General features: G+C 35.9%; 1 pseudogene; it reads right to left on the bottom strand.

Moving 5' to 3' along the window:
- Positions 1 to 50,132: 50,132 nt before the first annotated feature.
- LOC127185592 (double-stranded RNA-binding protein Staufen homolog 1-like) lies at positions 50,133 to 51,741 on the bottom strand (annotated as a pseudogene).
- Between the last annotated feature and the right edge of the window lie 20,348 nt (positions 51,742 to 72,089).

The raw sequence follows: 72,089 nt of genomic DNA, 5'->3' as shown, positions 1-72,089 counted from the left end.
TCTACAATTCCTTGTAGATCAAAGCAATCCCATAGAGTCGATGTAATCAAATGTGCTGAAAAAAGAACATTCAGTAACCAAATACTGGGCTTTGAAAGTTATTCTATCACTAGACATGGTTTCCAGACACCAGGGAACTGCTTGTTCTCATCATGTCTGTTCACTTAGTGAACTTCAGTGGAATTTAGAATCATGGTTAAAATTATCAACTCTACTGCTGACACTTCAATACTACCCTTTTTGTACAGCTTTTTAAAATGTACCCTGATAGGTACACAAGTATATAGTTGTTTCATAAAAACATGCTACTTCAGGCATAAATAATTGCAAAAACTTCATTGACTTCAAGTTATTAAAATCATTTAAATAATACTTAAAAGCTACTGCTTGACATGCATGTTTATGTGTTATAGGGCTGGAGAGATATTTTTAGTGGATAAGAGCACTTGTTGCTCTGGTAGAGAATCCAGGTTCAATTCCCAGCACCCACATGGTGGCTCACAACCTTCTGAAACTCCAATTCCAGGGATTCGAACATTCTCTTCTGCCTTCTGTGGATACTGCATGTATATGATACCCATACATACTTCCAGAAAAAAGACTCATACAAAATATAAAATTAGGTAATTTTAAAATATTGTGTATTAAATATATGTCCTTAAAATTACTTACATCTGTAACAACTCTAAATTATATTTTCAATAAAAATTTTTAGAAAAGTTAGTCTTAGATTTCAAGACACTGTGGAGAACTACACAGTTGAAACCAAAAAAAATCATTCCCTATAATATTATTTCAAGAATAAGTAAGGATAAGGAGGGTATCCCAGATTATGGCTTTTTCCTGGTTACTTTAATTTTATACACTTTAGTGTAGAATTTCCTTGTTTCTTCAAAACTACTAGCTCCATTCCCCACAAAGAAATTGCTGAGAGCATTACTGCCAAAATTACTAGGGAAGCCCTGAAATCTTACCCCAAATTTTGTAAAATTTTCTGTACATCAGTACCTTTTATAAGCAGACTACTTCTAGTCAGTTTTTTGTTTCTAAGACCTGTACCCTCTACATTTTGGCACACTTTACTGCTATATCACTATCATACTTTTGCTAAGTGAAAACACCCTTCCACTCTGTTTCTTGTAAATTTTTCTTTTTTCCCAAATGTTCCTGGTCTAACTGAGAACACACACTTCATTAAGTGCAGTGCACCTCAAGGCAATGATGCTGATGTTCCCTCTTTCTGAAAACTACATTATCAAGGGCAAATACCCCTGATATATCACTGCTGCTCTTCCTTGCATCATCTGGCCTACTCTCTTTTATTTTTTACACATTAATCTCATACTACATTTCCCCAGAGACCTACCTCTTTTATCATCATGGTGATTTTTACATTTACATTACTCCCTATATATGTTGTATCTGTCTTACAAACGAACTGGTTGTGATCCTAGGAAATTGTATTTCTTGTAGTGTGAACTAGTGCCTCTACTTTTTATCTCAGAGTCATTTTCACCTGCAGTTCCCTTATGTATGTAGTATTCTCTTTCCTCACTCTAGGGGAATATTAAAATGATATCTGAATATTATATAGTATTATCAAAGTAGTTCTACCTATTGTAATATTTTTCATTTATAACAGTTAATAAAAGTAATTGTATATACTCATTACTTTCATGTATTCAGATACATTTATTTCTTGGTTTCATGGCAAATACTTTTTGTTACTTCAGCAAAACTTCTTGTCTATAAGGTCATAAATGGCCTCAGTATTGTCAAATTGACTGGTTAACCCTCAGTTCTTTTATTACCTGCTTTATTTATCATTTGATGCCTGTGCTGGCACTCTCCTTTAACAAGTTCTTTCTTTATTTCAAGGGCACCATCCTACTCCAAGATTTCTTTCTGCCTTCTTCATAATCACAATTCCTTCTACTATTCTATTTTCTAGAAATGAGATATTTTTATTTGTTCTTTGGATCATTTTCATCTCTATTCTAGTTGATCTCATATTCAGACTTATAACTATTAAAATACCTCCTGAACATCAATTTCTTTACTTACTTCCTGACACGCTATCTCTATTTGAATGTCTAAAAAGCATTTCAAACTCAACAAATTGAAAAGTGAGCTCTTAGAAGCTCCATATTACAATACCTTTGCTAGTTCTTTCAAAACAGAAGTAAAACTTTTATCCTACAAGGAATTATATAACCTAGACCTGTGAAAATCTTGATAGTATGTTCTCCTCTTCTGTTTTCACTAATTCAACTTCAGCCAAGTGGCATTTTTTCTAATATCTATCATATGAGACAGAAAGAAGATAGCAGACACAAATATTCAGGCACAGGGTTTACACTTGTTCTGAGACCAACAATTAAATAAGGTTATTTGATACTCATAGTTGGGCTATGTAGCTTCCATTAAGGCATTACTGACACTATGCAGAGTGCTAGGAATGTGGTCAACCATAGCAGATACTTGAGGAATAATGGAGTTAAATTTATGAAGAATATTTGATTGACATAACAATTGTGGATGAGTGAGATGACTTAGTTGGTAAAGGCAATTCCTGTGAAATGAAATCCATATGGTGGAAAGAGAGAATCAACCCCCACACATAAGTCATGGCACATTAGGACCTGTCCCCAACATACAGAATAAATGAATGCAAAAATTTCAATTGAATATTCACATTTTATCTCATATATATATATATATATATATATATATATATATATTAATATACCTGGGTGTGAGAAAAGTAAATGCCCCATATTCATTAATCTATGATTAAAAATTTTAAGATAAACTTTTCAATATTGTTTATAAGTTAAGCTATTTGAATGAAATAATATTTTAACTTGATTTTTTCCTAATCTATATTTTGCAAGGACATTTCTTTGTTATAAGTAGAGAGATATTACACTTTTAGTATCACATTCAGAAAGAATGTGTAGTTGCCTACACATATAGGTCACTATATTGCAAGCTTAGACTATATACTTGAATTATGAAATTGTAAGTAGTTTTATTTAAGAAGTGGACTTCAATGTACTTAGCAATTAATGGTACCACAGTTAGGTTTTTCATCCTTGCTGGTTTCTCTAAAATATCTCATAGTTTTCTTTTGTAACCTTCTGGCATAGATATTCTCTTACTTCTAAGAGAAGAGGGATAGCATAGAATTATCATTTGAAAAAAATATATAAGTAAATTTCTTAACTGAATCAATGTGTATATACTCTCTATATTAAGCACACTAATCTCTTAGGCTTCTTCAATAACACCTGTGAATAAAACATGGAAGTAAAACATATTAAAAGGAAGAAGAAACTGATGGAAAAATAAAAATACTTTATATTTATTAAAAGTTATTATTGTATCCTGAAATATTATTTTTATCTACTAACATAATCTACCTTTTTTCCTTCCAAGGAATGCTCAGAATATAGGAAATTTCAGATGAAACATAGTTATAAATAATGAAAGTATATTTTCCTGTCACCTTCCTGTGTGTGGCTTCTATACCTGCTTTGTGTAGCCCCAGTACAGAAAATTATGTGGTTATTTTCTTTTACCTTAAAGAAGCAATTCTATGGCATAATATTTTAAATTGGAACCTTTGTGTAAGGATTTATTATAGTATGCATGAGATAATCTCATTTTATCATTTCCTAACTTTTGAGTTGTAATATGGCATTTCTAAATTAACAGGTTCTGTGGTTCTGAGTATATCAGATTGTAATAAAAGCCAACATTTATTAACTGAGAGTATTTATGAGGTCTTTTCAAAATATGGCATTTAAGATATTAAATATAATATGGATTCTTAAGGGTTACTTAAAGGATTTTCTTTTTTTTTTATTAATTTATTCTTGTTACATCTCAATGTTTATCCCATCCCTTGTATCCTCCCATTCCTCCCCCCCCCCCATTTTCCCATTATTCTCCTCCCCTATGACTGTTCCTGAGGGGGATTACGTCCCCCTATATATTCTCATAGGGTATCAAGTCTCTTCTTGGCTACTTGCTGTCCTTCCTCTGAGTGCCACCAGGTCTCCCTTTCCAGGGGACGTGGTCAAATGTGAGGCACCAGAGTACGTGAGAAAGTTGTATCCCACTCTCCACTCAACTGTGGAGAATATTCTGACCATTGGCTAGATCTGGGAAGGGGTTTAAAGTTTACCTCCTGTATTGTCCTTGGCTGGTGCCTTAGTTTGAGCGGGACCCCTGGGCCCAAATCTGCCTATCATATTGTTCTACTTGTAGATTTCTAGGACCCTCTGGATCCTTTTATTTTGCTGTTCTCCCATGCGTCTCTCATTTAGAGTCCCAATAGGATGCTTCCCCTCTGTCCCAGTTTCCTGGTAAGTGAAGGCTTTTGTGGGACATGCCCCTTGGGCTAGTATGCAGATATAAGTGAGTATATACCATTTGATTTTTTCTGCTTCTGGGTTAACTCACTCATTATAATCATTTCTAGCTCAATCCATTTAAGGATTTTCTAAATTTGAAATATAGTATCATATAAATGAATTTTATTTAGAAAGTGGTTCTTTAAATTTTATATTTTATTTTCATTATAAGAAAATACTGGCTATAATTAAAGGAAGAAAAAGTATATATTATGGTACCTATTTGTAGTTTTCTATCCACAATTTTATGATTGAGTACAAAAAGACTGATGACACAAAATGAAAGTGGTTGGGCTGCAAATTGCTTAAATGAATAAAAGCACAAAAATGTTGCATAAAGCCATAACTGCAGAGAAACTAGTGGTAATATAACACACATGAAGGAGAATAGAAGAGGAGAAAAAAAAGGAAGGCTCAAATAAAATACAATGATGGAGCAAAGAAGCAGATCTTAAAATATAAGAAACTCGACTGTGTTGGTTGGTTTTTGTCAACCTGACACAAACTTAACTTATCTAGGAAAATAAAGTGTTGACTGAGAAAATTCCTCCATAAGAATGGCCTGTAACCAAGTCTGTGGGACATTTTCTTAATGATGGATGTGGGAGGGCCCAAATCACTATGGGCAATTCTATTCCTGGGTGCACGGTCCTGTGCAAGCAAGCTGAGCAAATGATGGAGAGCAAGCTAGTAAGCAGCACTCCTTCATGTTCTCTGATTCAGGATGATGGACTAGGCACTGTAAGATGATATAAACCCTTTCTTCCTCAAGCTGTTTTTGGTCTTGGGGGTTTATCATAGCAATAGAAAGTCTAATTAAAATTAAGACCCATTGATAACTCCTAAAATAATGGGGAAAAGCTAACTTTAGTCTTATGAAGTAAGAAATGCTATCCAGGCTCATTTACGGAAAAATGCTTTTCTAGAGCGAATAAATAAAACTACAAAACTTTATGGGTGAGTTGGTATCCGTTTCTCTCCAATGGAAGTACCATATGGCTACAGGAGGTGGCCATTTCAGGCTCCTTGTCTTCTGCTGTTAGTGATCTCTGCTAAACAGGGAATGTAAAATTCACATGATAATTATCAAGAACAGAATGGAAATGTATAATAAAGGTGAAAACATCTTCTATATGATCAACCTCCCAGCACAACTCCAAAAACAATTAAGTCAATTACCAAACTAACACATATCCATATTACAGTTGTTGAAAATGCTGAATAAAGCATATGGAATCAACTTTGATGCCAGTGAATGGATAAGAAATTATAGAGTGTACATACACAGGACATTGCTTAACCATAAAGAAGGACATCTTGGCCAAGGATGATTGCACACCCCTTTAATTCCAAAACTTCGAAGGCAGAGGCACATAAGTCTTTAAAAGTTTGATGCTAGCTCTGTCTATACAGCAACTTCCAGGCCAGCTAGGAGTATACACTCAAATTCTGTCTTTACAAAGAGAAAGAAAAGAAGGAATTTTTGAGACAAAGATACTTATACCATTAATTTTTCAGCAAAATAGAAAGAATTAGAGGACATTATGTTAAGTAAAATATACTAGACACAAGAAAATAAATATTACAACTACTTATATATGGAAGCCAAAAAATGTTGATCTACATGTATAATACTGATTAATAGAGCTTGTGGAAGTTGTGTTTGCCAAGGGTAAGGAAGAAGGTAGCTGAGGAAAGTAAGAGCATATTATACATATTTATTAAAAAATCACAGCAATCACCAGAAGTATAAACAGTTAATGTACACAAATAAAAATAAACTTATGAAAATGAAAGAAATAAAGTGATATGATATAAATAAAATAAGTGAGTTTCACTCTCTAAAGTGAATTTTTAAATCATTTTATTAAACATTAAAACTTAATTCCTAAGTAGGTTGAAAGTATTTTCTTGAGAAAAAATCAACAAAATCCATCAACATTGATATAGATCTTATAGAACTTTTGAACTAAAAGAAACAATTTTTATTGAAAATTTGAGTCACACCTAAGCAAATGAATCATCATCCGATTGTCTAGCAATAATGTGCAAAGACAGTAAGATGCTTATTTACTATTCCATGAAAAAGAAAAGTTCAGGATTTTATACCAAGGCAATAAAAAATTAAGATCAGTTCATAGACACACTTTTGAATGTTAAATAATTCTGCAAATGCACTTGCAGTGAAAGTTTTCCTAGTAGAACACACATAAATGTGTTTTGTGGGAATTAACACCTGTGGGAATTAAGTGTTGCGTATACATAAGACAATAAGAAGGCAATAATATTATAGGTTAGGCTGTATTTTCTAAAAACAAAGATATGCTCAGATATGGAACTGGGAAAAAATAAAAGTGAGAAAAATAGGATGTACTTAATACCTATATGTCTCTCTCTGTCTTTCTGTCTTTGTCCTATCTCTTTCTCTCTCATTTACTTGCTTGCTCACTTGTGCATGCATGCTCTCACTCTGTTTTTCTTTTTGAGACAGTATCTCATTATGTAGGTCTGGCTATCCTGGAACTCACTATGTAGATCAGACTGACCTTGACTCACAGAGATCTGCCTGCCTCTGCCTCCTGAGTGCTAGGGTTAAAAGTATGCACAAACATGCTCAGGACCTGTAAGTCTTTTAATCATGTATTTATTTATGTGTATGAATACTGGCCTGCTTGAATGTATGTTAACCATATCCATACAGGAACCTAGCGAAGACAGAAGAGGGTATTGGATGCCCTAGAAATGGAGTTATAAGTAGTTATTAGTTACTGTATAGGTGCTGGGATCCAGTCCTAGGTCCTATCGAAGAGCAATAAGTACTCTTAATTGTTGAGGTATATTCTAGCCCCAGCAGGCCAAATCTTAAAATTAAAAAATTCATTTGATTTCAAACCTGATACTCAGAAAACAGAAGAAAATGGAAATTAATGTTAATAGCTAAAATTACAACTATACCAGGGAACAAATAAGCATCAGTCAAATAAAGAGAGCATTAAGAAGGCTATTTATAGGTATTAATACAAAGACAGCAATTGTAGAAATTCAAAGCTTCCCAAATTGAAATGTATAAGAGAGAATGAACATAAGTATAAGTGAACACAGAATTACATTAACAAAATTATCAGTTATTATAAATTGGCTGAATTCACCTAGTACACACACACACACACACATACACACACACACACTGGATTTGTTTTCACATCAGCCAACAATGCTAAATCCAATCATATGAGACAAAAGTCAAAATGAGTGCAGAAAGCTCAAGAATTAAAATGTAAGAATATGAGAAGATACAATTCTTGAGATTTGCTATGAATTTTCAATTTTCTTTTGGCCACATATAACACAAAAACCTAAAGCTTTTGTAGAGAAATGTATTAAAACAATGAAAACCATTATGCTCCATTTACCATTGTCAGAATATATTCATTAAACACCCTTTACCCTTTAAGACAGCAGGGTATATATATCCATTTCAGAATTCTATTACTCTAATATAGAGATAGACTTGCTAAAATATACTTCTATTTGTAATATATTCTCAATTATGCTTTTCGTTGATGGCATAATAGGGATTAATTACTGTTTCATTTTGTTCAATAGCATTCTAAAGCAAATCTGTTATTATTATCACAGGATCCTTTCATGCTCAGTACACCATTAGTAACTGCAGCACTGTCACTGGGATATGATTAAAAGAGACAACTAGTTGGACATGGTGGTGCACGCCTGTAATCCCAGAACTCAGGGAGGCAAAGGAAGGTAGATCTCTGTGAGTTCGAGGCCAGCCTGGTCTACAAAGCGAGTCCAGGACAGCCAGGGCTACACAGAGAAACCCTGTTTGAAAACCCAAAGAAAGAAAGGAAAAAAGAAAGAAAGAAAGAAAGAAAGAAAGAAAGAAAGAAAGGATAGGAAAGGAAAAAGAGACAACAAGAAATTAGAAGACAACAATATAATATTCAATAAGCTCATTTTAGACATTGATTTGTAAATAGACTTTTGTGATATACTGAAACAAACATCAGGTATCAGTAAAATGTCAACATGGTTGAAAGTAATGCTTTTCTTACTCTTAGTTAGTAAATGATGGCATCTAGCACCAATGTTCATTTGATCATTACAAGTCTTAACTATTATATGAATCTATTTCCTGTGCTTCTGGTGTTCTGTTCAGGAAGTTGTTTCCTATTCCAATTAGTTCAAGGCTCTTCCTTACTTTCTTTTCTAACAGATTCAGTGTGTCTGGTTTATGTTGAGATCTTTTACTCACTTGGACATTAGTTTTTATTTGTTTATTTTTATATTAATTTTATTAATTCATTCAGATTACACCTCAATTATTATCCCATCACTTGTATCCTCTCATTCCTCCCTTCCTCCCACTTTCACCCTATTTCCCTCCCCTAGGTCTAAGACTGAGCGGGACCTCCTCCCCCACTATATGGTCATGTTCAGGGTGATAAATAGGGTTTCATTTGCATTTTTTCATGTATACATACAGTTGGACCAGAACCATTTGTTAAAAATGCTATCATTCTTCCATTGTATGGTTTTGGGTCCTTTGTTGTAAATGAACTTTCCGCAAGTGTGTGGATTTATTTCTAGGTCTTCAATTTGATTCCATTGATTCATGAGTCTATTTCTATGCCAGTACCATCCAGTTTTCATTACTATTTCTCTGTAGAATAGCTTGAATTCAGGGATGGAGATATCTCCGGAAGTTCTTTTGTTGTATAGCATTGTTTCTGCTATTCTGGGTTTTTTAATTTTCCATATGAAGTTGAGAATTGATCTTTTAGGGTCCATAAAAATTGTGTTGGTGTTTTGATGTGGATTGCATTGAACCTGTAGATTGCTTTCGGTAAGATGACCATTTTTACTATGTTATTCCTACTAATCCATGAGCATTGGAGATCTTTGTAAATTTTGATACTTTCTTCAATTTCTTTATTCAGGGACTTGAAGTTGTTGTCATACAGGTCCTTGACTCGGTTTGTTAGAGTTACACCAAGATACTTTTTAATATTATCTGTGGCTATTGTGAAGGGTGTCATTTCGCTATTTTCTTTCTCAGCCAGTTTGTCATTTATGTACAAGAGGGCTACTAATTTTTGAAAATAAATCTTATATACAGCCACTTTGCTGAAGGTGTTAGCTGTAGGAGATTTCTGGTGAAATGTTTGTGGTTGCTTATGTATACTATATATCATCTGCAAATAGTGATACTTTGACTTTTTCCTTTCCAATTTGGATCCCCTTGATCTCCTTTATTTGTCTTATTGCTTGGACTAGAACTTCTAGTACTATATGGATGAGGTATGGAGAGAGTGGGCAGCTTTGTCCCTAGTTTTAGTGGAATTGTTTTGAGTTTCTGTCCATTTAATGTGATGTTGGCTATAGGCTTCTGTACCTACCCTTTATTATGTTTAAGTATTGGCCTTGTATCCCTTGTAGCAGTGTTCATGAGTGAAGTTGATCTGAAATTATCTTTTTTTTGTTGAGTCTTTGTATAGTTTAGGTATCAGGGTGTTTGTGCCTCATACAATAAGTCTGACAACATTCCTTCTGTTTCTATTTTGTGGAATGGTTTGAGAAGCATTGGGGCTAGGTCTTCTTTGAAAGTCCAGTAGAATTATGTGCTAAAACCATCTGGCCCTATGCATTTTTGGGGGGAGGGTTGGGAGATTTTGATAACTGCTTCAATTACCTTAGGGGTTATAGGACAGTTTAAGCTGTTTACCTGATCTCAATTTAACTTTGGTAGGTGAAGTCTATCAAGAAATGTGTCCATATCCCTTATATTTTCCAGTTTTGTGGAATAATGGCTTTAGAAGTAAAACCTAATGATTCTTTGGGTTTCCTCAGTGTCTGCTGTTATGTCACACTTTTCATTTCGGATTTTGTTAATTTGGTACTCTTCCTCCACTTTTTAGTTCATTTGGCTAAGTGTTTGTCAGTCTTGTTGATTTTCTCAAAGAACCAGCTCTTGGTTTCCTTGATTCTTTGGACTGTTCTCTTTGTTTCTACTTTATTTTCTTCATCCCTGAGCTTGATTATTTCTTGCAGAGGCCCTATGATCAATAATTAATAAATAAGATCTCTTGAAACTGAAAAGGTTCTGAAAGGCAAAGAACACTGTCAATAGAACAAAACAACAGTCTATAGATTGGGAAAAGATCTTCATCAATTCTACATCCAACAAAGGCATAATATGCAATATATATATATATATAAGAAACTCAAAAAAGTAAACAGTAACAAACAAAATAACTCAATTTTTAAAAATGGGGCAAAGACCTAAACAGAGAATTCTCAACAAAAGATATTGAATGGCAGAGAAACACTTAAAGAAATGCCTAATATCCTTAGTTATCAGGAAAATGCAAATCAAAATGACTTTGGGATTCAATCTTACACCTATCAGAATGGCTAAGATAAAAAAAAAAATGATAGCAAATGCTGGTAAGGATGTGGAGAAAGGAGAACATTCCTCCATTGCTGATTGGAGTTCAAACTGGTACAACCACTTTGGAAATCAATCTGGGACTTTCTCAGAAAATTGGGAATAGTGATACCTCACGACCAAGCCTCTATATGACTACTGTTCATATATCTAAAAGATGTCCTACGACACAACAAGGACACTTGCTCAACAATCATAGCAGCTTTATTCGAAATAGCCAAAATTGAAAACTGCCTAGATGTCCCTCAAATGAAGAAAAGATAAAGAAACTGTGATATATTTATGCAGTAGGGTCCTACTCTGCTATTTAAAACAAAGAAATAATGAAATTTGCCAGCAGATGGATGGAAGATCATCTTGAGTGAGGCAACCCAGTTCCAGAAAGATGCACATGGTATGCACTCTCGTTTAAGTGGATTTAGTCATATAGTACAAGATTGACATAGTACAATACACAGACCAACAAAGATAAATAACAAGGAGGACACAAAGGAGGATGCTTAAATTTCACTCAGAAGGAGAAATAGAATAGACAGAGATAGTAGTTAAGAAGAAGGAAGGAGGTAGGAAAGGGAGCACTGAGACATATGAGGGTAAAGATCAGACCTTGGGAGAATGGGCAAGGGAAAGCAGAAGACCTGTCGAGAAAAAAAACTGTGGGCAAGGGTATCTCTGTGACAATTTGTAGATCTAAGTCAGGGTAGGCTCCTGGGAGGATCTGAGGGGGACACTAGCCCAGACTAGTCCAGAGGCCATAGAAACTGAAGAGGACCTTCCATCAACTAGATAAGACTCCTAGTAGGGACTGGGAAACCCCAACCCAACACAAAGACTTGGACTCAAAGTTTAGCCTGCCTACAATATATTCAGGGATAAAGAGAGAATAGATAGAGCAGAGATGAAGGGAATATCCAACCAATGCTGGACCTAACCCAAGACCCACCTCATGGGAGGAAGCCAACACTATTAATGATACTCTGTTATGCTTGCAGACAGGGGCCTAGCAGAGTTGTCCTCTGAAAGGCTCCACCCAGCAATGCCTGGAAACATATTCTGAGACTCATAGCAAAAAAGTGGGCAATACAGAAGGAGTATTGTGGAAAAGTGAGCAGAAGGCGAAAAGGACCTGGAGGTGACAGGAGTTCCACAAGAATACCAATAAAGCTAACTAACCAGGACATAGACGGGCTTTCTGAGCCTGAAGCACCAATCAAGATCTATGTGTGGACTGTACCTAGGCCCTCAACACAGATGTTGCTTATGGGCAGCTCAGACTTCATTGTCTGTTCTCTAATAATGGGAGCAGGAGCTGTCTCTCACATGGACTCTGTTGATAGCTTTTTGATCACTTCGCCTGGTGAGACTGCCTTGTCAGGCCACAGGGGAAGAGGACAAGATCAGTCCTTATGGGACTGAATGAGCTGAGGTGGGTGGGAAGGGGGTGTCCTGTGTTCTGAGGAATAGGGAAGGGGGAAAGGAGGAGAGAGAGGGAGGGTGGGACTGGGAGTGGGCTACAACCAGGATGTAAAGTAAATTAACAAAAAAACAAACGAAAAGAACCTATTTCCTGTTGATCAGTTTGTTTTAATTAAATGATACCCTTTTGTCAAATCTACTAGCAAGATGTTTCTTTTGCAGTATAATTATTGTTTTTGAGTGTTTTTTAAAAAGTTTTCAAAATGCTTGTACTGATGATTTGTTTTATAATATATCAAGCCATTTTTGTCTTGTGATTCCTCATTATTCTTCTGATTTTCCTGTATGCTGAGGTTCTGTCTCCCTAGGTTTTAACTTTACCATTACCTCCTCTGAGGTCTTTTTGTTTGCTTATTTTAATCATCAGCTCTTGTGCACCTGATCAAAATGAGTCCTCTACAATAAAAGCTTCCCTGGGATTCACTAGTACTTCTCAGCAGATGGCACTGTTATTTAGGCTAAACAATTTGTCACCAGGGCAAAGTAATTGTTCTTGTCAGATTTTTTTTCCAGAACAATAGCATGTCTGTGTGCATAAAATTAGCACTGACTTTTTCTGAAACTGGAGAATGAAGTGAAGAAATACTCCTGTGAAAATGGATACATTAAAATCCAGAAACACTTAAAATATTACAAAATACCCAAGTGAAATAAAATGTTCACTTGTCATTTCATATATTCTTATTTTTGAAAAATGAAACTTAATATTCAAGCAATTTAAAAGAAATCTTTATAAACCATGCTCATTTGCTGCAAGAGCTAAAAATGTTCTCTTTTGTTCTAAGTTCATAAGATCAGAAAATTGGCTTTATGTACTTTATATGCTTAAATATTTTTCACATATATAGCTTTTATAAGTAAATAACATAAACCCAAGTTCTCCTGGAGTTGGGGGTTGGAGTAGAGTATGTCCATAAGCTGATTTAATACCAAGCCAATTACTTATTATCCAAACAGAATTGTGCCTTTGTGTCTCATCTTCATTCACAAAATATAAAAGATAGTCTCAAAATGTCATGTTACAAGGATAAGGGATAGTTTGCATAATTATTATTTATCCACTAGCTAGCTCTATCAGATAAGGGAAGAGAAAGGCAAAATTGCTGAAGAAATATAATCAAAAGAAATATCCAGAACTAATGTTACAACTTAGTCGTATAATGATTGCCTAGCATGTACACATCCTAGGTTCAATTTGCAATACCACAAAGCAAAACAAAAAATACCACATTTTCTAAGAACAAAAATGTTTCCTACACATGCTTTTGGTGTCTGCCTTACCACCCCACTGAATACCAATTACGACTTTGTTGGACTCCCTTTTTTCTATGACAGCTAAATCTACCTCCAACTAAGTTAGCATGCCATTCTAATTCATTTTCTTATTAGAAGAAGGCTCTTAATTACTGTAGAATCCAAGTGTGTGTGTACGTGTGTGTGTGTGTGTGTGTGTCTTTGTATCTCTCACCTTCTTCTGTTCCCCCCTCTCTCTTTCTCTGTCCCTCACTCCCTCCCACCCTTCCTCCCTCCCTCCCTCCCTCTCTCCCCCTCCCCTGTGTATGTGTGTACTCACATATGGCCCACCACACACACACACACCATATAAAAATTTAAAAATAAAAATTAGAAAAACAATGTTCTACGGGAAAAATAGCAATGTCAGGGCTGCTGAATATATAAAACTTTCACAAATTAATATACTTATTATGCCATACACACATACAGCAAACTTTTCTGCAGAAAGCAAAATAAAATCACTGAATAAAATGTTATTCTCAAGCTGAGATCAGACTTACATTTCTGATGCAATTCACAAAGGGAATATTTTACTAGTTTCGAATAGAAAAGTGAAACATACTGACATTCTATGGAACATAATTTTCAGTGTGAAGTATGGATTCTAAAAGTTTGACCAAGGATCCCTAGAACATCTTCTAAAACCACCCCAAGTTGTGCTTGAGCCACAGTATTTTCATCATAAAATATCATTTGCCTTCTTCCTATCTCATCCTCTGCCAAATATTACACTTAAGGTGTCCAAATGTCACAGAAATATATGATTATCAGAACTGAGATACATATGGGAATTCAACTTTCTATTAAGCTACTTGTTTAAAATATGAGTGCGAAAACAATCCCACATCCCTATATTTAATTGTGGGAAATATAGATTTTCAAACCAACTTTCCTTTTTTAATTTTCTCTTTATTTTAGGTTTATGGGTGTTTTGCCTGAATATATGTCTGTGGAGCATGTGTGTGCCTGATGCCCAAGAGGAGATTGATTTCCCTAGAACTGGGGTTATGGATGGTTGTGAACTACCGTGCAGCTGCTGGGAACAGACCTCAGGCCATCTGCAAGTGTAAGAACTCTTAACCACTGAACAATATCTCCAGCCCCAAACCTCAATTATTATTAAGTGTTTAAATTAGATGAAAGTGTTTGAAGATTGGTGATCAAGACATGACTATTCCCTCGTGTTTTTTTTTTCTAAAAACTCTAGCACAACTCATAAACACCCTTAAAGAATTTTGACCTTCTTTAAAGAAAATGATCCAGTTCCACTATTTTAGAATGTGCCTTAATAGATGGAATTCAAACTTATTTTACATAAAAGAAGACATCAGTTATCAGGAATAATCTTGGCATTGTGTGATGTTGGGTGAAATACTGACAAATAGAACTGAGAAGAATAGAAACATTTCTGTTAGACAAAATATGTAAGAACATTATCATCCTTATGTATTTCTTAAAGCATACCACAATAATTTTAAATGTATGTATGTATGTATGTATGTATGTATGTATGTATGTATGTTTGTATGTATTTTTGGGAGATGGCTCAGTAATTCTAAGCACTTACTGCTTTTGCAGAGGACCCATTTTGGTTCTCAGCCTCCAGCACTCCAGTTCCAGCAAATCTGATGCCCTCCCCTGACATCTGTGGGCTTCTACATGCATGTAGTACACACACATACACTCAAGCACACACATAAATAAAATAAATATTAACAATAAAATTAAAATAATTTCAAATCAAGTGTTCTATTCCTTACGTTTCTTGCTTTTTCACATATGGAAAATTGTAAACCAATTAACTAGAAGTAGTTCAGAGGATTGTTAAGCAATGACATCACATCCAGTTTTAAATAATTGCAAGAAACAATTTTTCTTTAATTTTTTACCAAACAATTCAGGATAAAGGTAATTTTTATCACTAGACACTGCAAAGACATCTAAATTTTATTCTGAAATTGTTGGTTTAGGCTTGGACTACTGAGAGGTAGCTGCCAATCAAGTTAAATTGTGTGGTGGCTTGTCAATCCTTTTCCACAAGCAATTAGAAGAAAATGACCTACAGCATTTCCATTTGGACAGAGAATTTACAGGCCTGTCTCAAAAGGGGAAAGGCTATTTTATTAAGCCATTGCTGACAGAGAAAGGAACCCCTCTTGATGGGAGTTCAGCCTGTAAATAATGTTGTCCTAGAAGTAAACAGCGGTAATTGTGCCCTGGGACTAAAAGGAAGTAGGGCAGACATACTAAATACTGAGGAACAGATTACATAAAGTCCTATAAGAAATAGCTTGGCATTGTTGTGTTTAATTTTTCATGTTAGAATAATATTTTGTTAATCAACCCTATCATATGAATATGTAAATATGTTTAGTTATTCTTAGTATGATATTAACATAAAGGATGATTTGAAAACAGAGACCTAATATTTTATGTTTTTTATGCCAAATATAGTTTTAGTCCCTTAACCAGTGTAACTGGAAGAAAATGTTGCCAAGCTTATGAAGTCTTAGTTTGGTAATGTGGAGTACTAGTATATTCTTTTATTTTTAAATATTTTACAAATGGACTTAAATAATAGAGTTTTAAAATTTAAATAGACTTAATATTAAGTGATCCTGTACAGTGATTGAAAATCCTGGAAGCTTATAATGACTCCCTAAAGAATTTCATGAAACTGTGCAAACACCTATTTTGATAGACTTGCTGTAGTTTTATATACTTCTTTTGTTCAAAATAATAAAAAAAATAGTTGAAAATAACTGAATTATATAAAAAGAAGAATATATAGTTGTTATTGGTATATCAGAATAAAAAAGTAAGAGCTTTTAAGAAAAGATGGCTTGCATTCAAATTCCATTTTCTATGTCTTTATCATGTGACCAAGCTACTCAAGGTTTGTAATTTCAGTGTATACAACTGACACATAGGGGCAGTTCTTGAAAGCAGAAGTTTCTGGGTGAGAGTCACCCCATCAGGCGATATCTGTAAATCTCTGGAGACAATTTTGCATAATTAGGGTGAGTGTACCTGGTTACTAATAAAGGTTTCCAATGTGCAAAATGGTACTTTTCACAGAAACCTCCAAAAATTGTCCTGCCATAAATGGAAACTATATCTGAGGTTAAGACAACATGACTTAAAGTGATACTTTGAGACTCAAGAGATCCTTCTTTTGTTTGTGTTCTCAGTTTTAAGCATCATCTCAAACTATAGCCTGGGGTGGCCTGGAACTCATCATATAGCTCAGGTTAGCCAAAATTCATGATGATCTTTCTGCATCAGACTTTCAAGTGCTGGAATTATAATTGCTATTCAACATGTCCATCATAAAAGAAAATTTCCTATATGATCACACTGGCAAAGTGCCTGTGACTTATTGAATACTCAAAACATTGTTTCCCTTTAAATTTTTTCTTTCCATGATTATCTGTGTATTCCCTATTGTATTTTTAGAAATTTGAACTTACTGATAATCTCATATTTTATGAACAAAATATTGTTCCATTATTTTCCCTCCTACAATAGCCCAACAAACTTCCTAAGAAGGCTTACTTGTGTTACATCAATGACTTTAGAACCTCTTAAGTTTATGTTATCCAGATAAGATAGTTTCTTCTAGTTTTTATTGAGGCAGAGTCAAGCGTGGAGTAGAGAAAATAAAAAGAGCTCCACCTTTTTTGCCTTACAAAGGTCCATAAAATACATCTTTTTCCTTCTTTGTTATACTATATTTTTAATGACCATATGTTACAGTTTGAGTATCCTAACAGTTATAGGGCCAATTTGAGGAACAGTAGTTGCAAAATATATGCTGTTCTTATTAAGGTATTAATGACTTATATTTTCCAAAGTTAAACATTCCTCATAGATCTTTCTATTCCTATGTAGGTTTTCAATGACAGGAAATATCTGACCATATGATGGCAGATCAAATTGAATGTAGATATGCATGTAATCAGGTCATAAAAGAGAGGAAGGCAACATTTTGTAAGAGATAAGAAGGAGTGGAATTAACGGTAACCATGGAGGGCTTGGTATCAAACCAGAAGAGGGCCTTATATTCCTCATATAGGGTAATGCAATTTTTCACTTTCCTTTTAATTGGCTGCCTTTGGACTGAAGTCAAGGTGTTGTGCATACTAAATGAACATCTACAACTAAGCTGTACTTTCACCTCAGATAAACTCTTTTAAAATGAGGAAATGATAACAACATATAAACAGGTAACAGTACAAAACAAAGGGGAAAGAAGAGCTTGGGATATGGTTCACTTGTGAAGCCCTTGACTAGCATGTACAAAGCATTTGTGTCTTCCATTTCCAGTAGCCAAAAGAGGTAATTCTGCTACATTAGCTGTAAAGTTCAATAACTGCTTACAAGAAAGCATATAAAAGAAATTGTTAGTCTATTTTTCATTTCTACTATATAATTTTCATTCTTTTTTCTTTTTTATATTGTTTTTTTTTAATTAATTTATTCTTGTTACATCTCAATGTTTATCCCAACCCTTGTATCCTCCCATTCCTCCCCCCCCATTTTCCCATTAATCCCCTCCCCTATGACTGTTCCTGAGGGGGATTACCTCCCCCTATATATTCTCATAGGGTATCAAGCCTCTTCTTGGCTACCTGCTATCCTTCCTCTGAGTGTCACCAGGTCTCCCCCTCCAGGGGATATGGTCAATGTGAGGCACCATAGTACGTGAGAAAGTCATATCACACTCTCCTCTCAACTGTGGAGAATGTTCTGACCATTGGCTAGATCTGGGAAGGGGTTTAAAGTTTACCGCCTGTATTGTCCTTGGCTGGTGCCTTAGTTTGAGCGGGACCCCTGGGCCCAAATCTGCCTATCATAATGTTCTACTTGTAGTTTCTAGGACCCTCTGTATCCTTTTATTTTGCTATTCTCTCATGCATCTCTCATTTAGAGTCTCAATGGGATGCCTTCCCCTCTGTCCCAGTTTCCTGGTAAGTGAAGGCTTTCGTGGGACATGCCCCTTGGGCTAGTATGCAGATATAAGTGAGTATATACCATTTGATTCTTTCTGCTTCTGGGTTAACTCACTTATTATGATAATTTCTAGCTCAATCCATTTATCCACAAATTTCGGGAATTCCTTGTTTTTAAAAGCTGAGTAGTATTCCATAGTGTATATGTACCACAGTTTCTTTATCCACTCTTCTACTGAGGGACACTTAGGCTGTTTCCATGTTCTGGCTATTATGAATAAGGCTGCTATGAACATGGTTGACCAAATTTTCTTGTTGTGTGCTGGAGCATCTTCTGGGTATATTCCAAGGAGTGGAATAGCTGGGTCTTGAGGAAGCCCTATTCCCATTTTTATGAGATAGCACCAGATAGATTTCCAAAGTGGCAGTACTAGTTTGCATTCCCACCAGCAATGAAGGAGTGTTCCTCTCTCCCCACATCCTCGCCAGCATGTGGTGTCGCTTGAGTTTTTGATCATAGCCATTCTGATGGGTGTAAGATGGAATCTCAGAGTTGTTTTGATTTGCATTTCCCTGATGACCAAGGAGGTTGAGCATTTCTTTAAGTGTTTCTCAGCCATTTGATACTCCTCTGTTGAGAATTCTCTGTTTAGTTCCAAGCCCCATTTCTCAATTGGGTTATTCGGTTTGGTGGTGTTTAATTTCTTGAGTTCTTTATATATTTTGGATATTAGACCTTTGTCAGAGGTAGGGTTGGTGAAGATTTTTTCCTAGTCTGTAGGCTGTCGCTTTGTTCTCTTGACAGTGTCTCCTGCCTTACAGAAGCTTCTCAGCCTCATGAGGTCCCATTTATTAATGGTTGACATTAAGGCCTGGGCCGTTGGTGTTCTGTTCAGGAAGTTGTCTCCTGTGCCAATATGTTCCAGGCTCTTTCCCACTTTTTTCTCTAAGTGGCTTAGTGTCTCTGGTTTTATGTTGAGGTCTTTAATCCATTTGGATTTGAGTTTTGTGCAAGGTGACAAATATGGGTCCAGTTGCATTTTTTTACACATAGACTGCCAGTTAGACCAGCACCATTTGTTGAAGATGCTATCCTTTTTCCATTGAATGGATTTGGCTTCTTTGTCAAAAATCAAGTGACCATATATGTGTGGATTCATATCTGGGTTTTCGATTTGATTCCACTGATCAACCAGCCTGTTGCTGTGCCAGTATCATGCTGTTTTAAGTACTATTGCTTTATAGTACAGTTTGAGATCAGGTATGGAGATTCCTCCAGAACACCTTTTATTGTACAAGATTGTTTTAGCTACTCTGGGTTTTTTGTTTTTCCATATGAAGTTCAGAATTGAACTTTCAATGTCTTTAAAAAATTGTGTAGGTATTTTGATAGGGATTGCATTGAATCTGTAGATTGCTTTTGGTAGGATGGCCATTTTTACTATGTTAATTCTCCCGATCCATGAGCAAGGAAGATCATGCCATCTTCTCAGGTCATCTTCAATCTCTTTCTTCAGAGTTTTGAAATTTTTTTTCATACAAGTCCTTCACTTGCTTAGTTAGGGTAACTCCTAGATATTTTACATTGCTTGTGGCTAATGTGAAGGGTGTGGTTTTCCTAATTTCTTCCTCTGCAAGCTTGTCATTTGTGTATAGGAAGGCTACAGATTTTTTTGAGTTAATTTTGTATCCAGCCAATTTGCTGAAGGTGTTTATCAGCTTTAGGAGTTCTCTGGTGGAATTTTGAGGGTCACTTATGTACACTATCATATCATCTGCAAATAGGGATAATTTGACTTCCTCCTTTCCCATTTGGATACCCTTGATCTCCTTTTGTTGTCTTATTGCTCTGGCTAGAACTTCGAGTACTATATTGAAGAGATATGGAGAGAGTGGGCAGCCTTGCCTTGTTCCCGATTTTAGAGGAATTTCCTTGAGTATCTCACCATTTACTTTGATTTTGGCTATTGGCTTGCTGTATATAGCCTTTATTATGTTGAGGAAAATGCCTTGTATCCCCTATCTCTCTAAAACTTTAAACATGAATGGGTGTTGAATTTTATCAAATGCTTTCTCTGCATCCAAGGAGATGATCATGTGGTTTTTTATTTTCAGTTTGTTTATATGGTGGATTACATTGATGGATTTCTGTATATTAAACCATCCCTGCATGCCTGGAATGAAGCCTACTTGGTCATGATGAATGATATCTTTGATGTGTTCCTGTATTCGTTTTGCAAGTATTTTATTTAGTATTTTTGCATCTATGTTCATAAGAGAAATTGGTCTGAAATTCTCTTTCTTTGTTGAGTCTTTGTGAGGTTTAGGTATCAATGAGACTATGGCCTCATAGAATGAATCTGGTAATTTTCCATCCATTTCTATCTTTTGGAGTAGCTTGAAGAGTATCGGTATTAGCTCGCCCTTGAAGGTCTGGTAGAATTCTGCACTGAAACCATCTGGCCCTGGGCTTTTTTTTGGTTGGGAGACCATCGATGATTGCTTCTATTTCTGTAGGGGAAATGGGACTATTTAGCTTGTTTATCTGTTCTTTATTCAACTTTGGCAAGTGAAATTGATCAAGAAAATCGTCCATTTCCCTTAGATTTTCAAATTTTGTGGCGTATATGCCTTCAAAGTAGGATCTTATGATTCTTTGAATTTCTTCAGTGTCTGTTGTTATGTCTCCCTTTTCATTTCTGATTTTGTTGATATCAATACTGTCTCTCTGCCTTTTAGTTAGTTTGGCTAATGGTCTGTCTATCTTGTTGATTTTCACAAAGAACCAGCTTTTGGTTTTGTTGATTCTTTGGACTGTTTTCTTAGTTTCTAATTTGTTAATTTCACCCCTGAGTTTGATTATTTCCAGACGTCTATTCCTCTTGGGTGTTTCTGCTTTTTTTTTTCTAGGGCTTCCAGTTGTGTTGTTAAGATGCTTATGTTTCCAATTTCTTTTTAAAGGCGCTTAGTGCTATGAATTTTCCTCTTAGCACTGCTTTCAATGTATCCCACAAATGTGGGTATATTGTTTCTTCATTTTCATTGAATTTCAGAAACTCCTTGATTTCTTTCTTTATTTCTTCCCTGACCCAGGTGTCATTTAGCAGAGAGTTGTTTAGTTTCCACGTACGTGTAGGCTTTTTGTTATTTCTGTTGTTGTTGAATTGCAGCCTAAGAGCATGGTGATCTGATAGGATACAAGGTATTATTTCAATCCTCTTGTATCTATGAGGCTTGCTTTGTGACCTACGATGTGATCAAATTTGGAGAAGGTTCCATGGGATGCAGAGAAGAAGGTGTATTCTTTCTTGTTTGGGTGAAAGGTTCTATAGATATCTGTTAGATCCATTTGACCCATGACATTGGTTAGTGATATTATTTCTCGGTTTAGTTTCTGTTTCAATGACTTATCCTTCCGTGAGAGTGGGGTGTTGAAGTCCCCCACTATTATTGTGTGGGGATCGATGTGTGGTTTAAGCTTTTTTAGGAGATCTTTTACAAGGGTGGGTGCCCTTGTATTGGGAGCATAGATGTTCAGAATTGTGATGTCATCTTGGTTGACTTTACCTTTGATGAGTATGAAGTGTCCCTCCTCATCCCTTTTGATTAATTTTGGTTCAAAGTATATTTTGTTCGATACAAAAATGGCTACGCCTGCTTGCTTCTTGTGACCATTTGCTTGGAATATTTTTTCCAACCTTTTACCCTGAGGTAATGCCTTTCATTATGGGTGAGATGTGTTTCTTGAATGCAGAAGAATGTTGGATCTTGTTTATGTACCCATTCAGTTAGTCTGTGTCTTTTTATTGGAGAATTGAGGCCATTGATGTTGAGAGATATTAATGACCAATGACTGTTAAGAGTCTTAATTTTGATGTTGGTTCCAGTCGAGCGTTTGTGTAGTTGTGTTTTTGCCATGGGATAGTTATTTATTTCCTGGGTAGTTTTGGTTGTATCTTGACCCTTTGGGATGGAGTTTTCCTTCTAGTACCTTCTGTAAAGCTGGATTTGTGGATAAGTACTGTTTGAATTTGTTTTTGTCATGGAATATTTTGTTTTCTCCATCAATGGTTATGATAATTTTGCTGGGTAAGTAGTCTGGCCTGGCATCTGTGGTCTCTTAGGGTTTGCAGGATCTCTGTCCAGGCCCTTCTGGCTTTTTATGGTCTCTGCTGAGAAGTCGGGTGTAATTCTGATAGGTTTACCATAAATGTTATTTGGCCCTTTTCCCTTGCAGCTTTTAATATTTTTCTTGTTCTGCATGTTTTGTGTTTTGATTATTATATGGCGGGCAGTTTTTCTTTTCTGGTCAATTCTATTGGTGTTCTGTAGGCCTCTTGTATGTTTATAGGCATTTCTTTCTTTAGATTGGGGAAATTTTCTTCTATGATTTTGTTGAGAATAGTTTCTGGGCCCTGGAGTCTGATGGTCTTCTCTTTCTTCAATGCCTATTATCCTCAAATTTCTTCTTTTCATGGTGTCCTTAATTTCTGGATGTTTTGTGTCAGGAGTTTTCCAGATTTGGCATTTTCTTTAATGGTTGATTCAATATCTGTGATTGTATCTTCTAGCCCTGAGATTCGTCTTCCATCTCTTGGATTCTGTTAGAAAAGCTCACCTCTGTGTTGCTCGCGTACTTCTCTGAGGTCTCACATTCTCGTTTTTCTTCTGTCTGTGTGTTTATCATTGAATCCATTTTCATTTTCAGATCTTGAACTGATTTTTTGATTTCTTTCATCTAATTTTTTGTATATTCCAGAGTTTCTTCCATTGCCTCTTTATAGGTCTTCAGAGCTTGAACCGTTTTATTTATTTTTTTCATCTGGTTGTTTGTATTTTCCTGCAATTTTTCCAGTTCCATTCTATGTGCTTCTTTTATGTCTGTCACCTGTTTGTCTGCGTCTTCCTGTATTTGATTACGAATTTTATTTGTTTCCTCCATTATCATCCTCATTACTAAGGATTTGAGGTCATTTTCTTGTATTTCCATTGTATTTGAGTTCTCTGGGTTGTTTTCTTTGGGATAGCTGGAAACTGGAGACGCCATGTTGTTTTGGAGTTTTTTGCGTATGCTTTTTCGTTGTCCTTTAGACATCTTGCCATTTTTGTTTTTGTTGGGTAGCTTCCAGAGTTGGATGGAGGGTGTCTGATGATAGATTCACTTGTTTTCTCATGATTTCCTTAGGCTGGGAGCTCAAAACTTCACTGGTGTGGATGTTAGGTGGTTAGCCCTGTTGTTCTGGTCTCTCACAGCCAGTGATCTTCAGCCTCCCTGTGCTGTGGATCCTGCAATTGTTCTGGGTCTCTGAATGAGCGTTGGGTCAGGCCAAGGTATCCACAGCCTTCTGTGTTCCCTGCCAAGTCCAGGCAGAAACACTGGGCCCGAACCACGGGCTGAACTCAGCTAGATTCTCAGGGCCTGAACCGTCTGCCGAGCTCAGCTAGGGATTCTGAGCCCAAAATGCACACAGCGTCCAGCCAGAATTTTTGGGCTGGGACTACGCACCAAGCTGTGGTCAGTTATTGACTCAGGGCCCGAACTGACCACAAATCTCAGCCAGGAACTCTGGATTCAAAACTGCACACTGTGTCCAACCAGAGTCTTAGAGCTGGTGGAACCGAGAGCTCTGTCCAGCCTGCGCCACAGCAGGAGAACTGCGGCTGCTCTGAGTTAGCGCCTGTGGTGAAACCAAGTGCTCAGCCCAGACTGTGTCACTGCAGGGGAGCTGCCGCTGAGCTGAGGTGCTGTCTAGCGTGGCGCTGTGTGCTCAACTAAGCCTGCGCCACAGCAGGGGAGCTGTGGTGGAAGCTGAGTTAGTGCCTCGGACAGAATTGCTTGCTGGGCTGGGCCAGTACCCGGGACTCTGGGGCCGAACTGTCCGCCGAGTCCAGTCTGGGTCCGAAGGCTCCACACGACCCAAATCCTGCCCCAAGTCCCCTCTCCTGCAGTAACTCCCACCAGCCACCACACCAATCGCCTCCACCAGAAGGCTATGAGCTGCAAACCTCAGCCTCTGCTGCTGGTGCTGCTGGTGCTGTAGCCTCTGCCGTTGCTGCTCCGATCATAGAAAATCCACGCTTCTCCCGTGTGCAGGGGCACGCAGGTCCTCCGCACCCTGGTCCCTCCGTACCGTGGAGCACTCCCGCTGCCGTGATGTTCAGACCTTGGTGTTCCTGGCTCAGAAATCTGTGCAATTCCCTGAATTGTTCACTGGAGCCTCCAAACGCGGTCCACACTGCTCGCCGCCATCTTGGATCCCCCCCATAATTTTCATTCTTATCATCAGTTGATTAAGATGTCCTTCCACAAGATTATCCAAAGAAAAGACTTTGCAGGTTTACTTGCCCATGGATTCCCTCACCCCTGCTCTGGTATGTGTGTGTGTGTGTGTGTGTGTGTGTGTGTTTCTTTGAATCAGAGTCTTGGTATTGTCTCTAGGGTAGCATACAGTACATGGTCCTCTTGTCTTAGCTTCCTGAGTGCTATAGTTTACATCATTAAAAAAGATTTCCCAGTAACTTTTTTTAACAACCAAAAAAAATTTAGAAAGTAAGTTCATGCTTTTTAAAAAATTATACTCATTTCAAAATATTGCCCCACAATTTCACTAAGAAGTGAATATGATTGTGTTGTTTTTAAAATTCATTATTGACTTTTACATTTGTTGGTGTAGTGTTCAGAATTTCAACCCCTTTTCTAAAAACAAACAAAATATTGTTATTTTTTTAAATTAAAAAATTAAATTAAACATTTTCCATATATATTTATATTATTACCCATATATATAATAAACTACCTATATTAAGAAGAACCGTGAAACAATGAGGAATTAAATAAATGTTACATTCATAGTGTTTTGCCTATTTGTGTTTGACAGTCTTCAAGAAAGCATCTTTTCTATCTTGGTGCATCTAAATTTCTGAATGTAAATCAATCTGCATCACATCTTGTCATTATCAACTTAAAACATCTATCTGGCCCTAAAAACATCTTAACCTTCAAACAATTAAGCTTCATTTAATATGGACACATACATTTGAACAATTAGTGGTTAGGACGTCCAAAATTTAAAAAGCATTATCAAAAGAGAAGGAAAACACATTCGTCTTATGCTTAAGTTTATGAAGACTGTTAAGAGACAGAGCAAGAAATATAAAATGGGAAGCATCTAGCTGAATGCATGAGCAGAGGCTAAAGGAGTTTCATAGAGCTCAGGAGTTCAGTGAATGCCAAAGATGAATGTCTTGGTAATCAAGCAAAAAATTGTTTGTGGATCAGTGAAGAGTTAGATCCAAGGAAACAGGGAAACTCAGTAAATAAACCAACCTTTATGGAGATTAAAGCAAATTTAGACTTTATAGAATATATACTGAAAAAATGAACTAAATGCATTTATATTCTGTTTTCTCTAAAAGAAACAAAACTTGTATTTGAAGAAATATTGTTACCATGATCTCAGAATTAGCTTACATACCACTTTTTGCAAGCTACATTTGGCAGTCTACACCAGTAAACAAGGTATATATAATCACAGCAGAGTATGAATAATAATCTTTCCTAATGTACTATTTTAAAAGCGGAATGTGGAAGAAAACAAGAAGCACATAAACTACGGCAATCTAGTTGCTAATATATAATTATGGAATAAAGATGACCTTTTTATATTTTTATGTGATTATAGTCAAAACATATGACATATACCTATAACTAAAAACAGTAACTCTGGCACAGGAATAATAGTTTAAGGCAAGTCTGAATTACATAGAAAGAATGTCTTTAAAAGAACTCCAAAATTCTAAGAAAAGTGAGCATATACAGGGGGAGGAAGTCCCCCTCAGGGGTGAGGAATAAGGGGAAAATAGGAGGGAGGGAAGAATGGGAGGATACAAGGGATCTAATAACCTTTGAGATGTAACAAGAATAATTTAATAAAAAATTAAAAAAAGAAAAGTATGCATTGTATTGTTCTATTCACTACAGAATAAGAGAACAATCATACATAATAAAACAAAATTCACGAAGTTCTTACGTAATAAAACCATTACAAAGTAGTTACAACAACAGATGCAATCCCTGCTAGAATTATTTTATATTTACTTTTTGAAGCATGTACATATTTTATGCTGTATAAAATGTATTTAACTAGAAGGGAGCAATGAAATGTCAAAAAGTATTGGAAATAGCAACCATTTTCTATCAGTTCTTGTATTAACCATACAAAGAGAAACATCTTGAAGTTATTTTAATTCAATACTTTGACTAGTCACATGTACTCTTAGGACAAGAATTACAAAGTTGGTGTCCCAATCCCTCCACTGGAAGTCTTGGCTGGTTACAGGAGATGTCCTGTTCAGGATCTGTTTCCGCCATTGCTAGGGCCACCCTAATAGATTCCTGGAAGTTTCCATTGCACTTGGCTTCTACCTTGCCTACCCTCAAAATTTCCCCCAATTCCAGTTGTCTCTCCCAGTACTCATTCTTTCCCTTCTTTCTCCACCTAATCCCTCCTTTTCCTTTCTCCCAGTGCACCCAAAATATCTATTTTATATTCTCTTCCTGAGGAGATCCATGTATGCCCTCTTGAGAACTCTTTGTTTCTTAGATTCTCTGGGTCCATGGATCATAATATATTTTAAAATATATTTTATTAATTCATTCATATTACATCTCAATTGCTATCCCATCCATTGTATCTTCCCATTCCTCCCTCCCTCCCATTTTCCCCTTACTCCCTTCCCCTATGACTGTGACTAAGGGAGACTTCCTCCCCTTTTATATGCTCATAGGGTATCAAGTCTCTTCTTGGTAGCCTGCTATTCTTCCTCTGACTGCCACCAGGCCTCCCCATCCAGGGGACATGGTAAAATATGGGGCAGCAGGCTGAGAAGCTTCTGTAAGGCAGGAGACACTGTCAACAGAACAAAGCGACAGCCTACAGACTAGGAAAAAATCTTCACCAACCCTACATCTGACAAAGGTCTAATATCCAAAATGTATAAAGAACTCAAGAAATTAAACACCACCAAACCAAATAACCCAATTGAGATATGGGGTTTGGAACTAAACAGAGAATTCTCAACAGAAGAATATCAAATGGCTGAGAAACATTTAAAGAAATGCTCAACCTCCTTAGTCATCAGGGAAATACAGATCAAAACAACTCTGAGATTCCATCTTACACCCATCAGAATGGCTAAGATCAAAAAATCAAGTGGCACCACATGCTGGCGAGGATGTGGAGAAAGAGGAACACTCCTTCATTGCTGGTGGGAATGCAAAATCCACTTTGGAAATCTATCTGGTGCTATCTCAGAAAATTGGGAATAGGGCTTCCTCAAGACCCAGCTATTCTACTCCTTGGAATATACCCAGAATATGCTCCAGCACACAACAAGGACATATGCTCAACCATATTCGTAGCAGCCTTATTCATAATAGCCAGAACATGGATCATAATACAATTATCCTTTACTTTAAAGTTAATAATCACTTTTAAATGTATTGTCTTTCTGGGTCTGGGTCACCTTACTCAGGATGTTTTCTATTCCCATTCATATGCCTGAAAACTTGATGTCATTGCTTTTAACAGTAAAGTAATATTCCACTGGGTAAATTTACATGTTCTTTATCCATTCAATGGTTGTCCAATCTATGGTTTTAGATATATATACATATATATATATAAAATAATGAAAGGAAGATGCTCTAGTAGACTCTAGCAACTTACAAGACCTCAGGTATCTTGCATTTCACTTACATGGCTTATTTTAAGAAAATGATATAACTTCTCAGAATGATTAAAGTCAGCATACATGATGATGCTCAGATATTGCTCAAAGTCTAGAGAAGCTAGAAGTACCATTACTGACAGAGTAATCATGGAAAACAAATCCAAAACTTATCTAGTTTGTTTCCACATACTACTTGGGAGAAAGAGGCAGGTGGATCTCTGTGAATTCGAGGCCAGCCTGATCTACAGAGTGAGTCCAGGACATTCAAGTCTACAGAGAGAAACCCTTTCTCAATGAAGAAGAAGAAGAAGAAGAAGAAGAAGAAGAAGAAGAAGAAGAAGAAGAAGAAGAAGAGGAGGAGGAGGAGGAGGAGGAGGAGGAGGAGGAGGAGGAGGAGGAGGAGGAGATAGTAAAATAAACAACATTATGCAGACACCACCAACCAAATAAAATTTATAGAATAATCTGCTGAAAAAATGTCTCATTTCCTTTGAAGTAAAGAAAGAAAGAAATGTGAAGCCACAAATGAAATAGATGTGACTGTATATCAACCAATTAGGATTTGTGGATATTGTGGAAATCTTTTACAATAAAGTAACTGTCAAAATTGTATGCAGAAATTGATAAAATTATAACCTCAAGTGGTCCTAGATTTTTTTTTAACTAGGTGGGCTATTTATTTAGTAAGTATATTAAATATAGCTTATTCTCTTAGATTTACTCATTTAGGAGGCTCACATTAAATGAGATAATGGAAGGCTTTATGTGGATTGTCACCAAGGAATAAATGATTATTTTTTTAGAGCCAGAATATATATATATATATATATATATATATATATATATATATATATATATATATATATATATATATATATATATATCTTCAGGAGTTCTTTCTCTTCTGTCAAGATTTCTTAAATCACACTATGTGAAGAAAAATATAGAAAGTTTAAAAATATCCTAGACTAAAGTTCAAACTTCATCTGTGTACTAATAATATGAGACTCACTTCTTCTTAACATCAATATATTTCACTCAACCATATTGAATGTCACAATCCTGACATATTTTTCTTTGTTTAACACTTTTACAATTCATTTATTTCTCCTTTCATTTAAGGGAGAATGGTTACACAGAATTTTCAACTAGTGATGACATTGGTATAATATTCTAGTCAGATGGTAATGGTCATATTGTATAATATGAGAAATTCTACTTAATAATTTATTTTGCTCAATTTTATAAGTAGAGAGAAAAATATTTCTACCTAATATTGAACATTTACCATGAGCTGAATTACCATCACTCCCATGAAAATCTATAAAACAGTTCTACACTCTTGCAAAATAAATCATTTTTATATGAAGGAAAGATTCTTGTAAAGAAAAATATCTATACATCTCTTTTATGTGAAGTGATGCTGCATATGCATGGTTACGATTTTATGCTGTGTGAAAATAAAATATATAGGTTTAGCACAGTGAAAAAAATCAAAGTACATTCTTCTGTGCTAGATTTAGCTATCTTGCTTTCTTGAAATCAAAATGAGTGGGGAAAATGTTTAATGCAATGTAGGTGGGATGTAAATTTGTTTGCCAAAGGATCACTGTAAACAAAGGTAAAATTAGATTTCAATTTTTCACTCAAACACTACAAAAAGCACTGAAATCTGATGTTTAGATGACTTTTAATCTGTTCACAATATGCATAGTTCTTTCCATAATAATTATGGTATTAGACTCTAAAGACATACCTAAGACTTTAACACTCTGGTGCTTGTATCCTGTATAAAGGCTAATGTTACTATAGATGATATATTTTGCATATATTATATTATGTTAGTGATGCAACCAAGTTTAAGAAATGGAGAATATCTAAATGGGCTGATAGAATCACACAGGCCCTTTAAACTGGGGGCTATAGGTCAGACTCAGAGTGATGTGGAAATTTGGACAGTGCTGGGAAATTCTGGCTTTTAATGTGGTGATAACTACACTTACAGGGAGTTTACATATCCTCCATGATCTCCGAATGAGCCCAAGGTGCTGTTAGGAACTGCTGGTCCTTCACCAGAAGGAAGTATATTTCATTGCCCTGAGCACATACATGGAAGATCTCTCCACGGGAGAAAAGGCAGTAGACATCTTGGTTTTAGCCTCCTGATGATCCAAGATGAACCCTTAACACACAGAAAACTGTAAATTAATGAAATGGGATCTATTTAAGCAAGTCATTTTATGTAAACTAGAAAACAAACATAGCAAGTACAATGTAAAGATAAAAACAAATTAAAGTCCCAAATGACGATAATATCATGACAGAACTGATTATTTTGTACACTTAATATATGCCACTAATTAAAAATATAAAAAGTTATTGGAAAGAGAAAAAGAAGTCTATCTTTCACAAAATTATATATTGGTGCATATTCTGAAATAATAAATCAGAATGTTACAATCAAATATGTTTTTGATGTGTGAAATAGTAACGGTGAATATTTGGGAAGGCAACAACCACAGCAATTCCAATTGGCTATATTCCTCAAAATCTGGACATTTGGCTTTCCTTGCTTTGGCTTGGTTTTGCTTGTTGAAGTTGGTAGCTACTGGTTAGGCTTAAAGGGTGAACCATTTCAGTGACTGTGTGCTTGAGGAGACTTAGGGAAAGGTGCATTCTCCAGAGGCCTCAGGGTGATTTCTACAAGTAAGATATTACTTTGGCTTTAGTTTCATTTTCTAAATGTCAAGTGAGCTCTAATAATGAATTACATCTCTAGGGGTATATCTCTTATGTTTTAGAGAAAAGGTAAAATTTTCCGTAAAGAATGTGCTGTCAAGAAAATCTTTAGATGGAAAGATGTTCTTTAAATGGCTTTGTAAACCATCCATTTGACCAAGGAGTTGTTTATAAAAGCATATAGAACATATTTACTTAGTTATTAGTGTGTGTGCATGTGTGTGTGTGTGTGAGTGTGCACACATTTGCAAGTAGTTTCTCTCATACTATATGACACATGGTGATGGAACTCAGTTCATCATCAATATTGATTAACATGCACCCTAGCTTGCTGAGGCATCCTATGCCCTAGTTTGTTTTTTAAGAACAAATTATCTCCTGGCACATAGATTCCCATTTCCACCTTGGATTAAGAGTGTTCATGCAAGAATATGATGATATGAGGTTGCTGAGAAGCTAAAAATTACTAGTTTTTAAAGCTGTAATGATAACTAAGCAGGGGTCAGATGGGTCTGTGGAGTGTGACACACCAACCAAGGACCATGCAAGGTCTATTACTGCACCTAAGTTCTCTACATAGATGTAGCCAATAGGCAGCTCAGGCTTCATGTGGCTCCACTAGTATGGGGAGCAGAGGGCTGCCTTTGGCATGGATCTGTTGCCTGATTTTTGATTACTTCCCCTTGAAAGGACTGCCTTGCCAGGACACAGGGAAAGAAGAAGAACTCACTAGTGATGTGCTTTGATGAGCTGGGGTGGGTGGGTTTGAGGGACTCCCTTTTTCTGAGGAATAGGGAAAGCAGGAGGGGTAAGGAGGGGGAGAGGAGGAAGGGGGCTTTGACCAAGATATAAAGTGTATAAATAAATAAAATTAATGATAATAATAATAATGCTATAATGATAGTATGGGCACAAAGAAAAACATATTTATACATTCTATTTCTCATGTTTATCTCTTTCAGCTTTGTTATTTTGTCTAAATACTTTTCTATGCTAGTTCTGGTTTAAATCAAAATATATTTAGAATATATTCATGGACCAAAAAATAAGCATATTCTTCCATTCATTCCCTTTTACTCCCTCACTATTTAGCTTTATCTTTTCATTATGTATATAAATTTATATGTCAAATAGAGAAAACTGTACTCAGCCATCAATCAAGTCATTAAGCTTTGTCTTCATAATTGATCTAATGATAAAAAATGTATTACAAACTTTGTTTTGTTTTTAAATTTTGTCATTTTTTTACAGTTAAAGGTATGATATCTTATTTTAATTAACAAAGTTTTATCTGAGTCCAATTCTCTACCAAAGACATGTGGCTGACTACAGCATGTTCTTTTATATGATGATGCAACTAACTTGTGGCCTAAAACTACATTAACAAAATATCTTTTGGCCTTTAAACTCATCTTTAAAGTTTCCTGTCATTACAGCCTTTAGCAAATCAACCTTAACTCAATGTCTTAATCTACAAATTTTTTACTTAAGAGGCAATTTTATGGAATTAGTAATATGTGAATCACTTTAAGATTCACACATGAAAACTCCTCTCTAAATGTTAAGGCTTGGTTTAATTATACCATAAGGGACATTTGGGTGTATATTGTAAAGAATTCATATTTATAGCTCTTTTATTTTATAGCAGGTTATTTTAGCTGAAGAAGTTATTTTTACCACTGAGGTTGCCTGGTATTTTCTTGTTAATGTGTTTAAAGTTATAAATAGTTTACTATAACAGTTAAATCCAAAGGTCAAAATGCTTCACACATAAAAGGAATAGATAAATTTTCAAACCTTTCTAGTCACATATTACATGTAACTAGTTTCTTGTAACTTCTTAACCCATGAATGAAAAGATTGATTTTAGTACAGAGTGTTACATAAATTGTGTGTATGTAATATCATTGTATGTGACCTTAAATCTTCATTAAGAAATAGTGTTGTGTAAATGGTGCTATCTTCCTATTTTTAAATTTTATTTCATTGTCTCTTATATAAATATGATGTGCGAGCTGGTTTTATTTCTACTTTACATCAAGTAGGGTCATCTGGAAAGAAGGAATCTTAGTCCAAAAAATGTCTTCATAGAATTGGCCTGTAGTCAGATCTGTAGGGTATTTATTTGATTGGTGATTGATGTGATAGGTCCTGGCCCATTGTGGGCATTAGCATCTCTGAGTAAGTGGTCCTGGGGGTGAATAAGAAAACAAACTGAGTAAGACAGAAGGAGCAAAAACAGCAAGCAGCATTCCTTTCCCCAGGCCTTGAATTCTGGCTCTGACTTCCCCCAATGATGGACTGCAATTTGAAGCTTAAGCAAAACAAATCCTTCCTTCCCAACTGGCTTTTGGTCATGTTTTTTGTAATCATAGAATCAGATACCCTACCTGAGACATATTGATTTCAATCATGGTTCTGACCTACTCTACATGAAAAAAATAAATATTTTAAATAAGAACTGATAATACAGTAGAGATGTAAAAAAATAGTTTTATTTCTATAGTATTTCTATCTATCCAGACATTTGGAAAACAAAGTTCATACACATATCACTAGCACTACCACCACCACCACCACCAACAACAACAACAACAACAACATCAACAACAAACCCATTTGTCTTTTTAAAAAATGATTAATTATTTTTTTATTTGTGTGACTATTTTGCCTGCGTGTATGTGCATACGCTGTGTGTCTGATGCTCATAGAAATATAAAGAGGGTGTCAAGATATCCTGAAACTTAGTTGTCAGGTTCTCTTAACTGCTGAGCCTACTCTCCAGCCCCAGCATACAGCTAGCTTTATAAGAAGAGTTTGACCACAATGTTGTATGTTTACATAGACAGAAAACTTTCCTCCTTTGCTTTCTAGAAGAATTTCAAATAGGCTGTGATATCTAATCTAGAATTTGAAGCAGAATTTACTTGGGTGCTAAGAAAAAAAGGTATCACATGGCAAAATTCAACCTTGTTGCACTCACATTTAGAGGGGTCACCCACTAACTGAATATTTAGGATTCCATCCTACTCATTCATCTCCTCTGTTTTATTGGCTTTGTATTTGGTGGGTAAACCTAAGCATTCATGTGGCTGGGTATATTATAGTGGAACAATCATAAATAATTTCTCACCATGGGAATTTTCTTTCCCACCTCATACTTAACTACATATCCTGCCTTCTAGAATAAATTCTGAAATGCTAACTTCTTGGTCCCAGGCACCCATGCTATTATGTCATGTCCAAAGGAAAACTGTGAGGAGGGAAAAGTTATTTTTATACTTTTGTTTATGAAGCTAATCTTTTATGGCTTACCCATTTCTCCAGCCTGAACGAAGTATTTAAAATATATTTACTCTTCCTAAGTAAAAAGACACAAGTGAAAACAAAACTAATAGCTGGTGAGATGATTTTGTGAATACAGCCATCTCTTACGAAGCTTGAGAAATTTAGTTCAATCCACCGGTATGGTGGAAGGAGAAAACCAACTCCCACATGTGCTCTGACATATACAACACACGCACACACACACAGCCCACACACAGGTAAATAAAAACACCCACAACCACTTAGATACATGTCATGAGTTATGTGTAGATGTGTCATCTATTTACAATGATTGTATTGATTAACATTATCAAGTGATAACACTGAAAATGAAAAATCTGTATGCTGAGAATAGAAGATACTTTTAACAAGAGTTGAATAGTATAAGGAATGGCTATAAATGATTCCCAGAGCCTTTCTCTTTAAACTACTTCATAATTATGGACTACTGTCTGAACTATGCTAAACACTAAGAAGCAAAGTACTGTTTTATATATACAACTTTGTAACAATTTATTAAATAATCTTGTGATGCTGATAACAAATGCGTTGCTTAGTGCATTTTGAATCAGTCACTTTAGCATATAGTATTTAGAAAATTTTAATAAGTAGGTAATATTTTAAAAGAGTGCTGTTACTAAACATTTGTATGTTCTCAAGAAAAACACATATTTATTATATTTAATGTGATAAATTGGTTCAGACACTAATAATGGTACCAGAAGGGGTTGACTACTAAAGATAATTTGTGGCACTAAAGCTTATTAATCTGTAGTTTACTGCAGGAAAAGCATTAAAGTCAGGTCATATATCACAGCTGAAGTATGGTTTCATTAAGGACCGTTCTAAACAGAACAGGTTCTAGTACACATTTTCTTCTTTTAGTCATGGCTATAACAAGAAGAGTCTCAGCTAGGGCTTCTCCCACTCTGCTGTTGTCATAGGCCATTTTCTTGCTAACTAGCTATAGTGTTGGAGCCCTCTGGAAGTACCCCTGTGGGCAAGTTTGGAGGACTGTCTCTCTAAAATAAGTATAAACCATTAATCTTTATGTAATGAGTAATTGATGCTGACAAGTTGGTACAAGCAATTCCTAAGCTCTCCTTGGACCTTTGCTTAAAAACAAACACTGTCGATCAACACATTTCACATATTTCACACTTTCGCCATTGGTCAGTATTGAGCAGGTATATTTCTTAATTTAGCAGAACAACTCAGGGCCATGTCAACTCTGCTGGAAATTAACCTTCACATTAGAAGTGGCAGAACAAACTCAAAAGTAACATTATTGAAGACAAGTTTTTGGAAAAATATGTATATATCAATAACATCTAAAGCAAGATTACATAAAGTTTCTAAAACCAAATAAAATGTTTTTGAGACAAAAGCCTATTAGATATACAGAACTATATAATGTGAAATGGTAAATTTTGCTGCTACTACTTAATAAACCATGGCTTTTCCTACCATATATTGGCTTTAGGCTCACTTTACACATTGGAGTATTATTGAAATCCCAAAATGTTCCCTTCGTGTTGGGGCTATTTGTTAATATCTGTCATATCTCAAGCTAAAACAGAAATTTCAAAATATTTTAAATATCTCTAATGAAATGCAAATAACAACCAGAAGAAAGTCATTGCAATGTTTCCAAAATATCTACCTTAACAGAAGGCATATATTCTAAACTCATTCTGTTGTAATGTCTTTTTATTGTTTCTCATAGATAAGTACATGATAAAGAGGAATATTTTCATAATCATGCAAGATAGTTTTGAACATGCTTTAATATTATTCTGTAACTTCACAAAAATCCCATAAAAGAAGACTTGCATAATGTGAATCCATATTAATGGATATTTGTAGTCTGTTCCTTTAAGATCCATTGATATGTCTGAACATTTTGAGTATCTTTTGCACACATGTGATTTTTGAATTAGTTACTGGAAACTTTTGGCTCACTGGCACTTCAGCATACCATATGAAACTATTTTCAGAAATAACACTACTGTGCTCTTCCACAAAGTCTCCAAGTATCAAGACACATTTAAGTTTTTAAAAGCATTTGCAAGGTTTCCAAAGTTTCGATTTTTGCATGAAATCTCATTTTTCCCATTGGCTATAAATGTTGTTAGCTGTTTTGCTTGAAGTGTCAGGATCTCTTTGATCATTTTGAGAAAATGTCTTCTAAGTACCCAAGTCTAAATGACTATTACCTATCTGCCAGTACTTATTTCAAGTGAAAAATAATACTTCCCTTGACACCCTCGCAAAAATAACCAAACTCCAGTTCACAAACAACTGCATAAATGCTTTGCTTTGAGATCGCCACTGTACATCAATAGAAAATGTGGTGATCCATATCTGCTTATCATTTCAGCACAGAAAATGCTAAAAGATTTAATCAAGGTTTTTAAATTAATACTATATTTCTGTTCACAGGACACTATTCCCCCCCCTCTCTGCCTCTCCCCTCCTCTCTCTGTCTGTCTTTCTGTTTCCCTCTCTGTCTCTGTCTCTGTCTCTGTCTCTCTGTGTGTGTGTGTGTGTGTGGGTGTGTGGGTGTGTGTATGTAAGGAAAGCCAGGGCCTCCCATATCCTAGCCTCATGCTCTTACTACTAATTCACAAGTAGTAACATTTCCTGGGGAGACACCAACAAATGCTTATTCACACAAGATGGCAATGACAGAAGAGAATATGATTTTTATCAAAGTCCAACTTAATGATATAAATTATTTAAATATAGCATAAGTAAGGGATTAATTACAGCTCTATGGATGACTTCAAAACAACTACATCACCTCACCCCAAAATCTTACTGCAGCATAGATAGTGACCTCATGGAAACAATAGTACGGTGTCTTGATTTTTATTAATCTACTTCTTGTGTTCTCCCAAGATCAATTGCAGCTGGAGAATGGGATAATAACTAGAATCCCACCTGAGACTATTCTGACTCTTTTTAGGGAGTATAGGTCCATTACCATTGCCATAAACCAGGGTACCACTATATTGGTCAGCTCTGTTGCCAAGGCTTTGGGACAAACTCCTCTTGTTTTCCCAGAGGGAAAAAAGCTCTATTCAACACTTCATCCAAATCTATTCTTAAGGTTTTGTTACAGTGCTATAGGAAATCTCATATTATGTGATTTAGTTGAACATAGCATAGAGGAGCCAGGTAATGCTTAAGGATTGCTATTATGTCACAGCACAGACTGTTTCTGTGCCAGCGAGTCCGTCATAGGGAGAGATGGGAAGTGTGGCCTGCTGTATCAGGCCTTGGAATTGTGCCTGTTTTCTAACAACTGCTATTGCTTTTGCAATGTCAATGCCAATTTTAGCCCAGTGGAAAACACGATTTAAATATAAATCTCAACATTCAACAGACAACCTGGAAAGGTGCTGTGGATTCTGATGATCATATATTGATATTACAAGCCCAAGTTGGGGAAGCCTAAAGCCCAATTCTGAAGAAATGCACTCAAATTCCTTATGGTCTGCAGTTCTTTCTTTCTTTCTTTCTTTCTTTCTTTCTTTCTTTCTTTCTTTTCTTTCTTTCTTCCTTCCTTCCTTCTTTCTTTCCCTCCCTCCTTTCCTTCCTTCTTTCTTTCCTTTCTTTTTTCTTTTTTTGACCCTTTTCACCAATTTTCCCCTCTTTCCCTCCCATCTGAATCCATCTCCTTTCTGTCTATCATTTAAAAATAAACAGGCTTCTAAGAGACTATAATATAATAAATAATAAAATATGATAAAATAAAACAAACACTAACACATAAAAATAGGGCCACAAAACATAGAAAGTCCATGTTACAAATATTGAAACATAACAACAAATGATAAAATAAAATCTCAGGCATTGTATCAGGATTAGGAATTTGATATACTCAGCTACATAGAAGGTTTACAGCCAGCCTGGGCTGCATAAACCCTTGTCTCAAATACAAACAGTTAAAAAACAAAAGTAGAAATAAGAAATTATTTAATGATATTAGCACTTTAAATTTCTCCATAAATTAAACTAAGAATATAGGGTGTATGTCTCCCTCTGTCCCTCCCTCCCCTCCTCTCTCTCTCTCCCTCCCTCCCTTTTCCTCTCCCTCTCCCTCCCTCCCTCCCTCCCTCCCCTTCTCTCTCTCTCTCTCCCTCCCTCCCTTTCCCTCTCCCCCTCCCTCCCTTCCTCCCCCCCCCTCTCTGTGAACCAGAAGTAAAAGAAAAATAGTTCACCAGTAATTTGGGCAAGCAAGTGAGGGGAGAGGCATGGAGTAATTAGAGGAAGGAAAGGGAAATGGAAAATCATTTACTATATTTTAACTTCAAAAAAATTAGAAATAATAAAGTTAAACAGAATTACAGAATAAAGGAACTAAAGTGGTAGTGTTTGCTAAATACATAGATGATGTTAATTAATTTCAATTTCTTTTGACATCGCTCACATTTTCACACAAATCATTAGCAGGAAAACAGTAAAATCATTATTGATAGTGTAATTGCTCTTCTTTCTGCTTGTTTCCTAAGTTACATATATGGGGTAGGCATGGCTTTAAAAAACACTGTTCTTTTTTTCATTACTTCAATGAAATAATCAGTACTGTTTAGTGATAAATCATTTGCAAAAATATGTTAGTCTTAAAGAAAATTAAAGTTTCTAAAACATATCAAATGGTAGAAATAAAGATCTCTAGAACTTTTTTTGGGGGGGGGGTCAAGTAAGAATCAGGATGGCTCAACTCCTACAAAAGACATTAAATCTGAATGAAGTCTTTGGGAGAATAGTAATGCTTATAGGAAAGTCTGTACAATTTTATTAAAGAATAAAGCAAATGGCTGTTTTATGCTTATATTTTTAAATGTGAAGTTATAAATAGTAAGTAAAAACAACTTCTCAGTAGAAAATACCATTCAAAAGGCCCTAGGCCATCTTGCAGAGGTTTTATTCATAAGAATAAAGCACAGTCTCCCATGATCTTGTATGAAGTAGTAAAATGACATTTCCTTTTACTTGTTTTAATTATCAATCTTGGCTTAAGGTATGTTCCTTGAACACTCCTTCATTGCTGGTGGGAATGCAAACTAGTACAGCCACTTTGGAAATCTATCTGGTGCTATCTCAGAAAACTGGGAATAGGGCTTCCTCAAGACCCAGCTATTCCACTCCTTGGAATATACCCAGAAGATGCTCCAGCACACAACAAGAAAATTTGGTCAACCATGTTCATAGCAGCCTTATTCATAATAGCCAGAACATGGAAACAGCCTAAGTGTCCCTCAGTAGAAGAGTGGATAAAGAAACTGTGGTACATATACACTATGGAATACTACTCAGCTTTTAAAAACAAGGAATTCCTGAAATTTGTGGATAAATGGATTGAGCTAGAAATGATCATAATGAGTGAGTTAACCCAGAAGCAGAAAGACTCAAATGGTATATACTCACTTATATCTGCATACTAGCCCAAGGGGCATGTCCCACGAAAGCCTTCACTTACCAGGAAACTGGGACAGAGGGGAAGGCATCCTATTGGGACTCTAAATGAGAGACACATGGGAGAACAGCAAAATAAAAGGATCCAGAGGGTCCTAGAAATCTACAAGTAGAACAATAGGATAGGCAGATTTGGGCCCAGGGGTCCCGCTCAAACTAAGGCACCAGCCAAAGACAATACAGGAGGTAAACTTTAAACCCCTTCCCAGATCTAGCCAATGGTCAGAACATTCTACACAGTTGAGTGGAGAGTGGGATATGACTTTCTCACGTACTCTGGTGCCTCACATTTGACCATGTCCCCTGGAGGGGGAGACCTGGTGGCCTCAGAGGAAGGACAGCAGGTTGCTAAGAAGAGACTTGATACCCTATGAGCATATATAGGGGGACGTAATCCCCCTCAGGAACAGTCATAGGGGAGGGGAATAATGGGAAAATGGGGGGCGTGGGAGGAATGGGAGGATACAAGGGATGGGATAAACATTGAGATGTAACAAGAATAAATTAAAAAAAAAAAAGGTATGTTCCTTGAGATGGTTTTAGAACCTGTATTTTAAAAATCATAGTCTGGTTTTAGACTTACCATTGGATACTTGTTTACCACATTCTGTAATGTTGATAGAATGGATCAAATATTTTCTTTCCATTTGATAAAGCATGACTGATTGAAACTAAGGAATTATATTCTTCTTTGCTTAATTATAAAAGGTATTTAATGTAATTCGGTCATGAGCACACTTTTGGAAATTTTCTATATCTCGTACTTTATTTTATTTAGACTACTTTATTTTGATGGGGTCTAATTATGTAGCCATGGCTGGCTTAGAACTTGTAGAACAAGCTGTCCTTTAACTCACATAGAACCAATGACCTCTGCTGAGACTAAAGATAAGTGTCACCATACCTAGTTGAGATCTCATATTTTTATACAAAAAACATTTTATTTGTGAATTTCAAGAATAGAAATGTAACCCTGCTTAAATTCTATGTCTTTGTTGTAAGTTCCCCATAAGAGAACATCAACTTATCACTTAATGAAAGAGGCTGGCTTTGATGTCTAAAATATTCTCCCTAGCTTGATCTCCTCCTTAATTTAAATTCCCAAGTAAGATCTCAGTGAAACATATCCCAGACATTTCACACTAATTTTTAACCCTTACTTACTCCTATAATTTTATTTTGTTATTTTTTGTGATTATAATAGTTAAATAATTTCTCCATTCCTTTTCCCCTCTGAAAGCTTTATTGTCTTTCAAATGTATGACTTCATTTTTCATTCATTATTACTATATGTATATATGCTTACTCATATATTTTCCTGAATATAACCTGTGTAGTCAGTATAATGTCAGTTGTATGTATGTTTTCATAGTTGATGTTGAGGTGTGCTTTCTAGATCCAGCAATAGGGTGATCCTATTTTTATTTACATTCTCTCACTCTGTGTCTTTGTATTAGGGAATTGAGACCATTGATATTGAATAATATCAATGACTATTATTGATTACAGTTATTTACTTGTTGGTGTTGGTGTTAGTATTGGTGTGTGTGTGTATGTGTGTGTGTGTGTGTATGTGTGTGTGTGTTCTTCTGGATTTGTTTGTAATCTACCATAGAAACTAACTGGAAAAATATGCATTATCATCTCATTAGATGTTGAAAAGCATTTGACACAATTGAATACCCCTGAATGTTAAAATTCTTGGAGACATTAGGAATACAATGTTCATACATAAGCACAGTAAAGGCAATATATAGCAAGCTAATAGTTAACATATAACTAAATGGAGAGAAACTTAAAACAATTTTACTAGAATCAGGGACAAGATAACACTGCCTACTCTCTCCACGTCTATTCAGTATAGTATTTGCAATTTTAGCCAGCGTAATAAGACAAGTAAAGGAAATCAAAGGGATAAAAATTAGAAAGGAAGAAGTAAAAGAGCATTATTTGCAGATAATATGATAGTATACATAAATAACCCCAAAATTGTACCAGGGAAATCATACAGCTTATAAACATCTTCAGCAAAGTGGTTGGATACAAAATTAACTTTCAAAAAATCAGTAGCCTTCCTTTATACAAATGGCAAACATGCTGAGGAATAAATTAGGTAAACAACACCCTTCACAATAGTCACAAATAATATATAATATCTTGATGTAACACTAACCAAGCAAGTTAAAGTCCTGTATGAAAAGAACTTCAAGTCTCTGAAGAAAGAAATTGAAGAAGATATCAGAATATGGAATGATTTCCCTTGCTCATAGATGAGTAGGCTTAACATAGTAAATATGATAATGTTACCAAAAACAATCTACAGATTCAATGCAATTCCCATCAACATACCAACACAAGTCTTTATGGACCTTTAAAGAACAATTCCCAACTTCATATGTGTAAACAAAACAAAACCTAGGATAGCTAAAATAATCCTGTATAATAAAAGAACTCCTGTGGGGATCATCATCCCTGATCTCAAGCTCTACTATAGAGAAATAGTAACAAAAACTGCATGGAATTGGCATTAAAAACACAGGCTGATCAATGGAAACAAGTCCAAGACCCAGAAGTAAACCCACATACCTATGGACACTTGATTTTTGACTAAGAAGCCACAACTAAACAATGGAACAAATAAAACCTCTTCAACCAATGGTTGTAAACTGACTAGATGTCTCTATATAGACTAATGCAAATAGATCCACATCCATCACCTTGCACAAAACTCAAATCCAAGAGGATCAAAGAATTCAACATAAAACTTGATAAATTAAACCTGATAGAAGAAAACTGAGCAATAGCCTTGAATACATTGGCACAGGAGACAACTTCCTGAATAGAACACTAAAAGCTCAGATTGACAATTAATAAATGGGACCTCATGAAACTAAAATGCTTCTGTAAGGTAAAGGACATATTCAATAGGACAAAAAACAACCTACAAAATGGAAAAAGATCTTCTTCAGCCATACATCCAACAGAAGGCTGATATCCAGAATATATTACAAACTAATTAAATTAGCCAGCAACAAACAGAACAACCTAATTTTAAAAAGGTGGTACAGATTTAAACATAGAATTCTCAACAGAGCAGTATCGAAGGGTTAAGAAACAATGAACTGCTCAATGTTCTTAGTCTTCAGGGAAATGCAAATCAAAATAGCTATGGGATTCTACCATACACCCAATCAGAATCACTAAGATCAAAATCTCAAGTGATCGTTCATGCTGGTGAAGATGTGGAGCAAGAGGAGCACTCCTTCATTGCTGTTGGGAGTGAAAACTTGTACAATCACTTTAAAAATCAATTTGGTTGTTTCTCAGAAAATTGGAAATAGTTCTGTCTCAAGACACAGCTATACCAGTCCTTGTCATATACCCAAAAGATATTTCACCATACCCCAAGGACCCTTCCTCAACAATGTTCATAGTAACTTTAGTCACAATGGTCAGAAACTGGAAATAAGCTAGAGATCTCCCTCAACTGAAGAATGGTTAAAGAAAATGTGATACATTTATAAAATGGAATATTACCCAGCTATTAAAAATAACAGCGTCAGCCAGGCATGGTGGCACAAGACTTTAATCCTAGCACTTGGGAGGCAGAGGTAGGTGGATCACTGAGAGTTCAAGGCTAGCCTGGTCTACAAAGTGAGTCCAGGACAACCAAGGCTACACAGAGAATCTCTTTCTCAAAAAACCAAAAACCAACCAAACAAACAAAAATAACAGTGTCATGAAATTTGCAGGCAAATTGATGGAACTACAAAAAAAAAAAATCATCCTGAGTGAGGTAACCCAGATCCACAAAGGCAAACATGGTATATACTCACTTTTAAGTGTATATTAATCATAAAGTACAGGATAAGTCTGGGGCAATCCAAAAGAAGCTAAGTAACAAGGAGAGCCCAAGGGAGGATGTTTGAATCTCTTAGATGGGAAAATAAAATACACATCATGGTGGATGAATGGAGGAGGGAACTGGATGGGAAAGCAGGTGGGAAATGAAATAGGAAGAATCAAGTGTGTGGAGGCCGGTAGGAGAGAGAGTTGGAATCAGTGAGTGTGTGTGAGTGTGTGTGAGTGTTAGTATGTGTGTGTGTGAATGTGTGTGTGTGTGTGACAAGCTAGAAATCTAGGACAATAGAAACTCCCAGGAACCTATTTGGGTGACCCCAATGAAGACTCCACACAAGAGGGGATATGGAACGTGAAACTTCCAATGGAGTGATGGAAATACCAACTCAGCCACAAAACTTTTGACTCAGATTTTTTTTCTGCCTAAAAGATATGTAGGAATAAAGAGGGAGCAGAAGTAGATAGAATAACCAACCAATGACTGACTCAACATGAGTCCCATGCCATGAGAGAGAGACCACATCTGACACTATTAATAATATCCTGCTATACTTGCAGAGAGGAGGCTATCATCTGAGTGGCTTCACCCTGCAGCTGATGAAAATAAATACAGAAACTCAGAACCAAACATTAGGCAGAGCTCAGGGAATCTTATGAAAAAGGGAAAGGGAGTACTAAAAGAATCAGAAAGATGAAGGACACCATAAGAAAACCCACAGAATAAACTAACTTGGGCCCACAGGGTCTCACAGAGACTGAACCACCAATCAGAAAGCATGGATGAGATGGAGCCTTAGGCCCCCTAAAATATGTCCTCATGTGGGACTTCTAACAGCAGGAGCAGGGGCTGTCTCTGATTCTGTTGCCTGTCTTTGGATCCCCTTTCCCTAACTGGACTGCCTTGTCTAGCCTCAATAGAAGATGTGTCCAGTGTTCCTATATCTTGATGTACCATGTAGGTTGATATCCATGGTAGGTCTGCTCTTCTCCGAGAAGAAAGGGAGGGGTATAGGAGGAGGTGAAATGAGAGGTAGGGAGTAGAAGCAGAGGTAGGGGCGGAGTTCCTGTTAGGATGAAAAGTTTAAAAATTAATTAAATAATTAATGAAAAAATAAGTGACCCTATCTAAAACAACCAAACAACATAACCATTATAATGACAAAATGAAGAATTAAATCCACCAAAACTTTTTAAAATACTGTGATAGCTAGTTTTATGTCAACCTCTCATAAGCTAGAGTGACTGGAGAGAGAAGGAAGGCTCAATTGATAAAATCTCTCAGTAGAGTAGGCTATCAACAGGACTGTAGGGCATTTTCTTAATTAGTGATTGATGGAGAAGGGCCCAGCCCATTGTGGGTGGGGCCTTTCCTGTGCTGGTGGTCCAGGTTGCTATAAGAAAGCAGGCTGAGCAAGCCATGAGAAACAAACCAGTAAGCAGCACCCCTCCATGGCTTGTGCATCAACTCTTGCCTCTAGGTTCTTGCCCTTCTTGAGTTTATGCCCTGACTGCTTTTTATAATAAATTGTTACATGAAACTGAGTGAAATAAAACTTTTCCTGCAAACTCCCCCCACCAAATTTTCTGGACTGTCTTAAAGGAATTAAGAATATGCTTATATAATAAATCTTGATATGGTTAAAAGTTTTACGTTTACAAGTTTTTATTCCCATTTTCTTTTACAATATGGCAAGAAACACTTGTGTTTTAGAATCATTTTAGTCTAACACTTGATTTCAACTGATTAAATATATTTCATCAAGTAATTAACTCTGTATAACTCAAATCATTTTAGGAAGCATGGATAAAAGAGGACATGAGTCTGTCACTGCCATAAAATCAGTAGAAGCATCATGTTCAGAACTATTGTATATTCTTCAGTTGAAACTTCTCATAGTTTCCAAGTAAATGTAAAGTTGATTTTGATTTGAAGAAAAACATTAAGTTAAAAGGAAGCATTCATGGAACTCTGGTAAATAATATAAAATAACATTGTTGGTCCATTTCTTTTTTTTAGCTATATTTGTCATTTTTATGTTATATCTTCTAAACAAATTGCCTTTATTCATGTAATTGTTATTCTTATATATTTATTTATATAGTAAGTAAAATATTCAGAGAGTTTTTATTTTTAAATAAAAACTTTATATTTGTCCATATTCATACATAATTGTTTTATACATTTAACATTTTAAAGGATTACTTAACGATATAATTGAATATAACATTGTTTTCTCAGGGTTGGGTAGTGGTGCCTCAAGACTTTAATCTCTGCATTTGGAAGGCAGGGGCTCCTGTGGTTCTACAGGTCACATTACAGGATATCCAGAGCTATACACACAAACCCTTTCTCAAAAAACTCACCAAAAGACAGCTAGCTTGAGGAATAAAGAATTCAACTTTTTAAAAAAGCATTGATTGTTCATTGCTACATTTTAAACTTATAAAACAGTCTTTAGAGATAGGTGCTATATTTTTCCTAGTATTTCTATGATTTGATTTGAGTATCCTTTGATAGATGCTACTCTGAACTAGACTTCAAAACACTGGGCACTTCAGTGTTTAGATTAGTTATCACTTATCTTTCTACTGTACACATATTATTTCAAGAACTAAGTACAGTTCTACAGTCAAAAACATGTCTTCATGCTAGTGATTATCAAATACACAACAATTTCTGCTGTCTCTTCTGACTTCTGGGATTGAAGTCTGAACAGTCACTTGGTACTCATTTCTCCAACCAATATCTCAAACATGAGATTTCCATAGCAGGGGTTCTCATTTTCTTCCATGCCTGATCCTTCACTTTTCCCCTTGGCTGTTAATTATAGCCATATTCTTATTGTTTTTGTTCAACTTATAGATAGGATACATGAATAATTGCATTTTATAACCTATATCAACATATCATATTCTTATAATTACATTTCTAATATATGAAAATACAATTCTCAAATCAATATAACCACCAACTTAGTAGATTCTGATAAAGTAAGAGTGCCAGGAACAAATGGAATTGTTTGTACTGTTAATTCTTTGTAAGAACATAGTTTAAAAAAACACCTGAAAACAGTATCAACAGCAACAGAAGACAGGTATAAATTACCAATCCACCAGCAGTTTTCATTCAATCATAAAAGTGATTATTCTGTAGACATTTTATATATTTACTACAGGGTAAATGATAATATCAGATGTGTACCATAAGAAGAGAATAGACCTCTATGTGATTATATGGTATTGATACAAAATAAACTGTATTAAGAAAGTTTCCAAGAAGAAAATCTATAGTAAGCATATTTTTTGCTCTCTCATCTGTGTCTGCCATAGCTGAATATATTAGAATGATAGTCCAACAGAAAGAACACCCAGATACCAGATTACCTGCTTGCTATACTGATAGAAAGTGCATATTATTACATACTTACAGAGCAGAATTGTCTACATACTTAGAGAGTAATGGCTATCTCATGTTATTTCACATTAATATGGCAACTTTCAACACCCCGTTTCACTACTGGACAAGTCATCAAGACAGAAACTAAACAGAGAAATAATGAAACTGATAGGCATCATTAATAGATATCTGTAAAACATTCTACCTGAACACAAAAGAATAAACCTTTTTCTCATCACCTCATAGAACCTTCTCCAAAATTGACCATATAGTTGGCAACAAAGAAAACCTCAACAGATACATGAAAATTGCAATAACTCCTTGTATCCTATCAGACCACTGTGGATTAAAGCTGGACTTCAACAACCACAGAATCAACAGATTCTCAGTAAGGAATCATGTGCTACTTATAGCTACTTTTTACCTATATCTAGATATGTTTATATACCCAGTATGTAACTAAGATAGTCTAGTGACCAAGCAAACCTGAAAATATTAAATACATGATTAGATACAAATATATGATACAAATAACTTCTGTATAAACAAACTTCTCTGAGTTGCAAATTTCTAAAGCAAGTACAATAACACTGCTAATACTACAGATATGGACATGATTGATTTAATAGGCACTATTGATTTAATATCAGGCAGCGAGATATAGCTAGCTAAGTAGCAAGTTAGTGATCTAACTTTGTTCCCCTAAAGGTAAAGTTGAAGTGAAACAATTTCTTAACCTTTAAAATCTCCTAAACTGCAATTATATATTTCCCAAGACAGTGACAACTTTCATTTCGAGACCTATACTTTGCTGCTTATGTACAGACATAACACTTTGCTGTTCCCCGCTCTTTCTATCAGTGCCTTTTCGCCTTGTTAAAGAGTTTTAAAATTTCTCTAAGAGTGGAAAGTGCTAAGCAAAGCAATTTACGACTCATTCTTGCATACTGCCTCTCTTCTAAACTTTCACATCTTATTAAACTCAGTCACTCATTAATATCAATATCCTTGAGAAGTTAAGTGGCAATTTACCCCAATTTCCTAGAAAAGGGGGGAAAGTATTGAAATGACTTTGCCTATAATTAAATTACTGCATTCACAGAAGCAGATCCTTACTACTGTGCTATTTCTATTGCACAAGTAGCAAAAGAGAAAGCAAATCCCACAAGATTCTTCCTCTTTTGCTCATAAAAATAACATTCACATCTATTCTTTATTGTGGAAAGAAAGAAAAATGTATCATTCCCTCTTTTTTTATTTCAGGGTAATATTCTTACAAGAAAATTGGTGGACAACATACCCAATCACTAAGATTTGTGATTTTAGCAGAAGCATAGCAGGATTTTTGGATTATTTACTCTTTTATCTAACAACTTGATTAATACTTGGGATACTTTTCTGAGGCTTGAGTCTTATATATGGGAACTGGGGGTGAAAATAATAGTAGGCATATCACAGAATTTATAAAAGAAATAAGTAATTTAAAATGTTCTAAGTCTCTGGGATATCCTAGATCATGCAATCCTAGATAACACATAAAAAGGGGAATTAAAGTTAAAGATTTAAGGTAAGCAACAGCTGAGCTCATGTAGTAAAAACATCTTAGGCTATTTTGCTAGGTGTCACAAAAATCCTTGTAATTATACAAGGATGCAAGAGAATCAGAGATGCAGAGGTTATATGATTTTTGAATCAGGACAATGGTGAAAGACACTAGTCCATGGTGTATCTCCATTGATTTGGTTACTGTTCATACCTCATTTCAGTAGGATGATAGCATTGATACATTTATGGCTGGCTTATTTCACTTAGTAAAATGTCTTTAATGTTCACTATGTGTGCTATATGTTAGAGAGTTTCATTTTAAATTCTCAAGATGATTTCATTATATGTAAATATATTGTTCATTCATTCATTCTTTTTTATTGGTCAATAGTTTAATATAAAGAAGTTTTAGATCTTCAGATTTTTACCTAGACAGAATCACAAGCATTACAAATATTCTCTTCTTTAAAAAAATGGGGGAGAGGGATAAATTAACAAAAAAAAAACTTTTAGTATTACCATTTATTGGTGACACAGACTAAGTTTACTTACATTCCATGGGTGAAAAGGTTCCAGCTAAGTCAAGAGTGGAAGCAGGGCTGAGCTCAAAGCTTTCCACTAGGGCCAACTTGACTTTGCTGCATCTGTGCACCAGGAAGCATGACACCCTTCCCCTACATGGAAGTTGGACTTCAACTGCATTGGGCACTCAAGGGACACCAGCCTCAAGTCTTCTGTGTCCTGTAGTGTGGTTTAAAAAAACTATCTCCTCAAGAGTAACACCTATTGACAATTTCTGTAATAATTGATAAAGGTCAGGGCTCATTTGTTAAAAAGGACCAAATCTTTTGGTCACCTAAAGTTTAAAACTCCTAAGCTGACCAATTTATACAAGGGGGTAAGGGAGTCAAGGATTCTGGTTAAGTCCAGAACTGCCTGGTCAAGCCAGAGGCACACAGTGCATCACCAAACAGGATTGTGATCTTTGCCAGTTACATGACTGATAGCATCAGTCTGGGACTAGTTTCTAAACTGTGCTAGATAAGTAGATACAACTAAGAAACTGAAATGAAAATTATATAGTGTCCTATGAACCAAAAGAACTAATGAAACCAACAGGCTCACTGTTGAAGAGAAATCAGTGGTTACTGTGGGTGCTACATGTGGCAGGGCTGAGCTCGCCAAGTCTCTTATGCTTTTCTCTGGTGTTTTTAGCTCCGTGGCCGCTCTAAGGCCTCTCTCTGTTGCCCAGGGCTTCCCAAAGTATCTGAATGAGCCAGCGTAAGAACTACCCATCCTCTGTTTCTCTGTCACAATGCAAAATCAAGAACTGGAGGTGCTGGGGCTGGTCTCTTGATAGATGGCAGAGCATAGCATTGTCGCTAGCAGCCCAGCAAAACAAAGGCCACCATTCGTAGTCTCGTTTTCTTTGCTACCGCTGCCACATTTTTATCCACCATGTCTTGGCCCACTGGAGTTATCAGAAATTCCGAGTTTTCAAAGCAGTTCTCAGTATTTTCAGTATATATGTTGAGCTTTATAATGGTTTGTGGCCAGAAAGGTTCAGCGCCTCCCGCACGGTGACACTGGTCCATTTCCTGTTCTTGGCATCTCTGTACTCTGTTGGTCCAACTCAGACAGCAGCTTTTAAATGTTGAGTGCAGCCATATCATAACACAACTCTACATCCTTGCCGATGCTATGGCTGGCAAGAGATGGGTGCGAGGAGCAGTTGATAAAAGAAACACACTCGTTCTTGTTGTTCTTCGGGAAGTCTTTGTATTCAACGTGGAATCCCTGGGCTTTGGAAAGGTAGTAGAGTTGCTCAGAGAGTCTTGTGCGAAGTCCATGGGGTACATGGCCTGAAGAGATGTTAATCTTTAAGATAGTCTTGGCTGTGGGTGAGGTGCCCCCGTACAACAACTTGTGGGCTATCATGGCAGTTACCATGGCCTTGGCAGGATTTGGAGCTGCCCTGTTGAAATCTTTGGTGTGGTGTCCTTAACTAACCCCAACAACCTGGGCTACCTATTGCACCATAGGGAGGATTCCATCTGGCAGCTGCTGGTGGCTAAGATAAGGCATCCTGAACTAGTCCTCTTTATTTACTATTCCATTTTCATCCCCAAGGCTAGGTTCAAAAACTGTTCTGTCTCCTGGTTTCTTTACTGGGGTCTTCTCTTCTGATTTGAGTTCTGGCTTGGCAGGCTGTGCCCGGGGGACTTTGAATCCCAGGATCTCTAACATGTTCTCAGTAGCATTGCACTTGGCCACCTTCTTATTGGTACTTGCTCTTTCTGCAGTGTGATTGCCAACCTTTACGTGCGTCCCAAGCTCCCTGCGACATCGAAGGCCTCCCTCTGTTAGGAGCATGTACTCTGGTTCCTTCTTCTTTTTTGCCTGCTGGATCTGTGCCAGTCTGCTAATAGGATTCATCCCCTGGCCATAATCTGGTGCTGTCTGTAGCTTGCACGTGGGTTGACTTTTCTTCTTGATTCTGGGCTTCACTCGTTTCACTACAGGCAGAGGTAGCAGCCTCCTCAGCTGTTCACCACAGCCCTTGCCGCATTCTTCTTGGAGATCTTCTTGCTTTTCCCTTCTCCTTCCCATACAAACTCCCTGACTGAAACCCAGGTCACAAAGTTCTTCATATGGCGTGGGCCACTCTCTCTGGCCACCTCGAAATTCACAGGCAAATTCTGTTTCAGCGCGATCTCAGACACTTGGCTTATTTCTGATTTATTGAGGTTTTCTTCCTCTGATTCTCTTCCATTCATCTCCAACCTCTTTGTTGGGGCCTCATTCTGCAGAGTCCTCAGTGCTCTGACAGTGGCATCATGTTTCTCAGTTTGTCTCATCTTTCCTTTCCCATAAAACTGCTGTCCTCCCACAGAAAGCTCAATTTGGTAGAGTAATGGTGGAATTGGAAATGGGTAAAAGTGCCTGGGTTGGATAGGCACCTCTGCTCATGCCGTAGCTGTAGTAGCTGTAGGTGGACTGCGTTCGAGAGTGGGGATCCACAGGCTTATACATTGTTTTTTCTTTGCTGCTTCAGGCACAATGCATCGAGCTCAATGGTAGGAGCTATACTTTTTGCTAATGTTCTTCATCTGGGCTGGATTCTCCATCCACACTAGAGGCCATGTGCTTCTCCTCCAGCTAACACATGGTGGCCTTCCTCTCTTTACTTCAGGTCTCTCCTCCCATTCATTCTTTTTTTGATGAGTTGCTTCCACCTTTTTTATATTGTTAACTGTGCTTCTATGGACAAGTATATTCAACTATCTATTCATTTCTTTGATTTTAACACTTCGGTTATAAATCTAGTCCTAGAGTTTCTGATTAATACAGTACTATTTTTTAATATTTTGAGCCTGGTATGCTGCTGCTTGCCTTTAATAACAGCACATAAGAGGCAGAGTTAGACAGATCTCTGTGAGTTTGAGGCCAGCCTTGCATGTATATAGTGAGTTCCAGCACAGTCAGGGCTATGTAAAAAGACACAGTCCTAAACAAACAAACAAACAAACAAACAAAAAATGCATTTTGAAGAACTACCAACTGTCACAGTGACTGCATCATTTCCCATTCCTATAAGCAATGAATAAAGGGTTCCAATGCTTTCAACTTATCATCAGTGCTTGACAGGTTACTTGACTTGGCCTTTGCAATATCTAGACATTTTCTCAACATCACTCTGAGTATGCATGTAAAAGGTAATTTGGAGTGTGATTAAGATTTAAATTGGCAGATTTTGTGAAGGATATTGCCTTCACCATCTATCAACTAAAGATTGACAGAGACAGAAAAGATAAGATTCAATTGCTCCACCCCAATAACTGAACCTATACACTGGACACTGGTCTTTACTAACCTTAAACTCAGACTGAGACAATTGGCTCTTCCTGAGCATTGAGGCTTCCAAATTTAGAATGAAATTCATACCTTTGGGTCTCCTAATCCATGCCTTTTTATTCAGACTGAAAATACACTTTGTCTCTACTGAATGCTGAGCTTTCTGTTCACAAATCTTTTTTCTTTTCTTAGGTGATTTTTTTTATTACTTAAAAGTTTTTTATCTTTTACATATGCATTTATATTATTACATGTATATACAATAAACTATCTATAGCAAGAAGAACCATGACACAATAAGAAATTATATAAATGTTACATTCTTAGTGTTTGGGCTATTTGTATTTGGCAGCTTTGAAGAAAACATCTTTCCTATCTTGGTGAATCTAAAGTTCTGAATGTAAATAAATTTCCATCACATATTGCCATTTTCAACTTAAAACATCTATCTAGACCAAAAAACATCTTAACCCCTAAACAACTAAGCTTCATTGTAAAACTAAGCTACCTAGTCTTCAACTCCATCAGAGACTTGAGAAGGAATAAACTTAATCACCTGAGTATGTTGGGAGTGCAGGTTAGTAGCTTTCCAACTGAGAAGATGAGAGACAGTTTGCTACATGAATAGTCACCCAGAATTCTTTATAACATTGGAGCATCTTCTTCAGCCTTCTGGCCCAATATATCTGACAGACATATTTGTGAAGCAGGAACTATTGACTTGCTTACCTTGTCTTGGCAGTTTGGCCATCGACTATGCCTCCATCCAAGCTTGACCTTTTTTAGGCAGATTTCTGTCTGTGGTAAAAATGAGGACACATTGCCCAGTGGCTTGTTTGCCACATTTGAAACCAACTCCATAAGGAGGTTCTTTGATGCTCATAATTTTCAATCTCCACAGTTACTGTGTAAGACATTTCATTGTAATTTCTCTCTCTCTCTTTCTCTCTCTCTCTCTCTCTCTCTGAAAACATTCATTAGCATACCATAGTAAACCAGGGGTTGGCACATACCTTTAATCTTAGCAGAGGCAGGCACTTCTCTGTGAGTTCAAGGCCAGCTTGGTCTAAAGAGCAAGTTCCAGAACAGCCAAGGCTACACAGAGAAACCCTGACTTGAAAGAACAAAGAAACAAAAAACAATATCACAGTAAATTTTACACATAGGTATTTATAGAAACTTTAGCCTATGAAAACTGGGGAATAGCTAATATGCTTATAGTAGGTAGATGGAAAAGCTATTATGTATCTAGACAAAGGAATTGTATTCATTAATAAAATGGCATATCTGTTAAGGCATGGAAATGCATGGAGAATCTTTAAATTTATTTTGATAAGAAAAAGAAGTCAATTTGAAAGTGTTACTACTCCATGATTCCAACTGAAAAGCATCATTAAAAGGGAAAACCATGGCAACAAAAGATCAGAGGTTGTCAAGGATTTTAAAGTCTAGAGAGAAAGATAAATATGTGTACTTCCCATATCCTCACTGAAATTCTGTTGCTTGGATTTTTTAAATAATAACCACTAACTTTAGTGAAACGATATTCATTGTGGTTTTCATCGAACTTAATTTGTAATTAGTGAGGTTTCATTTTGTTTTTTTCTTCACATATTTGATAGATAGTTATATGTCTTCTTTTAAGAGAGATCTGTGTAATTGCATTGCCCACTTTTCAATCTTGATTTTGAAGTATTTTAACTGTGGAGCTTTTGACATTGCTGCATTATGCTGAATAAAATCAGTGAAATTTGGTACTATTAAGGTACATATCACATATATTAATTTGTTTAATGTGGAATTATATATTGTGTTTCTTGGCTGTGTCCCAATTGATTACGTTCAACAACATTTTTAAATCTTGGCAAATATGGCTTATTGACGTTTTGTTAAAAATGCTGAAACTATGTTGACAATGAACATGAATATAGAGTTCTTTCATTCTTCTTGTTGCAGTTCTTGTACTTTCATCTGGTTTGGGTATCATGATAGAATGTGTTGGCCTTATATAATATGTCATGCCTTTTGGGCTATTGCCCAATTGTAAGTGAGTATACACCATGTGAGTCTTTCCGCTTCTGGGTTAACTCACTCAGGATGATCATTTCTAGTCAAATCCATTTGTCCACAAATTTCAGGAATTCCTTGTTTTTAACAGGTGAGTGGTATTCCATAGTGTAAATGTACCACAGCTTCTTTATCCACTCTTCTACTGAGGGACACTTAGGCTGTTTTCATGTCCTGGCTATTATGAATAAGGCCGCTATGAACATGGTTGAGTATATGTCCTTGTTTTGTGCTGGAGCATCTTCTGGGTATATTCCAAGGAGTGGAATAGCTGGGTCTTGAGGAAGCCCTATTCCCAGCTTTCTGAGATAGCACCAGATAGATTTCCAAAGTGGCTGTACTAGTTTGCATTCCTAACAGCAAAGAAGGAGTGCTCCTCTTTCTCCACATCCTCGCCAGCATGTGGTGTTGCTTGAATTTTTGATCTTGGCAATTCTGATGGGTGTAAGATGGAATCTCAGAGTCGTTTTCATTTGCATTTCCCTGATGACTAAGGAGGTTGAGCATTTCTTTAAGTGTTTCTCAGCCATTTGAAATTCCTCTGTTGAGAATTCTGTTTACTTCTGAACCCCTTTTCTCAATTGGATTATTTGGTTTGTTACTTCTGAACCCCTTTTCTCAATTGGATTATTTGGTTTGGTGGTGTTTAATTTCTTGAGTTCTTTATATATTTTGGATATTAGACCTTTGTAAGAGGTAGGATTGGTGAAGATCTTTTTCCAGTCTGTAGACTGTTGTCTTGTTCTGTTGACAGTGTTTCCTGCCTTACAGAAGCTTGTCAGCCTCATGAGGTCCCATTTATTAGTTGTTGACCTTAAGTCCTGGCCTGTTGGTGTTTTGTTCAGGAAGTTGTCTGCTGTGCCAATGTGTTCCAGGCTCTTCCCCACATTTTCTTCTAACCAATTTAGTGTCTCTGGTTTTATGTTGAAGTTTTTGATGACACAGCTAGAAGCCCTAGAAAAAAGAAGCAGAAACACTCAAGAGGAGTAGACATCTGGAAATGAACTCAGGGCTGAAATTAATAAGTTAGAACTAAAGAGAACAGTCCAAAAAATCAACAAAACCAAGAGCTGGTTCTTTGAGGAAATCAGCAAGATAGACAAACCGTTAGCCAAACTAACTAAAAGGAAGAGAGACAATATCCAAATCAACAAAATCAGAAATGAAAAGGGAGACATAGCAACAGACTCTGAAGAAATACAAAGAATCATAAGATCCTACTTTGAACGCACATATGCCACAAAATTTGAAAATCTAAGGGAAATGGATGATATTCTTGATCGATTCCACTTGCCAAAATTGAGTGAAGAAAAGATAAACAAGCCCAACAATGTCAATTTATAATGTCTCATTTTGTAGGTAATAACTGTCAGTATTTCACTGGGCTGAAATCAAGTTGTTGACAGGATTAAGTTCTTTTCTAGATTTCACTCGAGAACCTGTGCTCTGCATGTCTTTTTGTGTTGTGCCTTCCTTCATCTTCAATTTGGAAAATGTCTGATCTCCCTGTTGTTTTGCTCCATGGCCACACTTCCTTTATATGTTCGCAGGAGTAAACATAAATATGTTCACATGTGTATACCTGTGTGTGTAAGTCAGAGGACAACATCCAGTGTTCTTCAGATGCCATCCATCTTTTAAAATTGTATTTAAAAATTTTAAATATTATATAATTTATTTCCTCTGTCTCTTCCCGCCTTCTCATCATCTGTTTTACACACACACACACACACACACACACACACACACACACAGTCCCAAATTCATGGATTCCTCTTCTTTAACTGTGTTTGATACATTTACATATAAACTAATCAACTTATGAGTACAACCTACTGAGCCCATTCAGTGCTGTGATAACCAAATGGGGATTAGTTCCTTGAAAAGACTCTTTATCTAGGAGTGAGACTCTGTGAGATTTTCCACATTTCCATTGGAATGTCACCTGATACTGGAATTAGTCAGGTATTCTTTAGGCAGCAATGTTGTTGAAATTTCATTGGATTAGCTTTCCTGTCATGGCTAGAAAACACAGGCTTCCTGGTCCTCTGGTTCTTAAAAATCTTTCTTCCCTTTCTTCCTTAGTGTTTCCTGAGCTTTGAATACAGGAGTTGTGTGGTGGCTGTATCAATTGGAACTGGGAACCACACTGTCAGTAGTTCTATATATTTTTACTAGCTTAGTGGTTAAGAGCATCTGATGCTCTAGCAAAGGACCTGGATTTTGTTGCCAGCCCCCACATGGTAGCTTTCAACAGTCTTTAATTCCATTTCCAGGGGATCCATGTCCCTCTTCTGACCTCTTGTGGGTACTAGGCATACATACAGTGCACATACATGCATACAGGCTAAACATTCATACACATAAAATAAAATTAAATAAATCTTTAAAGTAAACCCAACTAATAAATTTTAGTAAAATATTTCTCCATTATTTGTTTCAATGTAAGTTATTCTTTCAACTAGTTTTTCTGAATCATGTTGCATATTTTCCATTCATTAATGTAATTTCTAGAGTTCCCTTATTACTGATTAATAATTTGTTTCTTTGTGTCCAGAAAGATGCTTGATATGATTTCCTTAAAATATACACTTCACATATAATTGACAAGACTCTTCTTGAATACAATGTAAGATATATTATGATATGATATGATAATCTAGTTGTAAGGCTTTACTTTGACTTTTCTAGTTGAGTTATTGGCTTTTTTCAATTCCATCTTTATTTCATCTTGAGTGCTCTTTAATGTTTCTATTAACTTATTTAGTTTTATTCTCAAATTCTAGATTGCTGGGTAGAAAAGTTGGATGTGGCTTCTGAGAGGCCTGTGGATGAGGGTGTAGGTATGAAGGCTCCTAACAAAAGCCTAGAAATTGGTTGTATTATAGAGAGGTGTGGCCAGACTAGCCCATGGCATTAAATGTGGGACCTAGACTTGATCTGGCAAGGTGGGTTGAGGCATTGAAGGGGAGGGTCAAGGATACTCACAAATCTAGACCCTGGAGCAGAATTTAATATGTCGCTTTAAGCATAGATGTTATTATGAATCACTTATAGAATTTGGAAGTTGTCTATATCTCTTCCTTATACTTTTCCTTTTTCTCTTTCTCCTTTACTTTCCTTGATAGTCTTTATTTAATCCTAGCTTAGCTGAAATCATGAAATTTAACTCTTTTTAAAACCCTAGTATTCAATGCTCTCATCTTTGTGAAACTGGTTATATTACAGCAATCCTCATTGTATAAGTCCCTGATATTATTTTCAAGTTGTTTTTAAACTGGAAATAATAACAAATATCTTACATTTGTTAAGCACCTAACAGATGTATAAGATATTAATAGGCACTGCTGACAGTCTCCAGAGAAAAACATTATTATATCCACATTGAAATTTTTTTTAGAAATACAAGAAGATATTTTTTTATATTAGTCACTGAGAACACTCACAAATATATTATATGATATGAAAAGTTAGAATGTAGTTTCTTATTTAAAGAGAGTTGAGAACTAGGCTGGTGTTAATTTTTTAGCTATTGACTTGCTGACCTATGTAGGCTATTCTATTAACTTTTCTATGAAAATGTAGAGGCATAGCAGGTGAGCCTAGTTACAAGGTTGCCAACATGATACTTAAAAGAGTATAATTTATCATTTTAATTAAGATTTGTAGTATAATTCAACAGTACCTTCCAAAAGCATATGAACAATAGAAATGCAAAATGATAAAGCAAGTTTTTATAAAACTTTATAACCAGAAATTGTAATAATTCCTGTCATTTTCTTATATTCAGTATTCATATCTTGACTTTTATGTGATTGATTTGTTTTAAGGTTAACTATTCCATACACAGCAGGTTGTCAATAAATAATCTTGATGGACAGATGGTTAAATGTTAGAATATACTTTATTCTTACAGGTAAAAACACCTGGTGATTGATTATAGTCAGATATTATTTAAAATATATTTTGTGAATGTTTCAGAATAATTGCTTGCGGTAGTTAATTCTACATTTCAAATGATTCCTGAAAATAATTAATAAATCTTATTTAGTTGTTATTTTAGGATTTCTAAAACAAAACTTTAAAAAATGTTTTAGTATCCTACTACATGTTATTTTTAAAAACCAACTAATCTATTTAAAAAAACTCTGAAAGATGAAAAGTGGCTGGGTTTGTGTGTGTGTGTGGGGGGGTGTGCTATTGCTGTAGTAATTTGTAAAAAGTAACTTTAGACATCTTTTTCTGCTTTTAACAATGAGAAAATTTAGTAGAATCTATATGCATTTGTAACTCAGGACACTGATGCAAATTTTTGAAGTCAGAATTTCTTAAAAGGTAATGTAATGTTTTTGATCATTCTAGCTATCATTTTTCTAAGCACGCCAACCACTCATTAAGGCCCCTACTCTTTAAAACACCAGGAACCTATTAACTCCATATCATGAATATATTTCAAGCACATGTAAATGTCTTTATTTAAATGATGCACCTCATTTCTTCTAGTATGCAGAATTCAGGGAAATGATTCTCTTTAGAAATAACTCCATGCTTCTGATTAAATTATAGTTATACAAATTTTAAAAGTACCTAAGGAACAAAAGATTAAAATGAATGATTTGTGCCATTCCAAAACATTTTTGGGGTATTATTTTTCATTATATTCAATTGCATTTTTATTCAAACACTTTTATGATACACAAAGAGGTGCTTGGAGATTCAAACATATCTTGTGATAGCATTTTGCTTTAATGTATGTATCAAATAATATTATATTAGATTTAACTTTTGTTCTGCTGTTTAAAGACAGAATGTAATGTAAACCAGGTGGCCTCTGGTTGTTGAGGCCAAACAAGAGCTTTTACTCTTGAAGCCTCTTGCTTCTACTTGAAGAATGTATAAGAATAAAGGCCTTGTGTCTACAGCACTTGATTTTAGGTGATTCATTGAATTGAAGGCCCTCTGGTATAGGCTTTTACTCTAACCCCTAAACTATATCTTCAGAAATAATCTTATTAGAACATATACATTCTAGTATCTTCTGTAGAGCTGGATTTGTGGTTAGGTACAGTTTGAACTTGGTTTTGTCTTGGAATATCTTGTTTTCTCCATCTATGGTGATTGAAAGCTTTGCTGGGTATAGTAGTCTGGGTTGTCATCTGTGATCTCTTAGTGTCTGCATGACTTCCATTCTGGCCCTTCTGGCTTTCATAGTCTCTGTTGAGAAGTCAGGCATAATTCTGATATGTTTGCCTTTATATGTGACTTGGCCTTTGTGCAGCTTTTAATATTCTTTCTTCGTTCTGTACGTTCAGTGTTTTGATTATTATTTGTGGCAGGAGGATTTTCTTTTCTGGGCCATAATATTTGGAGTTCCTGCCTCACAAATATGTCTGTCAGATATATTGGGCTAGAAGGCTGAAGATGATGCCCCAACATTATAGAGACTTTTGGGTGATTGTTCAGGCAGTAAACTGTCTCTGTCATTTTTTCATTTTGGAAACTGCTAACCTGCACTTCCAGTTTACTCAGGTAAATAAATTTTATTCCTTCGCAAGTCTCTGATGTAGTTGAAGTTTAGTCTTACAATTAAGCTTAGTGTTTAGATATATGTTTTAAGTTAATAGAGATGAGATATGATAGATATTGATTTTCATTCAAAATTTTAGACTCACCAAGATAGAAAAGATGTTTTCTTCATGTTTGCTAAATAGAAATAACTAAATCACTATGAATGTAACAGTCATAATTCCTGATTATTTCATGGTTCTTCCTGCTGTATGTAGTTAATTTCATTTATGTGTAATAATATGAATGTATATGTTAAAAAAGAAATATAGAAATAAAAACATAACAATTAAAGCAAGAAAAAGATATATTCTAACAGGTCTCATCCAGATATCCTGAATGCCCTTCCTCTGTGTGCCTTTGGGCCTCCCCACCGAGAAGTGATCAAATCAAGGGCACCAGAGTTCATGTTAGAGGCAGTCCCTGCTTTCCCCCACAACCATGGAGAATGAGCTGTCCATTGGCTATATCTGAACAGGGGATTTAGTTGCACTACATGCATTGTCCTTGGTTGGTGCAACAGTTTGTGCAGGGCCTCCTGGGTCAAGATCCCCTGGGCTTAATGATCTCCTTATGAAACTATTGACACCTTGGGTCCTTCCATCCCCCACCCATTCCATACAACACTTAGCTCTTTGCATTTCTCAGAATCTGTCCTGTTCCCCAGATGGGTGAAGTCATTATGGTGGGGGAGGAGGTCCCCTTCTGTTAGAAATCGAGGGAAGGGGAATAGGAAAAAAGGGAAGGAGAATGGGAAGGAAGAGGGGATAACAATCGGGATGTAATCTGAATATTACAGTAAATTAAAATTTAAAAGAAAGAAAAGAAAATACACATCCTCTAGTTCAATTATCACTTCGAAGCAACTTGCAGTTTTTGGAATAATTACATTAAAACTAATACAGACTATTGGGTAAACTAATCAAATACTACACTTATCACAAGGAAACTATAGCAAGCCAGTCATGGTTTTATGATGCCATTTAAAATTTTTTAAAGTTATATTTTTATTTTTGAATGTTTCATGTAATTATACAATATGTATTAATCATATTATTCTAACACTACCTCCTTCCATCTCCCCTTATTACCCCTATCCCTTTTCTATCTCAACTTCATGTCTTCTCTTTATTTTAATATTTTGTATGAAAAATTTTGAGCCCAGCTATGGTTGTCAATGGTGTACATGGTGTGTGATCATCCCCCAAAGCTTAAACAATTACCTTCAGTCATGGCCTGAGAACAGAGTGACTTCTTCCTTCAGCAGCCATCTACTGCCAATAGCTCCTTTCATAGGAGTGGTGTCTTTGGAGCCCACACTTCATTCATGACAGAACACGGATTGACTTGGTCTTGCACAGGTGTTTTGAAAGTGATCATAGCTGCTTTGAGTTGATTATGCAACTGTCATGCCTTGTACAGAAGTCAACAATTCACAGCTGTCTTCCACATCTTCTGCCTTTATATTTTTTCACCCTGTGTCTTTTAAAGGCCCTTGAGCCTTTCATAGAGAGGAGGGTTGATTTAGAAGATTCAAGCAAGGTTAGGCAGTAAGAGATATTTATACTTGGCATTTTAGTAAGCTTGGTCTCTGCTTTAACCATCACAAACTGAAAATAGAAGCTTTGTTGCTTCTATCCAAACTTGGAAAGGAGGAGAGAGAGGGATGGGGGTGCAGTGAGGGAAGATTCTGACACTTACTCTGGTGCTGCAATTTGATCACTGACCCTTGCTGGGGAGGCCCTATGGGAATACAGAGGAAGAGGACATAGGCTATCCAGATGAGAGCTGATAGACTGTGAGGAGGACCCCATCTGTCAAAGGCCTAGGGGAGGGGAATTGGGAAGAAAAGGGAGGGAGGCTTGGAACTGGAAGAGAAGCATGAGTTGATTACAATTGGAATATAATATGAATAAGTTAGAAAAATGATTAAAAAAGCTGAGTGTTTGCTAAAAAATAAAATAGAAGCTTCTCAGACCAAAGTTGAGAGAAGCAAAATCTATAAATGAAAGTATAAATATTTAGAATGCAGTTTGACAGTGTGATCATCATCAAAATAACAGTAGCTTTACTTCATAGGGCCTTCAACTATTTTCATCATGAGCTTCTAACCAGTTTTACAATATCAGGCACTAAATTCTTCTTGTAGAGTGGGCTATATATCCAATTAACCAGCATTTAGTTAGTACTCCCATAACTATAATGGTACTATTTCTACAGTGTACATATCTTACCAGAAGGTCAGTACTGTAGTGTCAAGTTTATAGTGCTGGGAAAGGCCGCTGATGTCATCTCTCCTATATCACATTACCTTCTGGCATTATGTAAGTTACTCAGCAAGAAATAAGTTTCTTGGTTGAGTTATCAGTCCTGTTTATGAGGGTGTTTTAAACAAGAATGAGTTAATATCTGTTTAGGTGACTTGTTACACATTCAAATACTTTCCTATTATTTTCAGAAACTGATGGCACAACATTTTCTCTGTAATACCTAAAACTTCATTTAAAATTCCTTTTCATGACATCAGTGAGTACTTGCAATTATTAATTGTCCTAAAAACACTTTGGAAGGGTATCAATAACCACCATGCTTCTATCTATCCTCTCACATATAACAAATAAAGAGATTCTGAAATAGAAAGCGACAAGTGATTTTTCTTAGGTCCCTTGTGTTTTTTAAGTCTTTTTCTATTGTAACTAGAATTTATTTTCTTGTTTTTTTTCATATTTTTATTTTTACATATACATTTATATTATTACATGTATATATAATAAACTACCTATAGCAAGAAGAACCATGACACAATCAGGAATTATATAAATGTTACATTCTTAGTGTTTGGGCTATTTGTATTTGACAACCTTGAAGAAAACATCTTTCCTACCTTGGTGCATCTAAAATTCTGAATGTAAATCAATCTGCATCACATCTTGTCACTATCAACTTAAAACATCTATCTAGACCTAAAAACATCTTAACCCCTAGACAACTAAGCTTCATTGTAAAACTAAGCTACCTGGTCTTCAACTCCATCAGAGACCTGAGAAGAAATAAACTTGATTACCTGTGTATGCCAAAGTGCAGGTTAGTAGCTTTCCAAATGAGAAGAGAACAGAGACAGTTTGCTGCCTGAACAGCCACCCAAAACTCTCTATAATGTTGGAGCATCATCTTCAGCCTTCTGGCCCAATATATCTGACAGACATATTTGTGAGGCAGGAACTATTGAGGACTTGCTTACCCTGTCTTGGCAGAGTTTGGCCTTTGACTCTTCCTGCATCCAAGCTTGCCCTTTTTTTTAGGCAGAATTCTGTCTGTGGTAGAGAGGAGAACATTTTCCCAGTGGCTTGTTTGCCACATTTGAAGCCATCTCCATAAGGAGGTTCTTTGATGCTCATTATCTTCTTTGATGTAGGCTGCGTGTTGCCAGGAGTTAACCTGTCTCATTGTCAGTGAATCTTTAAAATAATAAAAGCATGTTAAATGCCATATTCTCCCTTGTGTTTTTTTCTCCCTTGTGTTTTAAATGATAGGGTTTGATGGAACTCAAGGATCCTGTCATAAAAATATTTTAAATCATTTCAATATTTATATTAAATTTATTTTTGTGTGATTCTAAATAAAATATTTCTGCAGTATGCAATAATGTACCTCTCTTTCTCTCCTTTCCCCCTCCCTTTGCTTCTCTCCCCTCTTTCTCTGTGTATGCATCTGTACACACACATCTATGTACTCACAAAACATCTCAGATCACTTTCACCAATGATTATATCAATCTCAACTTTTAACCACTTAAACATTATTTAAATAAAACCTTGTAGCATCTTACATGGTATTTTAACTAAAGTATGATTAAATCACATCTCCCTTTACTTTCTCTAATCTTTCTTATATTCTTCCTTCTAGTCCCTCTTATGTGCCTCTGTTACTCCCTTTCAAATTTATGGTCCTTTTAAAAGTATTACTACATAATATATATATATATATATATATATATATATATATATATATATATATATATATATATATATCTGAATCCAGTTATCTGTTACATTTTTGGATATGATTTCAGGACTGATAACTGACATTGTATAATCAATTAGGGTCTCATTCTTGGGGATTTTTATTACTCTTCTCAAAGCAGTCATTTTTTTAAACTAAGCTTTCATACATAAACAGTTTTATTTTCAGGCAACATAATTTTAGAATTCTATTTACTAAAGAAATTGGCTATAATTTAGAAACAATTTATTCCTTATCTGTTGACAGATCTAGAATACATTGAAAATAATGTAAGTAAAAACTTACCAATGTCCTTGCAGGATTTGAATTTCTCTATGTACTCTCAAAACCCTATGCTGTCCCAGTGCACACACACAATAGAAATCACAGAGAAACTATTATGAGAGAAATATCAATTCACTTGGTGTTATTTTTCATTAATTAATTAATTAATTTTACATTCCAAAAACTTGTTCCCCTCCCTCATCTCCTCTGAAGAACTCCCTCTTACCTCCTCTTCCTTGCTCCTGAGCTCCCTCCCTTTCTTCTCAGAGAAGGAGAGACTAACCATGGGTATCGACTTGCCTTGGCATATCAAGTAGGACTTGGTTCATCTTCTATTGAGGCTAGACAAGGCTCTCCAGTTAGGGCAAAGGGATCCAAAATGAGATAATAGAATCAGAGGCAACTCCTGCTCCTCCTTTTAGGAGTCCCATATAAGGACCAAGCAGGACATATGTTACATATGTGGAGGGAAGGGGCTAGAAGCATCCCATGGATGCTCTCTGGTTTGTAGTTTATTCTCTTTGGGCCTTATTATTTTTAGTTTTTAGATTTTTCAATTTTTACAGTTTTTTTTATTTTTACACATATTTACACTATACTACACACAACAAGAAGAACTATGAAAATATCAAGAATTGTATAAATGTTACATTCATAGTGTTTTGGTTATTTGCATTTGGCAGCCTTGAAGAAAACATCTTTCCTGTCTTGGTGCGTCTACAATTCTGAATGTAAATCAATATCTATCATATCTCATCTCTATCAATTTAAAACACCTACCTAGACCTAAAAATAACTTACCCCTAAACAATTAAGCTTACTTGTGAAACTAAACTATCTGGTCTTCAACCCCATCAGAGACTTGATAAGGAAATAAAACTTAATTACCTGAGTAAACTGGTGTTGTAGGTTAGCAGCTTCCAAAATGAAAAAAAAATTACAGAGACAGTTTGCTGCCTTATCAGTCATCAAAAACTCTCCATATGTTGGAGCATTATCTTCAGGCTTCTGGCCCAGTATATCTGACACATATTTCTGAGGCAGGAACTATTAAGGACTTGCTTTCCTTGCATAGGCAAAAATTGGCTGTCAACTCTGCCTGCATTCAAGCTTGCACATTTTTAGGCAGAATTCTGTCTGTGGCAGATATGAGGACATTTTGCCCTGTGTCTGGTTTGCCACATTTGAAGCCATCCCCATAAGGAGGTTCATTGCTGTTCATCATCTTCTTTGAAGTAGGCTGGGTGTTGCCAGGAGTTAACATGTCTTATTGTCAAAGAATCTGTAAAATAATAGAAACATCTTTAAATGTCAGATTCATATCTATCTGTTAAATCTAGGATGTATATTCTTATGAGAAAAATAGACTAGTAATTGACATGACCATGATTTGATCAACTAACAATTAGCTTGTATTATTTAACTATTTTAAATCTCCTGCACTATCACTTTCAAGGTATTGGAAGTAAACCTTGTATTATAATTGAGTTGTAGGGGTACAGTACCTTAAATTAGAGTAGATATAACCTATAATGTATGTGAAGATCAATCTTAAAGTTGAATTCTATACTTATTTTGCATCAATATACAAAATTTACACAAATTAATTAAAAATAACCTTATTTGTGAGTAACAATTAAGGCCTTAAGTTGAGGAGTAGATTCAACAATCTACTTTTTGTCCTATCATCCCTATATATTTCTATATTCCCCCTTATTTCTTTTCAACCCCTATCTCTATACCTATGAAAAAAGATAAAGGAAAAGAGATACATCCCTGAGGACTACAAATACTATTCCTGGTTTGTTTAATGATTTCCCCAATTTTATTTGGGCCCATAGAAAGGTATTATATGTCCCAAATCAGCCAGAAGAAACCTTAAGAGAAAAATACCCCACTTCCCGTAAGGGGGGTTGAGTAGATTTTTTGGTTGCTCTTTTGGGCTATAGATGATTATATTCAGAGAGCTTTTAGAGTTTTCATAATGTCATTTTCATGTGTTACAATGTTTTGCCTGTGTACATCTGAGCATTATGTGAATTCACGATGCTCACAAAGGTATGAAGAGGATGTTGGATTCCTTGGAACAAGATTAATGGTTGATTGTAAACTATGACATATGTATTGGAAACTGAAACCATCTCCTCTGCAAAAACAAGTGTTCTATAACACCCTATGTTCTAATGTCATTGAAGAAATACTTCCTGAAACACACTAGATAAACAGTTATATTAAGGAAGCCATTTAAACCTGTACTTATAGTTTTGGGGCTGTTTTTGTTTTTGTTTTTGTTTATGTAGATTTTCCAGCTGTGCCACATATTTGAATGTTGGAGAGAGCAATTTCCAAGAAGACAGTGGTTCCTGATTTTCCTCAAGTCACAAGTCTTAGAATAAGACTAACTAGTATAAGTGGAAACATTGGAAAGGTATGAAGATTTGAGGCATGTAATAAAATTAAATTCTATTCTTTAAATACATCATTGAAGATGTGGAAATGAGGAATACTCTTGAGATCAAAATAGCAGAGCATAATTTATAGTTTTATTGATGAAATCACTGGTGGAATAAAATGCCTCCAGATTTTTTACTGTTATCTTTTGATCACATTTTGTGTGTGCGTAGAAATCATAATCTGACAAATTAGATTGCTATTGATTTTGTTTTCTTGTGAGCCTATTTTAGGCCTAAAAGGGAGTATAGAGCTTCAGATTTCCTAAGAACACAAAAAAATTGGTTCTCAAAATATACATTCACCTCAAAGCACAAGTATGATGATTTGTTAAAATGTCTCGTGTTTACTTAGTCATTAATTATTCATCCATCAGAAAATATTTCTTCAGAGGACCAGTGAGTAAGACAGCCATTCCAGGCTACAGAGGAAGAGGTTACAGGTTATACAGATGAGACTTGATAGGCTGAGGTCAGATGTTAGAGGAAGAGGGTTCCCCTTCTGAGGACTAAAGGAGGGAGTGAGAGGGGATGAGGGAGGGAGGAAAATCAGGAGGGAATGAGGGAGGGGATACAATCTGGATGTAAGGATTTAAACTGCAGAGTAAGCAGGTAACTTATATTGCTATTCCCACTATATGGAAATAGCTATGATACTGGCTGAGACATGAATGTCTAGGCATGGATAAGACATCTTGTTAGCTACAGAACACCTAAGAATTACCATTAGATGACATTCTTCATATGGAATGAATGAAGATTAAAGATGTCCTTTTTTCCTGCTTGCACAAAAAGCAGAAAACTTGCCTTAATTGTTCTATGCATCATGTACACCTTATACACTTAGAATTTTCAGAATGTATAATGCTTGTAAGAAATTATATGCTTTCAGAATAAAAGAACCAGACACTGACATTGGATCAGACCTAACAGGATGCATTCCTCTCACCATGCTGGATACTGACATCCTGTATCCTTCATGTTCTAGCACCAAGTGCTTCAATTACTGTTCCTCATTAGAACAAGATAAAAGAACACTTTTGAAGAAAGCCTCCAATCCCAATTGGTCCAGTATTTCAGACTGTCCACACAGGACTCTAACTAAGGCTGGAAATTCTCAAAATTTGGAAACTGGACCACAAATGCCATTCCTAGAGTGCTTAACCATTTACCCAATTTTATTAGGGCTCCTACTAGGTAGTATTTGTCCTTAATCAGCTGGAAGAAACCTTAAGAGATTGATGCCCCATTTTTGGAAGGGAGTCTGGTAGATTTTTGTTTGCTTTCTCAGGCTATAGATGGTTATTATCAATGAGAGTTGGTTACAAGTTATTATTGGTCTTATTTAGAGAGAAGAGAAGGTTAGACTCATTGAAGTCTCTCTTTTCCCTTATCTTACATTCTTAGGTTTGGAGAAAGGTGTTGAAAAGAAAGAAGGGAAGAATATAGAAATATATAGGGAAGATAGAACAAAAAGTAGATTTTTGAATCTACTCCTTAACTTAATGCCTCAATTGTCACTCACAAGGTTATTTTTAATTCACTGGTATAGAATTTTGTATATAGATGCAAAATAAGATTAATTCTAGATACAATGGTATAGAATTCAAATGTAAGTTTATTATTCACACATTATATATATATGTATATATATATATATATATATATATATATATATATATCTTTCTAATATGAGGTATTGTACCCATATAACTCAATTATAAAACAAGGTTTACTTCCAATACTTTGAAAGTACTATTACAGGGTGTTTAGGGTAAATAAGTTATACAAGTTAATTGTTCGTTGATCAGATCATGGTCATGTCAATTGCTGGTCTACTTTTATCACAAGAATATACATCTTAGCTGCAGCAGATAGATATGATTCTATAGAAAGTTAAGGTAGGATAGTTAGATAAGGTCTTCAAAAACCTCAGAGATATGCAGAATATGGCATTTATAAATGTTTTAATTATTTAAAAAATTCACTAACAATGAGACAGGTTAACTCCTGGCAACACGCAGCCTAACTCAAAGAAGATGAGCATCAAAGAACCTCCTTATGGAGATGGCTTCAAATGTGGCAAACAAGCCACTGGGAAAAATGTTCTCCTCTCTACCACAGATAGAATTCTGCCTAAAAAAGGGCAAGCTTGGATGCAGGAAGAGTCAAAGGCCAAACTCTGCCAAGACAGAGTAAGCAAGGCCTCAATAGTTCCTGCCCTACAAATATGTCTGTCAGATATATGGGCCAGAAGGCTGAAGAAGATGCTCCAACATAATACAGAGTTTTTGGTGGCTACTCAGGTAGAAAACTGTCTCTGTCATCTCATATGGAAAGCTACTAACCTGCACTCCTGGAATACTCAGGTAATTGAGTTTATTCCTTTTCAACTGTCTGATGGAGTTGAAGACCATGTAGCTTAATCTTACAATGAAGCTTAGTTGTTTAGAGGTTAAGATGCTTTTAGGTCTAGATAAATGTTTTAAGTTGACAATTATAAGGTGTGATGGAGATTGATTTACATTCAAAATTTTAGATTCACCAAGATAGGAAAGATGTTTTCTTCAAAGCTATCAAGTACAAATAGCCAAAACACTAAGAATATAACATTTATATAATTCCTGATTGTGCTATGGTTCTTCTTGCTATAGGTAGTTTACTTTATTTAAGTGTAATAATATAAATGTATATGTAAGAAATAAAAATGCTTAAAACCAATAATATACATCAATAATTTGTTGCTAAAATGTGTATTTTTCACAATTATGACTCTCATATTTTTAGAAGGCCTACTCTATGCCTTGTAATCTATAAGATATAAATACACAAAAACAAAAGTAATACATGAAGCCGATTTTTACTTTATTCACTATGTGTAGTGTAAGTTTTCTTTTCTTTTCTTTTAGTTTAATGAGAAATTCTTATTTCACCTTGGTTTTCTTTTTAAAATATTTTATTAATTTATTCATCTTACATCTCAGTTGTTAGCCCATCCCTTTCATCCTCCCATTCCTCCCTCCCTTTCTCTTTCCTGCTACTCCTCTCCCCTATGTCTGCCTCCTCCCCCTGTATATGCTCAGAGGGTATCAAGTCTCTTCTTGGTAACTTGCTATCCTTCTTCTGAGTGGCACCAGGCGTCCCCATCAAGGGGACGTGGTCAAAAATGGGGCACCAGAGTTCGTGTGAAAGTCAGTCCCCACTCTCCACTCAACGGTGGAGAATGTCCTGTCCATTGGCTAGATCTGGGTAGGGGTTCGAAGTTTACTGCCCGTATTGTTCTTGGCTGGTGCCATAGTTTGAATAGGATCCCTGGGCCCAGATCCGCCCATCATAATGTTATTGTACCAATACTCTTCAACGTACTACAAGAGATAGAAATTGATGGAATGTTACCAAATTCTTTTTATGAGGCCATAATCACGTTGATACCTAAACTCCACAAAGACCCAACAAAAAAAGAGAATTTCAGACCAATTTCTCTTATGAAGATTGATGCAAAAATACTCAATAAAATACTCAAAAAACGAATATAAGAACATATCAAAGACATCATTTGTTGTGACAATAGGCCATATGACCAATGTTCAGCCATCTTGTCCATGTCTGCACCTTTAAGTCTCTGTCTTTCCCAGAGCTTACCTTTCACCAGAAACTAGCTGACCCTGTTGTGAGTCAGCAGCCAAAGACAGATGGGGGTAGAGTGACCCTGATGTGAGTCAACACTTAGACTAAAGCTAGATGAAGACAAAGCAAGATACCCTGCGTAGCAGGATGTCATGACCCTTCCTGGAATTCCCTATGTTTTGAGAAGAGCCCGCAACTGCATTGCTATAGCGATAGGCTTTCCTGCCTTCAGAATTATAAAAGCTGTTGCCTGACCAGTAAAGTTGAGAGCTTGATCAATCTGACTTGCTCTCCCTCCTTGTGTCTTGCATTTCTCAACAGGTGACCTCCCTCCCGAGTTTTAGTCGAACCCTGCAGGTTGGGGCAATCATTCACCATGACCAGGTAGGCTTCATTCCAGGCATGCAGGGATGGTTTAACATACAGAAATTCATCAATGTAATCCACTATATAAACAAACTGAAAGAATGTAAGTATATCACATTTGGGTTTGAATTTTTCTGATTTACTTCTACTCTGTCTTGCTGTTTTCAAATTTCTACCTTATTTGATCACTTCTTTTCTTCCGCCTTTTCTTCTTTGGTCCATTCTTGCTCAAGTCTTTAAGATCTGCATCTTTTGAAATAATTTAGATTTAAGGAATGCCTGGAAATTTCCAGTAATCAGAACCTATCATTAACAAACTGTACAGATTGAAAAATTCTTCATTCTGTTAGTTGAAACTGATCTCAAAAACAAAGAAACAATATGTTAAAGCCATAATAAACACTATGAGTAAATTAAAATTAATCTAAGAGGATAGTCACTATGGAAGATAGTGAGTATTGGGTGACTGTTCAGGCAGTAAACTGTCTCAGTCATTTTTTTTTTTTCATTTTGGAAGCTACTAACCTGTACTCCAGGTTCACTCATGTATTTACGCTTTATCCCTTCTCAAGTCTCTGATGAGTTTGAAGACCAAATAGTTTATTTAGTTTTTCAATTAAGCTTAACAAGGGGTTAAGATGTTTTTAGACAAGATAGATGGTTTAAGTTAATAGAGATGAGCTATGATAGATATTAATCTCCATTGAGAAATTTAGACCCAACAAGACAGGAAAGATGTTTACTTCAAGTTTGACAACTACAAATAGCCAAATCACTATGAACATTTGTATAACTCCCAATTGTCTCATGGTTCTTCCTGCTGTATGTAATTTATTTTACTCATGTGTAATAATATAAAAGTATATGTTAAAAAAGAATCATAATAAAAATACTTTTTAAAAGTATGGTCCTTGGTTGGAGCTGCAGTCTCCACAGCCCCATAGGCCCCACCTTGGGCCGTGTGTGTGTGTGTGTGTGTGTGTGTGTGTGTGTGTGTGTGTGTGTGTATGAAGAACAACTCATGTGGAAGTCATTTCTTTCCTTTTACCATGTGTAACCTGGGAATTGAATTCAGCATTTAGGCTTTGTGGCCATTACCTATGCCTGCCAGGCCATCTTACCAGCCTGTACTGTGAGAAATCTTATTGATTCCCATGTTAGTGACTAAATTTTTGTTTG

Source organism: Acomys russatus, chromosome X, assembly GCF_903995435.1.
Source record: "Acomys russatus chromosome X, mAcoRus1.1, whole genome shotgun sequence".
NCBI lineage: Eukaryota > Metazoa > Chordata > Mammalia > Rodentia > Muridae > Acomys > Acomys russatus.
The sequence above is the reverse complement of the archived record's forward strand: the minus strand, read 5'-3'. Positions and strand labels throughout refer to the sequence as shown.